This window comes from Leiobunum rupestre, chromosome 3 (assembly GCF_980474605.1).
Source record: "Leiobunum rupestre chromosome 3, qqLeiRupe1.1.hap1, whole genome shotgun sequence".
Taxonomy (NCBI): Eukaryota; Metazoa; Arthropoda; class Arachnida; order Opiliones; family Sclerosomatidae; genus Leiobunum; species Leiobunum rupestre.
The window spans coordinates 33,191,348-33,263,436 of record NC_143386.1 but is presented as its reverse complement, the minus strand read 5'-3'; the positions used below and the strand labels follow the sequence as shown (position 1 = coordinate 33,263,436).

Here is a 72,089-nt window from a genome sequence, read left to right as displayed (position 1 = left end):
ATGGCAACTCCAGCTGACACCCTACCTACGTAGGTAGAGAGCCATACCCTTCAGAAAGAGTGTTTAAAAGGGAATGACGGGCACCCAGGGGTCCGCATAACCCGGAACAGCTGGCACCGGAAAATGGGACCACTGCGCCTCCAACGGAGACCTGCCGCCCCACAGCAGGCAACCCAATCCTCTGAGGCGGCCAGTTTGCCTGGACCCTCTCCGTTAGCCTGAGGCGAAGCCCGGTTTCCAGGTCATACCTGACCGAAGTCGGGGGTTGAGATAGGACCATTTGATCAGAGCTAACATCTCACAGTGCCACACCACCCTTATTGGTTACAAGAGCTGGACCCCAACTCCTTGAGGGGGAGTAGCTGTTTTACCAAGTCTACCCGAATATTTTCCAAGTCACAAACTAGACCTCAGTTTACCGACAGTGTGTCAGAATTTATAGCCCGGTGTACCGAGTAACAGAGACCATACCACCGGAGGTCTATCGTCATAGTGCCCTACGCCAGTGTCCACAAGCCCGGACAGGTGACAAATCCAGCATGGGTAGCAGCACCCCACTACTGATTGTCTTACCGTTGACGCAACCCACTCAACCCAGCAGAAGGTGCAGCAATGGGTGGACCATTTCCCACTTCGCACACAGCAGTGGGAGTAAGAGTGGATGCTATAGCAACTCCAGCCGACACCCTACCTACGGAGGTAAAGAGTCAAACCCTTTGGAGAGAGCTCCTAAAGGGGAACGATGAGCACAGAGCAGTCCAAGTAACCCGGAACAGCTGGCACCGGATATCCCGGTGGGACTCCAAAAGGCCGGGAAACAGGACCGCCGTGCCATCTTACCGAGGCTCGCTGTCCCACAGCAGGCTACCCAATCCGCCGAGGCCAGTTTACCGACAATCAAAAACTTAGGGGGGAGCCTCCCACATCCCCTAAGGGACGCCTCTGGAAATGACGATTATTATACACTTGGACGGTCGTCCAAGTGTTTATATAGCTAACAAGATTTTTAACATTAGATCGAGTCCTTCACGCTATGGGAGAAAATTAAAATTTTTGGGGCGAGATTTTTGATGAGTAAATAGCTCTGTGACGTCACTTAACGTTAAATTATTTAGCCCGGGCTAGAGGAAAAACGGTTGGTCCGTTAAGGTAAAAATTTTAAACCAACGTTCTTTATTGAATTGTCTAAGGACATTTTTAATTTTATTAATTTTAAATGAATTTAAGATATTTTAAATAAATATTAAAGAAAATTATTGTGTATTATTAGAACCAGGTGGCGATAGCACTACTATGTCCAAAAAAGTTATCATTATTGAACAGACCTCTTATTGTACGGTGTCTTTGCGCAATCGCGAAAAATAAAATGGCCGTTTTTGATGCTCAAGTTCGTATTCAGTTAAGCCTTGGACAAATGTATAGTTATCGTAAAGGAAATAATCACCACCAGCGATTGGCTAGCGCGGACGAGGGGTTACGATCGTTATTCGTAAAGATGACAACCAATGTATGTTCGAGCCTCGTCATGTTAAGAAAAATATATATTATAAATAACAAATAATACAGTGTATTTTATAATATTGAATAATTATTATTGTTGAATAAAATAACTATAATATTTTAATAATAATATATTTTCAGTTTTTCTTCTAAAATTTTTAAATTTAAATAAAAATTATTTTCTTATTAATTTTAAGTTACAATATGATTATAGCAAGTGACGTAGTGAAGCGCGTCGTCGTTTGGTATACACTTCAAACGACGTAGTGCAAAATGGTAAATAGGGAACTCATTTTTACAATCACCGTGTCTGTCTGTCTGGGATGCAAACGCGTTCGCATTGTCGGAGTAAAGTGTAATCGTTGCGTACGCAGTTTCTTAGAATTAGGGAAAAGGTGTTTCCAAAAGCGCCCTCTTTTTGTCATGGGATGTTTCATAATTTTTTCTTAATTTGCGTTTGTACAGGGCGGGAATTGAGCCTGAGCCCTCCAGCACGACAGGTGAGCGTTCGACCACAGAACCACGGGTGCATAGTTACTGATAGTATATAATATTTATTATTTTTTGGCGCGTAAATAAATTAGGTCTGGCTAAACTCGAATCGAACTGAAAAATAGGGGTTTAGTAGTGCTTAGAATATACAAATAGGTTTTATTGTTCCTACTGCATCGTATGACAGCGAAATCAAAGGTCTGTCCAGCAACATTGACCATATGTTACGTATGAGTGGGAACAAGAATCTTTCCGTTGATATGTTGGTTAATCAAATGGAAAGTAATGACAAGGAATTAGAAGCTAATTTGTCAGCGAACATGCAAACCCAAGAATATTGGAATGAGCGTTGTGGTAAAGTTAAATCAATGGGTTTTTATTGTGGTCCCTCCTACGTGGTTTATTTTTCTTAACCCGGCAGAATATGATTGGGAAGAATTGCTCGATCATTTTAAATCATTTTATCCTGAATTAGCTTAAAAAATAGGGTTGGTGAACTGTGCAATAATGAACTGGTAGCCGTTACAAGACATTTTCATAACCGATTTAAAGCTGTCTGGCAAAATCTTATTATGGATAGAAAAAATTATAATTTGGGATAAGTGCCTCATTTTTTTGGAGAGTGGAATATCAGAGCCGTGGTGCACCTCATATCCATTTTATTTTGTGGATAAAAGATGCACCGGAAAATGGCAAGTCGTCAGATGACGATGTTTTAATCTTTATACAAAAACATATCACGTGTGCATTGCCTGACCAGAATAAAAATCTAACTTTGTACGATTTAGTATCGAAGTACCAATGGCACAAGTGTAATCCAACTTGTTTGAGGAAAAATAAATTTGAAGATACCTTTATTTTGCCTATTTTTTTAAAGATTCTGCAGTTATTTCCCTTTTAGATTAGAAATATAATTTTATATTTTTAATTTTTGTAACGGAAACTAATATTTTCATTTATTCTATGTTACACTGATATCAACATGATTTATACAATTCTTTTAGATGATAAATAATTTATGAGAGATAGTTCTAGAATTCCTGTTATAGGACAATTTCAAAGGAAGTTAAAGTTTCTTGGTCGGAACAGCGGCGTCAACTATCGTGCTACAATCTGGAGCTCAAGGAAAAGAGTGAACTTGACGCAAATGTCTTCGTCAAGAATTCAACGATAGAAACGATACACTCATGCGGCTGTGGGGGACCAAAGAATAGTGGCGTATTCCTTAACTATCGTACAACAATCTGGAGCCCAAGGACAAGAACTAACTTGACATATTATTCTTCGTCAAGAGTTCAACGATAGAAACCAAACACTCATGCGGCTGTGGGGGACCAAAGAATTCGGCAGATACCACGAAAGAATTCTTAACAGAAGAATACCCAAAATTGATTAAATTCATCAGTTTTCTTTATTATAGTATTTTAGAAAACGTAGCTTAAAAGTAAGCAAATGACCAACCTTCAGTTACATTGATCACGATTTAAGATGCAACTCTTATATTTGGTAAATATTCTATTGCAAATTTCAGGCAAATTAATATCGAAAATTTAGGATATTGCCGAAAAGAGGCATCTGCAATTTCTATAAATATTGTAAAAGCTACAAAAAATCAAAGGGTTTATTGAAAATGTGGTTTATTGTTTTACATAATTGATATAGAGGGCCAGGCAAATTTTTCAAAAACTATACATTCTAGAAATGTGCAATTTTCAGTATGTACTCTCTTGGTGGAGATCTTTGTTATTTGTTAATTTAAGAATAATCGTGAAATATTTAACGGTTTTAGAATTTGTAGTTTTTGAACGCTAGGTGGTAGACGAAATGTTTTATTGAGTAAGTTGTAGAGCATACTCGAAAACCTTTAATTGAGTTGGTATTATCCAAATCGTACATTTGGTCACTGAAATAATAGGTCATGAAAAATAACAAGTTGGTACTACCCAAATGGTTTTACGCCTCACGTTATTGTAATGATTGTCTGTGAAAAATGAATGAGCCAAATCATTGTTTTACTTTTACAAATTAAGTGTTAGCACAAGTGCAATTGTTATAATAAGGAATTTCAGAAAGTTTTTTTTTTCAAATACGGTTCAATAATGCCACCGTCCGCTGCTATACAAATCCGTACACGATGAAGCATATTCTGGAACGAACCACGGACCATATCTGTAGTAACGAGTTGGAACGCTGCAATGATTCTCTGGCGCGAGTCGTCTAGGGTACTTCCTCCTTGACGAATCCCCACAGGTAAAAGTCCAGCGGGGCCAAATCTGGGGACCTAGGAGGCCATCGCACTGGACCATTCTTCCCAATCCAACGCTCAGGGAACCCGGTTTTGAGGTATTGCACCACATGTCGTTCCTGGTGAGGAGGTGCACCGTCATGCAAGAACCAAAGGCGTGGCAGGTCGACTAAAGGGACATCTTCCAGCTCTTCTGCTACCTTATTTCGTAGAAACGCCAAGTAGATCACCCCATTAAGCCGATTCGGAAGAAAAAATGGCCCAATAACGCGATCTCCTAGTAGACCTGGCCAGACGCTTAAGCGGAATTGTACTTGATTATGATGTGGAAATCCCTAGTGCGGATTTACATCGCTCCACATATATGGTTATTCGGGCGGTTAAGTGGGCCGTCCCTTCCAAAGGAACACTCGTCAGGCGCCAGGATCAAACGAAGGAAATCTTCGTTGGCATCCGCCATGGTACTGAACCAGTTACCGAAATCCAACCTAAGGTGCTAATCACCATCGTGAAGTGCTTGGTGGAGCGTGGCACGAAATGGGTGAATTTTATGGTGGTCAAGGATATTCCAGACATAATATTTTGACAAGTCCAAATTGGAGCATGCCATTGTTATACTTGCTCGAGGGTAAGCGACAAAGTGGGCGATGACTGTGTTTTCCATATTAGAAATTATTACGTCCAGGTCCGCGGAATCTGGGATTCACATTGCCGTCTCCTTCGAAGTCAGCAACAGCTCGGAGATTAGCGTGGTGATTTGGTTGACTGTCAGGATATAACATTTGAAACAACCGACTTGTTAAACGTGCGTTTCGATGACCATCACCGCACTATAACTCAACCATCCTGGACTGCAGTTCACGAGTATAACGATTCATTCTTCTTTACCGGATTACGAAGAGATAATGTTTTTCAAACAAAGCGGTGGCACTTTAAATACTAAAACGGACCACATTTTAAACGAATCAGAACATGTTCATTTTTCACAGACATGAGGCGTAAAAACAATTGGGTATTACCAACTTGTTATTTTTCATGACCTATTATTTCCGTGACAAAATGTACGATTTTCACCATATTAACTCCATTAAAGGTTTTCGAGTATGTTCAACAACTTACTCTTTGAAACTCTTCGTCTACCACCTAGCGTTCAAAAACTAAAAATTTTAAACCGTGAAATATTTGACGATTTTTCTGAAATTCACAAATAACAAGGATCTCCACCGAGAGAGTACATACTGAAAATTTCACATTTCTGGAAGGTATAGTGTTTAAGAAAAATGCCTGGGCCGATCAAATGAGAACACCCTGTAATTCACTTATAGTTTTGAAGAAGGGGCATATATTATATGAAAAAGCTCAGCTGCGCTGAGAAAAAGGGGATATATATAGCTAACCTTTTATCGAAATCACTAGGGCCAAGAAGGGACAGGTATTAGATTAGATTAGATGGTTAGTAAGGTTTTAGGAGAGAACCATTGGCGTAGTGTGTATTTCTGCTACCCCGGGGCCCATCCATGTTAAACCGTAAATTTACCGCCCTCCCCCACTATTTTCCTTCGCGCCCCTTACTTATAAGCCGCCCGGGACGCTGCCAGGGGCCATAACCCCCTTTCCCTCCTCTCCACGCCACGCTACTGGAGAAATAAAATTCACTCATGTTACGTTAAATTAGCTACACATTAATTTGTTTCCAAAGATTATTAAAACTCAATGAACGTCCCAACACCAACGTACAAAAATGTCCTATTAGCATTACAGTTTTCGTTTTCGGGCTATATATGGCGGCCTTTACTAAATTATTTACTGTAATTGGTTGTGTTTTTATGTCTACTTAAAGCTCAATTTCAGTGAAAATGGTACTAGAATGTAATTATTAATGAGCTGAGAAAAATTGGGTACGTTTAAAGATATACTTTAATACGCCTGCACAACCTTCTAGCTTTTCATTTCATTTTTATAATAACAAGTCGATTTCTTTTGGGATTTATAATTGTTGCATTAATTTCAAATCTGAATTATTATAATATAAGTATATGCTTAAAATGTTTATTGTAAAACGCGTTTAGATTTGAAAAAGGCCGCCATATATAGCCCGAAAACGAAAACTGTAATGCTAATAGGACATTTTTTGTACGTTGGTGTTAGGACGTTCATTGAGTTTTAATAATCTTTGGAAACAAATTAATGTGTAGCTAATTTAACGTAACATGAGCAAATTTTATTTCTCCAGTAGCGTGGCGTGGAGGGAAGGGGAGGGAAAGGGGGTTATGGCCCCTGGCAGCGTCCCGGGCGGCTGATAAGTAAGGGGCGGCCTGGAAAATAGTGGGGGAGGATGGAAAATTTACGGTTTAACATGGATGGGCCCCGGGTAGCAGAAATGCACACTACGCCAATGGTTATCTCCTAAAATCTTACTAACCATCTAATCTAATCTAATACCTGTCCCTTCTTGGCCCTAGTGATTTCGATAAAAGGTTAGCTATATATTCCCTTTTTCTCAGCGCAGCTGAGCTTTTTCATATAATAATATAATAACTTATTTTAACTTAAGGCGTTTACAATTATTTAAAACCTTCAATATGTTTTCCCAATTCCAATACGTTAAGTCTAGCAGGTTGCCCACACAGTTAAAATATCTGTTTTCAGCGTTTTTTATATTAGCCTCTATGGAGAGATTACCCTAAAAAAGAGTGATCAATTAAAATGGCGTCAACGGTCACCGTCGAGCTGAGGATGTGGCGGACGACCACCCGCTGGTTAGTTGGAGTACCAACACCTCTTATATCCTTGGGGAAAAGGGGGATATAAAACCTTACGAAGGTACTTTTGGCACTCTATACAAAGTGACGTGTAGGCAGTGTCCACTTAAGTGTCGCGTTCGTACGCGGGCTTGCAAACCAAACGTTCTAATAGTTCTTTTTATAAAATAACATTGGCCATCTTGTTGAAATGTTGCCTCCCCGCTTCAGCTGTGGATCCGTTTTCTCTCCCACTAAAGCGCTTATGAACTCATTCTTAGGCATTGGATGAACTATTCCAGGGCAGCATTTCAACAAATTGGGCAAGCGTAAAGACATTTTATAAAATCAACTAAATTCTGCGCCAAAGAAATGCGGGACAAATGGTTTTCACTGGAACTTAATGGTTTTTTACATACAATCCCTAAGGTATTTGTTTCTTTTGAATATAAAATAGCTGTTTTTGGGATAATAATATATGATGTAAAAAATCTGGCATATTCTCATATTTAAAATACATATTTGCGGTTTTTAAAAGTATTAAGATTAAGTTTTTCTTACAAATGACCTAATTGCTTTTAGGGCATTATTTACTTTTTCAAGTAACAGTCTTCGGATTTTGCATTATTATGCCCACTCTTTATAAAGTGTTAATTGATGTTTTGTGTATGGTAAGTTGATTTTTTTTATTAGTGCTTTAACTGTTAATGTAGAGTTGTTTTCTAAAACAGAACCTTTTGCTTTTCATCTTTTTACTAACATAAAAAATTTAGCTAATTATTTCACGTTTAAATACTTTTTATTTATATTTATGAACACACAATTTATTAAACACGATCAATAACTATTTCTAATGGCCTATAAAAAGCTCATTTTTATTGGAAACATTTAGCCTTAACCTTTTTTGTCATTTAATCTAAACCTTTTTTAATTAAAATATCAAATAATAATGGCCTAAGATATGAAACAAAAATCACGATATTAGCCTCTTAAACTGGAATGAGAACAGAAAATAAAATGTTCAAATATCCAAAAGCTCGTATCCCGTAACAGTTAATCGCGCTGTTGTGTGTTTAGAAATTTGATTATATTTATTTTTGTTTTAAGTTGATAATATTCCATCGCTAAATTCACCAGCTCAGTCGATATCAAAACCTTTTTTATCTACAATTTTTAATGGGTAAAGTTTATTTGCCGCTAGAAAAAAAGGTAAAAATAATACAGGAAAGTAGACCAAAGGACTAACGTATAAGTGTATTGCACCTTGCACCTACCCAATGCACTCCGATTCAGTGGTCCACTGTTCTCGAGCTTTTTGAATATCTCGACACGGGTGATCTGCAGACGTTGAGGCGGCTCTTCGACCATTTCGACATTAGAACTGAGGAGGGCCTAATCTTTCACGTGCTTAATTGGTACTTGCCACAATAGGGTAGAAATATTGAGCAAACTAAATTATTCCTAATAAATTTCTTATTCTGAAATGTGTTTTAGACTTTTATTTCAAGACGAGTGAAACTACATTGTTGAGTTCTAATTGGAAACGAGAGTTAATCGGTTGAAACCTAAAAAATAAATTTCATTATACATCCTATTTTAGCAAAGTTTATACTACGTTAGTATTGTTATTTAGTAGTATTATTTATAGCGTTTACATTTTGTATGTTTACATGTTTCATAATTCGTATATTAATATTCACATTTTTAATTATACGTACATATTCAACAATATTTTAGACTTATGTTTACACTAAATAGCAGTATGAAGGTGAAAAGGGAGAACTCGTTCGAAATAATAGCCGAACGAGGCTAAGTTTTCAATTTCAACAATACCGTTTACTACTAAATGTCTTCGAAAGAATGACCAGTTTCCATCGTCCATATCCCGAACGGGCGCTAAGACTTATAGGCTCTGCTATGGTATTGAAAACTTGAGAATATTAATGCAGTGCAATTTGCACTGCAAAATGTGTTCTTGCTCCATTATAATAGATTTTACACTGTAATATCATACCGTAAATGTAATGGTTTCAATGATAGCAAGCTTAAGGTTAGACGAAAGAACATACGACGTTTTCGATTGTGGTCAAAACCCGCGTTTGCTAGTACCCAACTTTCACCATAAAAATAAGATAATAAAACAGCAGCCTACACTATAAGCACTGCTAAAAATCTGCTACTAAAAATACGTCAACTAACCGTATATAAAACATCAATTAACACTTTAAAAAGATTGGGCATAATAATACAAAATCCAACAGTAGACTGTTACTTTAAAAAGTAAATAATGCCCCAAAGGCAATTAGGACATTTTTAAGAAAAACTTGATCCAAATACTATTAAAACCCCAAATATCTATTTAAGACATGAGATTATGCCAAAAATTTTACATCACATTATTATCCCGAAAACAGCTATATTGTATTCAATAGAAACCAATAGGGATTGTGTGTAAAAATCAATTAAGTTTCATTTAAAACCAATTACCCCCGCCAAATTAGATTTGGCATTTCTATGGCGCAGAATTAAGTTGATATCGTATGAACTTGATTTGACACGGTCTACACGTCACTACGTATAGTTTTACATCCCCTTTTTCCCCAAGGAAAAAAGGGGTGTTTGTTCTCCGACTAACCAGCGGGTCGTCCTCCGCCACATCCTCACGGTGACCGCTCACGCCATCTTCATTGTTCACTCGTTTTTAGGGTCATCTGTCCATATAGGATAATATAAACAAGACGTACGACGGTAAGAATACACAAAATCCTTCTAATGTGTTAAGTTTGTTTGATCTATTCACAGCAACCTGCAACGCCGGTATCACAACAAATATCCACGGCCACACATTTGTTACTTCTAATCATACTTTGAAAGCATCGAAGGTACATTCGATCAGTGTCACTCTTATTTTTTACTTCTGATCACACTTATTTGTTACTCCAGGTCATACGTTGTAAGCATCGCGTATTACTCCGATTAGTGTCACACTTATTTGTTACTCCAGGTCATACGTTGTAAGCATCGCGTATTACTCCGATAAGTGTCACACTTATTTGTTACTTCAGGTCATACGTTGTAAGCATCGCGTATTACTCCGATTAGTGTCACACTTATTTGTTACTCCAGGTCATACGTTGTAAGCATCGCGTATTACTCCGATTAGTGTCACACTTATTTGTTACTACAGGTCATACGTTGTAAGCATCGCGTATTACTCCGATAAGTGTCACACTTATTTGTTACTTCAGGTCATACGTTGTAAGCATCGCGTATTACTCCGATTAGTGTCACACTTATTTGTTACTCCAGGTCATACGTTGTAAGCATCGCGTATTACTCCGATTAGTGTCACACTTATTTGTTACTCCAGGTCATACGTTGTAAGCATCGCGTATTACTCCGATAAGTGTCACACTTATTTGTTACTTCAGGTCATACGTTGTAAGCATCGCGTATTACACCGATTAGTGTCACACTTATTTGTTACTCCAGGTCATACGTTGTAAGCATCGCGTATTACTCCGATAAGTGTCACACTTATTTGTTACTTCAGGTCATACGTTGTAAGCATCGCGTATTACTCCGATTAGTGTCACACTTAATTGTTACTCCAGGTCATACGTTGTAAGCATCGCGTATTACTCCGATTAGTGTCACACTTATTTGTTACTCCAGGTCATACGTTGTAAGCATCGCGTATTACTCCGATAAGTGTCACACTTATTTGTTACTCCAGGTCATACGTTGTAAGCATCGCGTATTACTCCGATAAGTGCCACACTTATTTGTTACTTCAGTTCATACGTTGTAAGCATCGCGTATTACTCCGATAAGTGTCACACTTATTTTTTACTTCAGGTCATACGTTGTAAGCATCACGTATTACTCCGCTAAGTGTCACACTTATTTGTTACTTTGGGTCATATAAGAAAGTTCTTGGAAAATGCCAGAGATAAATTCGCGTACAATCTCTATAACCACGCGTATTTACAATGTTGGAAGTTGAGGGGGGTACGTATACGCTGTCCAAAAAACCTTACTTAGAATTAAAATTAAGCAACGTAATTGCAATTCTAGGTTATATGGAAACCACAGCTATTCAAAGTAGTGTTATAAATGAGATAACGCTCTATGAGGCACTAATGAGGTACCTGGGCGCCGGGCACCGTACCTCACAGAAATAACATGGGGCACTATTTGACGGTGTCTAGAAAAAAAAGTACCGGTTCAACATCGACGCGTTTGAGACACCTAATGAGGCACCGGGACACCGGCACCGTGCCTCATAGAAATAACATGGGGCACCATTTGACGGTGACCGGCACCGTGCCTCATAGAAATAACATGGGACACTTTTTGACGGTGTCTAGAAATAACATGGGGCACTATTTGACGGTGTCTAGAAATAACATGGGGCACTATTTGACGGTGTCTAGAAAAAAGGACCGGCTCAACATCGACGCGTTCGCCGACCGTAAATCCTCATAGAATTAACATGAAGTATTATTTAACGGTATCTCACGACCACCATGCCGCATAGAATTAACATGGGGAATTATATTGACGGTATTTGATGCGTACACCGGTCGTAATTGTACTGCGAGAGAGCTGTGAGTACCGTATCTCATAGAAAATACATGGAGACGAGGATTTGAATATTGACCGTGAATTATTGACCCTTAATTTACAAAGCCTGCTTAATCTGCTGTTTCGAACGTGGTGGTATAATCCTAATTGTTTAAGGCGTGGTACAAAGTGCAACAAAGTTTACTATAAAAGCCAGAATTTCCCTTTAAAATATCATTCGGAATTAGGATCCCTGAGTCTCTTACACCTTAGCATTCGAATACTCAGAAGATGTAAGTATAAACCTTTCCACATTAAATTACTTTAAGTGATTTCTAACGATTTAGATACCCCTTTTAGGAACGTCGGTAAGGTTTTCCCTATTTCTACTACGAAGGGGGTATCGGTAACCCCAGACTGTCATATTCACGTCGGTACTTTGGATGGTAGTGTTGGAATTGAGTTGACGGAAAGTCAGTTCAAGCAACTACGGAGAGCGAGCGGTCAAATTACTACGTTCTTGGAAGACGATTCGATCCCAAATTCTACGTGGTTCTTTGAATGATCAGAAACGAGACGAGTCGAGCTATGCATTTTCCAAACGCGGAAGGTAGTGGACGTGAGAGAAATAATCCTTGGAACTGGGACCAACTACGGAAAGCACATCTTAACCAAACAGGGCTTTACTGTCACGCAATACCCCTGGAAGACGTTGATGGATAAATACGACGAAGTGATGACGTATCACAACGAAGTAAAACGCGTCTTCAATGATATTAAAGGAGTCGTTCTGACCGCGATTACAGACTACGTGAATAAGCAATGCGAAGGTTGCAAAATTGATCATCCCTCACAAAGGCAGCACGATTGTCTGATGATTGATTGGAACTCTCGTTTAGATATACATTTGTTTGACGCGATGGATAGAATAAGTTATTCCGAAATCACTTTAAAACTTGACACGTTTTTAAGCGAGGACTTTCGCGATACTATATTGACTTTGATAATGTGCAACGCTAAAAAAATGTATAAAACTGAAGACTTTTGAATTTGTCAATAAAAAACTTGAGTATTAAAAACTGGGCTCTTTATTTTGTAGCTCATTTAGAGACATGGAACCAGTAATGAAACATCCGTTCACCGGGCTCGTCGCTGGGCCCACGCAATGTGGAAAGTCCCACTTCCTTGCTAAATTAATTAAACATAATGAGTCGTGCATTGCTCCTCCACCTCAAAGAATAGTTTGGTGTTATACTGAGTACCAAGAGAAATTATTTAATTCGGTATTGAAGCATAATCCTACCGTAGAGTTTCACGAGGGTTTATTAGACCCAAACAATTTAAATCCGACGATTAGAAATTTTGTAATTCTCGATGATCTCTTATGTGAAATAGCGAATAACAAAGACGTCACAAATTTATTTATACGAGGTTCGCATCATCGTAACACGTCCGTACTGATTTTAATGCCAAATTTGTTTTATCACGGGAAAGAAGTTAGAACTCTCAATTTGAATTCACAGTACCTCGTCATTTTCCGTTCGGCTAGAGACGTTTCCAGCGTGCTAAATATCGCTAAACAAATTTCACTAGCTAATACCAAATTCGTTGTTGACGCGTTTCGTCAAGCCGTGGTGAAACCATATGGTTATTTATTCATCGACTTGAAACCAAATACCGCAGATGAATATCGGCTGCGAACGGGGATCATACCGGGAGAAGAAGTCGCGATTTTCATCCCGAAATAAAATCAAATTGACTATAGCAACGTCAAAACGTGTGTGTAAAAACTTGGATTTTTTAAAATATTTGAGCACGTGTAATGTGAAACAGAGGAAAGCTATCATTAAACTAGCGAATCGCGACGCCATCTTAGCGCTGGTCGAATGTTGTATAAATGTACTTCCGCGGGAACATTCAGTTAACAGATGGACAAAAGAGTCGATTGAAGAAACATCGTAAAGCCTTACATCATCTTTGCGCAAAAATTCCTCTCGCTAAAAGAAAACAGATTCTAGTTCAGAAGGGTGGATTTCTCCCGTTTTTGTTAGCTCCACTTCATTCAATCGTTAGCTCAGTCGCCGGCGCTGCGATAAGCCGCGCCATTAATAAATAAATGGCCCGAAAAATGATTTTAGTGTCTGAAGACGCTTTACGTCGAATGAAGAATGCTATTCCCAGTGAAATACCATCCTTGGATAAAGAAATGAAAACGATCCTCGACGATCCCAATATGACCGAATCCGAAAAATTAACGTTATATAATCAAACTTTGCAGCGACACATAATATCTAATCGCCAACCAGTTGAAAAACAACAGACTGTTAAAAACAAAACGTGGTACGAAGAAATTGCGACGTCTATTCCGTCAAGTATGCTTACCGACGCGATATCGTTGTACAATTGGACATTACGTTTTATTTCGTGGAACGAACTCGGTGAAATGACATTTGGAGGACGAGTCGTTTCTGGATCAAACGTAATCGATTTAATTTACGACGCGGTTAGAAAAACCAAGTCAAATTCCGACCCTACGGGACTCAAGAACTTCTACGAAGTATTGCAAAACAATAATGTACCAAAAAAATATATCAAGAATCCTACTAGAATAAGTTCTTTAAAATCGTTATCTTTTAACACGTCACCACCTAGACAAAATCAGTGGGTGACGATTTGAATAAATTTACCAATAAAACATTTAACCACCAGTTACTGTTATTTAGTTCAATCCCATATCTCATAATGGATGGTTGCACGGAAGTTGTAGCTGAAAGTATCGTATCCACATTAACTATATCTTTTTCGAAAAATCCAAAACTATTAACCGTCGTTTTAATTATATTAATTTTTGTAATAGTCGAATTATTCGATTTCTTAATATTGTACTACACGACACCCACACATGGAAATTACACTAATTACGGATAAGCTAGAGAAGATCTATTACGACGTAGCGGACTCTGGCGCCTACGTTGGCGTTCGAGAAAAGGGTATCAAAGTTACGTTGAAAAATGTGAGGGAATTTTTACAAAACCAAGATACCTATACTCTACATAAAAATGCAAAGTGGCGATACAAACGAAATAAAACGATAGTGTACGGCATTGACGATCAATGGCAAGCCGACCTCATTGACCTCCAGAAACTTTCCAAGCTAAACAATGGGTATCGCTATATTCTCACGTGTATTGATATTTTTAGTAAGTACGCTTACGTCGAACCGGTGAAAAATAAGAAAGGAGAGACTATAATGAACGCTCTTAAAAAGATATTAGATGGTGAAAGGAAACCAAAGCGAATGCAGAGTGACCACGGGAATGAGTTTGTTTGTAAAGCCGTTCAAACCGAATTAAATTCCCGCGAAATAGAATTTTTCGCGACGAACTCTGAAGTGAAAGCCAGCATCGTTGAGCGGTTTATTCGATCGTTTAAATCGAGAATGTATCGATATTTTACAAGGAAAAATACTTATAAGTACGTTGACGTGCTTCAAGAATTAGTTAGCGCCTATAATAACAGTTATCACCGAGCAATTAAATGTAAACCCGTCAATGTAAATCCCGAAAATTCGAAAATAACTTGGAAAAATTTGTACGGAGATATAAACTTTAGTCCTCCGATAAAGTACGACTTCGAAATTGGAGACATTGTCAGAATACGCAAAAACAAGGGACTATTCGAAAAAGGATATCTCCCGAATTATTCGGAAGAATTATTTCGAGTGATTAAGCAGATACCGAGACAACCGCCGGTATATAAACTGGAGGCGCTAGATTCGGAGCCCATTTTAGGAATTTTTTACAAAGAAGAAGTACAAAAGGTGGGGAAAGATCTTGACACTTGCGCGTTCAAAATTGAAAAAGTGCTCAGGAGACGACGGAAATCTGATCATTCAGTCGAGTTACTCGTACGCTGGAAGGGGTACGGACCGCAATTTGATAGTTGGGTTCAAGAAGTAGACTTAGAATGAGTTTCTATATCACTCTACCATCCGATTCTTCGCTGAATTACTTTCCGGGTAATACTCTGAGCAAATTCAGAGCTTACATTCCGGAGAATGTTCAGCTGAATGGACCTTACGAAGTAGGTTTAGCGGAAATAAGTTATCCTAGAACGTGGAATAATATCAAAGAAGAACGGGTAGTGCGAGTTGGTTCGGATGATATCAAACTGGAAGATTTTAGGTATATACCTAGAGCAAATTTCTCTTCTATCGAAGATTTACTTGAAATGTTAAAATTTGAGAATAAAAGGGTCGAGTTCAAATACCATAAACATCGAAACGAGTTGAGGTTCATATAACTAAGAGTTTTTACTGTATCATCCCTCCCGATATAGCGATGATGTTGGGATTTTCTCTTAAGCAAGAAGGTGAATTTGAAATTAGAAAATCTTCGTTAGCCCCTTATACCGTAGATATGGACGTAGGATTACATTCATTGTTTGTCTATTCTGACATCGTTGAAAATACGATCGTGGGGGACAGGAACGTCCCTCTTTTAAGAATTATTAACGTGAAAGGAAAAGACGGGGAAACTGTGAATACTGAATTTTCTCGTCCACATTACCTACCCGCCGCTTCTTCCAACATACAAACTATCGAGATTAATCTTATGGACGACTTGGGGAACCCCGTGCAATTTGAACGTGGAAAGGTGCACGTTACTCTACATTTTAGACCGCGGATTGCCTGGCTCGCTCTATAATAGCGAGTGTCGGGAACAAGTAGTCCTCAGTTTAATGAAAAGTAACGAATGACGAACATCATGAGACGGCCGCAATACATTTCCTCCGTAAGCGATTACGAGAGGTACTATTTAAATCAGGCTGGATACGGATCAATCCCCGTGTATCGCGGCGTGGGTGTCCAGAGAGGCTATGGATTGGGTAACATACTCGCTTCGGCATTTCATCGTGCCATGCCGCTTTTGAAGCGCGGAGCCCAGTTTCTAGGAAGAAAATTTCTCGATACTGGAGCGAAAGTCGTGTCTGACGTCGCTAGCGGTATCCCAATTAAATCATCGCTAGCGAAGAGATCTAAGAGCGCTGGTAAAGAGACATTGTTATCAGCCGCGGAAGCCGTTACGCAAATGACGGGATCTGGAATTAAAAAGAGGCGTAGAGCATCGCGCAAAGTCACTCGAGCTAAAACCAAGAAGAAGAAAGCATCGTGCCGATCTTACTCCGATATATTTTCATAAAGTCTTAGAATGGCGTTGATACATCCGAACTCTAGTGGTTGCGTGAATTCCGAATTGGACCTTTTCGAAGTCCCGTTAACGCAAACGGGGATTATCGGTGGCGAATGGGTCGAACCCCATTTCCAGCATTAGCAACAATTCAGCGTTAACGTTTTGCATTAGTGGGAATTCCGAAGCGTACATCGACCTATCACAAACTCTCCTTCACGTTCAGGTGGATGTGAAATTGGAAAACGGATCTTACCCTAAAGCCGCCGTTGTTACTCCGGCGGGTGTGGTTACGACCCCGGCGGATAATGTAGCCCCCATCAATTTGTTTTTGCACAGTCTATTTCCCGAAGTCCACTTATTTTTAAACGAAAAATCAGTTACTCCTTCCGCTCAGAATTACCCGTACAAAAGTATGATTCAAACTATGTTAACATTTGGAGACTCTGCTAAAACGAGTCATCTTACCAGCGGCCTATTCTATCGCGACACGGCGTACGAGTTCAACGATTTCGTGAACAATAAAGGTTTCTTACAAAGAGCCAACTTCGCTCAAAAGGGAACTATAGATATGATCGGCGCTCTTCATTTAGATATTTGTCAACAGCCGCGCTTCCTTTTGAACTTGGTGGATTTAAAATTTGTTTTTGGGAAATCAAATACCGAATTTTGTTTACACTCTGACGTAAAATGTAAATTGGACATTAAATCAGCTTCGTTGTATTTGAGGAAAGTCAAGTTAATTCCCGAAATCCCACTATCACACGCCAAAGTGTTACAAATGTCGAGAGCGAAGTACCCAATTTCCCGCACGGAAGTGATGTCGTTTTCGATTCCGAGAGGCAACATGAGCGTCGTGCAAGATCATTTATTTACAGGACAAATTCCGAATAAAGTCGTAATCGGGATGGTTGAGCAAAACGCGTTTCTGGGTGAACTTAAATCGTCACCATATAATTTCCAGCATTTCAATTTAAACCACATTGGTTTGTTCGTCGACGGCAGTAGCGTACCACATAAAGCCCTAACACCTAACTTCGCGGAGCGTAGCTACATCCAAGCGTACACCAATTTATTTCTTCAAACGGGTCAGTGAAACATTGACGAGGGAAACCAAATAAGTCGCGAAAATTACGCCGGTGGAAATTGCCTTTTCGTCTACGATTTGACTGCCGATTTAATGAACAATGCCTCTCATTTTCATCTTGTTAAAAACGGAAATTTGAGGCTGGAAATGAAATTCGCTTCCGCGTTACCCGAAACGATTGCCGTAATTGTTTACGCGGAATTCCAGAGTTTGATTGAAATTGATAAGAACCGAACCGTAATCTTCGACTAGAATGGACACAATGTAGCTAACGAGAATTTTGGAGAAAGATAATTTCACCAGAGACTTATTTCGAGGCGTATTCGCCGCGGACCAACTACCAAAGTTCGTGACGACGTTTCCATCTCTGTATATCGTGAACACGGATACGTCGAATGACGATGGTCAGCACTGGATAGTTTTGTATTTCTCGAAGAATAATACAAATACCGAGATGTTCGACTCCTACGGTAACCCCCAGATATGTTTCGCTTTAATGACTTTGTCGAAAGAAATAGTAAAACTGTGACGTTTAGCTCTTTACAACTTCAAGGAAATCGAAGCGTGACGTGTGGAGGTTTTTGCGTGTATTTTGCTCTTAATAGATGTAGGGGTGTAAAAATGTTCGATATTGTGACTAGATTTTCTGAAAATAAAAATGTAAATGATAAAATGATAAAAGAATTTATGTATTCAAGGTATTCAATAAATTTTCAATAACTTAGTAAAACTTCTTTAATTTAAATTTTACATTCAAAATAACACCAGTGGGTTTGTTTGGTGATCTCCACAGTCTACATTACATCAAAGTAAAAATTTAAAAAGTTAGTTACATTTTTACGTTAAATTAAAAATATCATTTTAATAAGATAGTTTCATTTTATTTACATTACGCTTTAAGTTCAAAATATATTTTTAATAGAAATACAATAGAAGACTGAACTATTGGCGATTTAAAATATCGATCCAGTAATGACCATGCGATAGGGTTCGAATGCCGTCCCCCAAAATAAACCTTTTATTATCGCATGGATTAAGAGACATTTTGTTTTGGGAGACGGTAAATAGCTGATGCCTCTGATTGACGATCCGCTTCATAGAATTGCTCGTAATTCGAGTAGCCATGAGGCAGTCGCGGTAACTCGAGTGACGGATATCCTTTTCCACTACTCGCTTACAAACACCTCCCCCTTTCCGAAAGGATGGAGTACATTTTGGGGCGGAGCCCAACGAACTCCCGTATAGGGATCCCATCCATTTCATCTTTCATCTTTCCAATGACTTTTTTGTTTACGTCATTGAAAAGAGGATGATTCGTGTGATACCCCGAGAAATCGAAGAGATGGGAGGAATTTCCGAAGTCCGTGTAAACGTCCTCCGTTTGTATATTGTACGCCAGGCTGTCCGTGTCCGTGAAAAGTAATCGGACCTTTTCACCGTAGGTCTTGCGCATGTACTCGTAATGAAACTCGTACATGGTTAGTTTCGAAAGATCCAAAACGGTGAAACCAGTGTAAATTGGTCTATTCAAAGTAAGTGACTTCTTCTTCATATGAATACCCACGAGTTCGTTGTGGAAAATCGTGAATTTTTCAAATGCCGGAGAAGACGCTTTCTTAATAGCCCGCTCAGGTGTTTGTACGAGATGGAAATCTATCCGATTTCTCAAGTTCTCCATTGTTTTACCTATTATTGAAACGAAATGAGATTAGTACTTATTATTCCGATAATTTGTATACGTGGCTACTTGCGTATAAACTAAATTACATTTATTAAACCAAAAGAATTTATTTCGCGCAATAAATACTGTTGGTAAAAAAAATAATCTACTTATTTTTCATTTACTTTGATTAATAACGTACCAAAACAGGAGTTGTTTAAAAGTTTGAAAAAATCTTTTTCAAAACTGTTTTTGGCAAGTTTCCTCTTTTCGGTATTGAAATTTATGAATGGGCGAAGCCAGGGAGACTGATCGAAAGAGAGTATTCTGTGAACTTTCGTGAGTTTAAGTCCCTTCGATACGTAGTATTTTAAATTACGATAGTGAACTACGTATCGCTCTTTGTTGTTGAGATTAGGGACGAGCTTAGGCAGAGTGTCTTTTGCGGGGAGGTTTAATCTTTGAAGCATCAGTTTGTAATAGGAAGAAAATTGATCCGTAGTTATTCTTTGAGATTCGGGTGCGAGGGGGTAGCAGTTGTGTTCATGATGCAACTCAACGGGGTATTCCAAGTCGACTTCCAAAATGAAGCCGTAGGGAGACTCGTGCGATAAAGTAAGCACATGTTTATGGGTGTAGTCGAGTAGTAGGGAACCCAAGCGAACCTACTCGTGGGTAAGTAATCGACCATGGCGAACCCGTAGAGATTATTTTTGTCGAGGTACATGATGTAATTACACTCTTTATTGGGGTCGTAGCTTTCGGGGATGTACGGGTTATTGGCTTCGGCGTAGCGGTGACTAATCATCGAAACTCCTCCCCGAATGCCACGTTCAATAAACAAGTGCATGTCAATATCGAGTAGTAGCTCCAACTTCACTTTTGTCATGTGGAGGGCTGACTCCCAGGCAAACCCAGGTCCCGTGTACGCGTGCGCGCAATCTAGGCCGTAGTATTCTACACACATAGCGCGGAAACTCTCGAATACGTCAGCGAGTTGGAGGGTATCCGCCTGCACGTACAAATCGTGTAATTCACCTGTTGAAGAATTCTATCACTACCACTATTACATTTAGTAATAGAATAGGGCTATAAATAATACCTAGATTTTGTATGTTAAAAATGTTCCACACTTGGCGGACATTTTCGTAACTCTCATCCGTTAAATGTTCGCCAGTGAGGGTGTTGAAAAATGTCTCTTTGGGTGGTAGTGCTGTCTCTTCAAACTTGTCTACGTCACTCATGTAGTCGTAGGGATACGTTAACTTTTTGAGCAAATACGGGATTTGATGAGTTGGATAGAAAGAGCTCAAGATGGGGAATTTTTCTTGACCTCCAGTGGCTAAATTTGAAATTAAAGTTTCGAGACTAGCGGGCATAAAGCGAATAGAATCGATGAAACGGAGGCGACCGAAAGTGAAGCTGATATACGTTTCGGCGTTAGATGGAATACAGGAAATGTTTACACTTTTTATCAACCCAATCCTTTGCATGATAAGATGGGCATCGTATCTGAAATTTTATATAAACACGTTATAGTTTGTAAATATTGGAATTAAAGAAAAAATACAATACCGTGATAAATTACGCATGATGACCGGCGTGAAGTTTCCCACTCGCAGCTTTAGATTACAAGAATTATGCGCGACTCCCCGGAAACGTCCTAATAATTATAATTACGTGTTAACTTATTTATATCTAAAATAATCAAATACGTAAGTCGTACCGGTATAACGACAATGATCTCTGACTGCCGGATCATCTTGCGTAAGAATTTTCTGACACACGTAACATTGTGTCGCGGTACGGCACAATTCTTCTTCGACTGGTGTGAGATTCATTGGAATATTTTCCTTCAATAATTTGGTGATGGTGCTCCGTTCCATCAACAAACTTTCAAGAAAAATGTCGATAGCGTCGGTTCCCCTATACGTAACAGGGGCATTTGGCTTTCCTGTAATAATGATAAACGTCGTAGCGAAAATAAACTTTTTAATTAAACCAAATATAAATACCGTCGGGTCCTATTACGACGTAACTAAAACCACAAGCTACGTGCTCCGAAAGTTTCGTTGTTGATGATAGTGAGGAATCGGGTAAACAAGACTGGATTCTGTCAATTATAGATTCAAAATCCGCGTAAATGACGTAGGGAACCTAAAAATAAATGTGTTAAGCTCTTAAATTCATGAATTTCCGAAATTATTTTTTACCTTTTGAAGCCCATCAATTTTTTCGAATTTTAAAACGGGATTTTTGTGTGGCATTTTGACAAGTTGGGGGTCGTGAACGTTGCAGTTTTTCACGTGTTCACTATGGTTTCTAGCACTATTTTGTCCTGAAAAGCGATGTAAGCAATAACGACACACGTAAATTTTCCCGTTATGGTTTGTGAAATGACTCAATAGTCGACTAATATCCGTAATTAGGCAAAAATGTTGGTTTCCTTTTGACTTGAGATAAAGCAGAATTATTTGCCGATCTTCGGGGGCTCTGTTTTCGCTTACATGAAGAGGAAAAACTACTTTTTCGTAGCCGTAAACGTTGATAGATAGATTATTTATATTTTCAAATTTTTTGAGTTTAAAATGATTTAATTCGAAAGGAAACGAAATGTCACTGCAGTCTAATTCTTTTTCAAACATCACGTATTTATTCTGATTATCGCGATGGGAATTTGGAGGTTGTGGATTAAGTTTAGCGAGGACGCACCACAAGAAACACTTTTGGTCTTTGGTTTTAATATTTAATACTCCTTTGCCGGTATTATTGAGCTCAGGGGGGAGATTTATATACGTACCCCCGGCCAGCGGTATGTACGCTATATTATCGATTTGAAGAAACAAGATACGATCTATGGTCCAGGCACTGCCCATATCTTGGAATTCCTCAATCGCGTGTGTTATTTGCTTCACACACGAGTCTATTTGTGTTGGTATTACATCTGGTAAAAGTGTTGCTTGAGTTTTGCACCGGAAATACGGTAATGCCTTGACTTCCGCACCATCGTTCAATTCGCGTACGTATCTCACGCGAATAAAAATGTTCCACTTTAAGCCCCGCTTCTTATTTAAGTGATTTTTTAAATACTTCATTAATGCTGGTTTTAATGTTAAAATTAATATTTCGGAGTCTGTTTGGGTCGTTTTCGGAGTATACCGCGAACTGACGATAGCGTCCTCAAGAACGGAGACTTCTTCGATGTTTTGAAGAAAATCGTCCGCCGATTGCTCGGATACGCCGACGGTTAGGAGATTTTGAAGCGGTTGGGGGCTGTCTTGATATCGGTGGTCTGGTGTGGCTGAAAGTGGGCTAAGCTGATGAACTCGCGAATGTTGAATTAATTTGTATCTTCGCGCAAAACTAATGTTACAGGTTGAACAAACATATTTTACATTTTCGTGTTGTTCTCGTACGTGGCGATTTAAAATTGACTTTTTAGAAAACTGTTTCGCGCATACGGTACACGGAAACATTTGTATGGTCTAGCTGTTTATCGCAACTGGTAAAGAGTGGAGGACTGACCCGATCTTTTATACCCTCCGCTTTCATGCCTATAGATCTGGTATGTGTTAGACTCTGAACTCCAAATATGTGAGATATTTTTATTTATAAAAACTCTATGTATCCCACTGTAGATTTTGTAATATGATAACGTTAACCAATATTTCCAGTATTATTTTGAATTTTTTTTTAATTGGTGTTCACTGACATATCCATTACTATTCAGTGGTACATCTATTCAGAACTAAAATATAATATGTCTTTTATATGTAAGAAAAAAAAACATTGTTTTTTTTGCATTTATTTATTTATTTTTAAAATTATAAATTTTGAAACTCTTCTCCGAGAGTTTGCTTTATGACGTCTTCTAAAGCCAGCAAAGCTTCCAAATCACCGTTATGATCATTTTTTTTATTTTTTTCGTCATTAAGTGAATTTTTTTCTGTTTTTTTTTAATTGACTTTTCCACCGGTGTGCTCCTCTTTTTTAAGTTTCGAGAGGTGGGAGAAGTGGGGGATAAGGATGTCGATGCTTGAGGTGTTGAAGTAGGTGATACTGATGTGACCGATGACGAGGAGGTGGCTGCGGAAGAAGTTGAAGGATAATGTGTGGGAGATGTGGAGAGCAATGGGATGGAGTTCATTGCCAAAAAAAGCGTAGAGGCTTGGACATCCTCCTCCACAGTAATAGTCAAATCCATCTTATCCAACTTTAAAAAAACATAATAAAATGAAAACACAGTCTTTTGTAAAAAAATGGTTTTCAAAAAATAACCATACTCATGATACTTGAATTAATGCCATCATCCCTCCGAAGGCCAGTCTTATTTAAGCAATATTAGGGTGGTAGCAAAGGTGGACTTTGATGGTGTTGCTTTCTGGATCGGGTTCAAAGTGGCACCAAAATTCTTTATGATATTTTCGAATAACAACTTCGAAGGTTCTAAAATTAAAATGGGGTAAATCGGGGCGACCTGGAATTGGGCCCAAGGTAGCTGTATATTTTAAGACCGCCACTACTACTGTTTTGTCTAAAGATGACATGTTTCCAGTTATTATTCAGAAGTCTGTATGACTTTGACTAAATCAGCACGAGCTTATATACTAGTCGAAAGGTGGAATTTACAATAACAAAAGTTCGATGTACATTCCTTACATTTCGAAATTGGTTATTTCTGCGTTTGTATGTGAACGGATTTAATTTTAAAGCAAAAATATATTTTAAAAGTTCGATGTACATTTCTTACATTTCGAAATTGGTTATCTTAGTGTTTCTATCGGATCTAACCAGATTGAAAATGGAATTTGTATATCAACGTGATAGTTTAATCGATAAATATTACAAATATGATATAGACTCGGAACAACGAAGTGCTTCACATTCGGTTATTATAGTTAGAGGTCGGGGATGGTTGACTTTTATTCAATAGATAAAGCTTTCAGAATTATTCGTAAAACGTTATTGTTATTGAGTTAAGAAACGGTAAAATGGTTTGAATCAAAATATTTTATTTTCATGACAATATTACATATTCCATAATTTTATTTTCTGCGCTTTGAACAACGCGCAATTTGAATTATTAGAATGATATTTACACACTATTGGACAGGGATCGGAAAGTTCTTGGTACTTAGGGCACCCTAAATCTTCGACGTTCACCAGTCTTTTTCCAAAAAGTTCGGAAAGGTACAATTCTTTTTCCATCCCCTTTGTGTAAAAGGTTGCCGCTTTGGATTTTATGTTGGTAACTATCCCATCCAACTGGTCCAGCTCATGTTCACCCTCGTTCCAAAGCATCCCACAAATATGTCTAGAGATCCAACCGCACAGTCTCCTGTCTTTCGCGCTTAGCTCGTGGTAAGGAAAAGGTGGTTTAAATGAGTAAACCCCATTATCCCCAGTTTCCACAACCAAAAACGCTAGTTCTTTAACGACGTACTCATCGTTGGATCTCATAAAGTTGACTTCAATAATACACGAATTTCCTTCCGACCTTTAATTAATTAATAATAAAATATAAGAAACGATTCCCTCAAACGTTTCATAATTTTTAGAAACCGTTTATATAACTAGCTACATCCATACTTACATCGTATTAGAATTCGAATTCCAAGTTGCAAGGGACTCTGGGATCCTACTTCAGAATGATATTTTAAAGGGAAATTCTGGCTTTTATAGTAAACTTCGTTGCACTTTGTACCACGCCTTAAACAATTAGGATTTTACCACCACGTTCGAAACAGCAGATTAAGCAGGCTTTGTTAATTAAGGGTATATCCACGCAATACGCGATTAAACAATTCACGGTCAATATTCAAATCCTCGTCTCCATGTATTTTCAATGAGATACGGTACTCACAGCTCTCTCGCAGTACAATTACGACCGGTGTACGCATCAAATACCGTCAATATAATTCCCCATGTTAATTCTATGCGGCATGGTGGTCGTGAGATACCGTTAAATAATACTTCATGTTAATTCTATGAGGATTTAAGGTCGGCGAACGCGTCGATGTTGAGCCGGTCCTTTTTTCTAGACACCGTCAAATAGTGCCCCATGTTATTTCTAGACACCGTCAAATAGTGCCCCATGTTATTTCTAGACACCGTCAAAAAGTGTCCCATGTTATTTCTATGAGGCACGGTGCCAGTCACCGTCAAATGGTGCCCCATGTTATTTCTATGAGGCACGGTGCCGGTGTCCCGGTGCCTCATTAGGTGTCTCAAACGCGTCGATGTTGAACCGGTACTTTTTTTTCTAGACACCGTCAAATAGTGCCCCATGTTATTTCTGTGAGGTACGGTGCCCGGCGCCCAGGTACCTCATTAGTGCCTCATAGAGCGTTCTCTCATTTATAACACTACTATTCAAAAATATAACTTTCATGAAAATCGGACTTAAGTTAAAGAATATTATGTCGACTTTCAGGCGGAAATATAAAACCACGAAAATTGGGGTCCCTTTAATTACCCCGAAAACCATATAACTTAACATTAATATTTACTGAAATAACCGAAAGGATAGTTCCACTGAATCCTAAACTATCCAATAATATTTTTTTAAAGTTACCGGACTTAATTTTTAACAAAATATCTACCACACAAAGCCAAACTACCGAAAACGGTAAATTAGGCAAATGGCGAGATATGTACACTCGAACGAGATATGCGCGACACGGCGGCATCGGCTACACTGTACGTGAAACTAATACACACAAATCCTTAGGATTGTGTGTAAAAACGCTGAAACCAGACATCTCAACTTTGTGGGCAACTTGCTAGACTTAACGTATTAGAATTGGGAAAACATATTGAATTCTTTAAATAATTGTAATCGCCTTAAAATAAGTTATAATATTGACCCATGATGATTGACCCAGGATGTTCCGTCCAGAGGTCTCACTTAAGCCTCGTCTGCGGCCCTTCTTTTGTTATGGGTCTATTATAATCGTTATTTTTAGAGGCATCCCTTAGGGGATGTGGGAGCCCCCCCCCCCCCCTAAGTTTTGGATAGTCGGTAAACTGAGGTCTAGTTTGTGACTTGGAAAATATCGGGGAAGACTTTGTAAAGTCGATACTCTCCTCCCAATCCGACCAGTGATTACGTTCGTAGACAATAAAACACTAGTCTAACCAAAATTTGGTTTCTTAAAGGGTCATATGATGTATCAGGCGGAATGACTAAAAACCAAAATGTTTTTCCAGCATAAAACGATAAAACCAGCATTTATGAATAGCGAGAGAAAAATGTTTGCAGCAATCGAGTCCCCGAGATTTCGATGAACCTTTTACCTACGGGGGTAACATTCAATCTGGAAGGGGTTTCGTCGTTCGATATCTCGACGGACGATATATTTTCAAATTAAAATTAAGCAATATAGATACAAAAGTATAATTTTACAGATCATATCCCTGGTTTGAGGTTTCTTTTATCCAATTGTTTTTCGTATTCCTTTATATTACTCTAAATATGTTTTTAATTTTTGCAGTTAGTATTGCGAACGCTCTGTTCCGCTTTTTATTTAATTTAAGAACGCACAAATCGACGAGAAATTAAAGAGAAATATTCATCCCGTCACTGATTATTACAATTAAAAATAAGTTATGATAATTAAAAAATAAATAATTTGGACTCGTAGACCTCCCGCCGAGTGAGCGGTTGTGGTCGAACAGACCATCCGGTCGCTCACCGTGAACGGGATCCGTCAGCCTTAAAAAATGAATTCAATCGCTCGGGTAGATCTCTCTCGACTTTACGGCATTGCTTTTTATTGAACGAACTATTTGGCCGCTAGACGACGAGGCGCTCAGAAGTGAGCGTGCTAGCGCGTCGATCGGCTGATCTCGCTCAACGCGCCGCGAACGATCAGTGACTGAGGTAACGTTTGGAGCTCGGCCTGAGCTGGCTCAGTTGAAGAAAGAGAAAATAGCGTCACCTGTATTGAGCACTCGCCCACTTGATCACTCAAATAAAAAACGTCTGAGCGTTCATTCCGGAATTCGCTCACAGTTTTTGCCCACCTCTGATCGCGTATGTGTGAACGTGGCTATAGTTTTCGTAATAACGAGCGTATTAGCCCAGGTATTAGCTCAGCGTATTCTCGGCCGTATTACAATCGATTACAATTTGGACGGCTCTAATATACAGACTTGGAATTAGCGGGAGTCTTGGGGCCAATGGCTCTTAATAAAAATCAGTGGGCTCTTAAAATAAATCATTCGAACGGGGGTTGCGGGCCACCGGGGCTCTCAATTTAATTAAAAAATATGTATTAAAAATTTTACGGAAATTTCTGGAACATGATTTGTACGCCGTTTTTGAAACTCTGTTTTCCCATTGAGTTGGGAATAAATAGAGGTACAAATAAATCTGGCTAGCGCGGGACCAATTTCGTTCAATATGGAGACTTTTTAAACTGTATCTTTCAACCGTGGCGGCATCTGTCTCTAGTGGTGGCAACTATATTGCAATTGAATTTTTGCGCGAATTATATAACTTTACAAAATATAGATGGCGCTACCGCCCAATTATAAAGATGAATATCGTACAGTCTTCTCAGAACAGGTCCCGGGTAACCATGGCAACCGAAATGGTAATTGTAATTCTAGCCGTATTATTCCCAATTCAATGTGTTTTCCTACCCTATACGAGAGCGGGATCTAAAGTTACAAATGATTATGTATGATATTATAATATACTTGCTTGTTTTAAAGTTAATAAATGTTATGTAAGTAACGTAACCAATTTTTATTTTCCTATTTTCCCTACCTAATTTTAAATTTCCCCCCCAATCCCCCCCCGCTTGGGCCAGTGGCTCTCAATAAAAATAAACTTAAGGGGGGTCGGGGGCCCGCAGTGCCCCCTTAAAAAATATCACTATTTCCAAGTCTGAATATGGAACTTGGAAGGCGAGGTTTGAATCTCAAGCCGACGGAAAATATAGTGAGGCCCTTTACAAGGTGGGAAATAAGCAATTTTTTAGAGTGAACCAGTGAGTGGCATGAAATACATGAACTGATACATAATAAGTATCCGTAGACCAAATTGAATTAAAGGACCCACCGGCCTTTTAATTATTACAATTTCCCGCGTTAAATTATGACGTATGGAATGAAAAGTCACCTGCTACTCAGTTTTCACTTCAAAGTAATAATTAATTTCTTACAAGTTAGATTTAAATTCAATTGAGAGGTTTCAAAAATGCGTTTTTCGGGTGACATTGCTACCTGTATATTATGGAGTTTTTCTTTTTTACGTGCTTTTACACTATATTATTTAATATCCTTAAATTAATGATCACGGAATCGAATGCGAATCACGGAATCAAATAAGAAGCAGCGAATCGAACAAGAATCACGGAATCAAATAAGAACCAGGAAATCGAAAAAGAATCACGGAATCAAATAAGAACCAGGAAATCGAAAAAGATTCACGGAATCAAATAATAAGCAGGGAATCGAACAAGAATCGGAATCAAATAAGAATCAAAGAATCAAGACTGGAATCACGGAATCAAAATAGAATAACGGAATATTAAGGAATCATGACCAAATCACGGAATCTTGTTAGAATCTAGAATCTTAGCAGAATCAAGAATCTTGATTCAGATTTCGTACACGATTCCCCGAAGTGACGAACCCCTCGCCACACGGCTGCTAAATGATGAACACTTCAAAGATGTTTCGCAAATATGTCAACATACCAATAACTTACGTATCTACAATTTTTTTTACGAATTGTTTTTTTCCTTATCGTCTATCATACACTCAAAAACATTTAAAATAATTATATGTCTCTTATATTTTTAGTTTCTTTATGATTTATAAAATAACAATTATATAATCCCAGACTATTCATGCGTCGAATCCAAAACTAAAACCTTACATCTTTGATATAGAAGGTTTCACTATTTAGCACCCAAAATTTAAACTTTGTAAGATGACAAAGTGCACGTGATCATTTTCAACGAATAGGTTTACAGGACCGTTATTGATTCCACCGAAAGGGCAGTGATTGACCTCGCCCCTAGTCCCTTATTGTTGCTCTTACTCAACTTGCTTCCTGGCGACATCTGTCGGGAAATAAACTAGCTTCAACAGAGTTGCTTCAAACGAATCCTAGATATAATATTAAGTTACTTTTCCCAATAAACAAAACTCTAGTTACAATAACCTTCAAATAACTCCATCGTTGTAATATTTATTAAATTTTGTTGTCTGATATTTGAATCTGGGTTATACACAGAAATAGAAATTAGACTAGAAGCACTGCCCTTTCCGCCAATCCCAAGGGAAACAGGCGAGCTAGAAGAGTAGAAGGAAAGTGAGGGCGAGACGCCACTCCCGGGGTCGGGGTCAGGTTCGGGATCGGGGTCCGGGATTTAAGGGGTGAAATGAGGGTAAAATCATCGAAAAGTCAATGTATTTATGATATTTCTCGCGACGATTTGTTTTCTCATATATCAACATATTGTCTTCAGGCCAACTTGTTCATTTATCTCCGCTTATCTCGAAAGATACTTGAACGTATATCTTATCAAGTTTTATCGTACGGAATAAGTTGAAATGATGTAAAAATTGATAACCTAGGCGACGCGTGCGCAGATTACCCCGGGGGACGCGGTTAATTTGAATTGAAGTGCTTTGACGTCATGGAATATTCGTTGTTAAAGTAGAATGGAAATATTTTTAAACTTCATTTTAATATCATTGTAGTATGCTTGACACTTGAACCAATCTCACGAGTATTTCTTAAAACGAATATCTCGATCGCGTTTTATCGTACGAAATAAGTAGAAATTATGTAAGTTGTATGATACTTGATAACCTAGGCAGGAAGATAGCGCGCGCGTGCGTGGATTACCTGGGAGGCGTGGATTACCTGGGAGGCGCGGATAGAATAATTATATTGTTAAACTTCTTTCATTTTTAAAAATGTAGTAGAAAATGAAAGATATTTTAATTAAAACATTTCTTAATTTCTTTATTACCTAAAAATATTTACAATATTTACAAATTTTTATATTGTTTAACTTCTTTCATTTTTAAAAATGTAATTGCTTGACTTAAATAAAGCGTGAAAATTATTAGTTTCAAATGATATTTACAAATCTTATCAACTCTAAAGTCTGTTTGTTTTATTTAAAAAATAGGCTTGTTCACTTTCGATTATTTAAACATTTAACAATTTTTATTTAACTATTGGTTATTTAAATAAATACCACTTTTATTCAAATAAATGCTTGGTTGGGTAAAAAACACAATTAAATAAGTTAAAATGATATTCTTTTTACCAACGTTTTTTAAATTGTAGTAATTACTACCTATATTTGCATTTCAGAAATCTATTTTAACATATTGAACGCCAAGAAAAGAGGCTTTTGTAGTATTTACTACCTATATTTGCATTTCAGAAATCTATTTTAACATATTGAACGCCAAGAAAAGAGGCTTTTGTAGTATTTACTACCTATATTTACATATTGGAATGTAATTTAACGTATTGAAGGTAGAGTATAGAGATTTTGCAGTATTTACTACCTACATTTGCATTTCAGAAATCTATTTTAACATATTGAACGCCAAGAAAAGAGGCTTTTGTAGTATTTTCCTCCTATATTTACATATTGGAATGTAATTTAACGTATTGAAGGTAAAGTATAGAGATTTTGTAGTATTTTACTACCTATATTGGCATTTCGGAAGTATATTTTAACGTGTTGAATGTAGAGTATATAGTGTTGTAGTATTTTTCTTCCTACGTGACTACACCGGAAACGTCTCTGTGTTATTCGCTTTAGTAATCAAGCCGACTCTGAACATATGTTTTACTCTTTATTCTACGAGGTTTAAACATACACCATTTCAGTACATTCTTAACTTATTCCATACGCTATTTAAAACACATGCGATAAAGATAACGAGGAAACAAGTTAACTCTGAACATATATGTTATGCTCTATACGTGAAGGATGTTGTAAGCTTAAATTCATAATGGTTAATGTGTAGTATTTTTCTTCCTTTTTACATTTTATAGTATTTCTTTATCTATATTTGTGTATCGGAAATGTATTTTAACGTATCGAACGTAGAGTAAATTTTTTTTTATATTTTCTTTATATATTTGCGTATCAGAGTTGTGTGTTGTCGTATTAAAAGAAGAAAAAGGAACTTTTCATAGTGTTATTCTACCTATTTACATATCGGAAATGTATTTATATTTTACCGTATTTAAAATATAGGTAATTGTTTTTATTGGCTTGACTTAAATAAAGCGTGAAAGTTATTAGTTTCAAAATGATATTTACAAATCTTATCCACACAAATTTAATTTAATTTTAATTTTAGTGTTTTATAGTATCTTTCTGACTATATTTGTGTATAAGAATTATATTTTACCGTATTTAAATAGTAATAAAAGCGAATTGAAAGTTTGAAGAAAATATGAATTAAGTTCGTAAATAAAATCCTTTTATAGTACTTTGAAGGACTCTTAATACGTTTTCAACTTGAATAAAATTAAAAACAATAATCTAAGATACCCTTTAAAGTTAAATTCCTTTAGAGTTTATCAGTAAAACCACTTTAAGTATTTTTTCAATCCTTATACCTATATTTACATATTGGAATTGTTACAAAAGGTTCTTTTAAACGTAACTTAGTACACTAATTAAGTATTTTTAATTTACCGTAATTAAAATATAGGTAAGTGGTTTTTATCTTATTTTATACCTACGGAAGCGATAAATAAATTAAAGCAATAAATATTTGGAGTTTGGAGATGGGTGGGAAAAAAAATTAAGCTCTTCGTTTTTCCAACTGCTTTTCTGATGTACCCAAAAATGGACCAAAATAGAAAAAAAAGTACCCTTAAAACGACCAAAGTCACCATTTTCGGCCCTATGTATCCCATTTCGGACCAAAAGTACCCCAAACTGGACCTATTAGCTTTATTGTAATGTTAAACTCCCATAGAGATTCCCCTAAAAGAAAAAAACTTGCGGTCCAATTTTGGGTACATGAATTATTTCGGAGAGGGAATCCATGTTTTAAATTCAAATTAACCGCGCGCCCGGGCAATCCGCGCCTCCCAGGTAATCCACGCCTCCCAGGTAATCCACGCACGCGCGCGCTATCTTCCTGCCTAGGTTATCAAGTATCATACAACTTACATAATTTCTACTTATTTCGTACGATAAAACGCGATCGAGATATTCGTTTTAAGAAATACTCGTGAGATTGGTTCAAGTGTCAAGCATACTACAATGATATTAAAATGAAGTTTAAAAATATTTCCATTCTACTTTAACAACGAATATTCCATGACGTCAAAACACTTCAATTCAAATTAACCGCGTCCCCCGGGGTAATCTGCGCACGCGTCGCCTAGGTTATCAATTTTTACATCATTTCAACTTATTCCGTACGATAAAACTTGATAAGATATACGTTCAAGTATCTTTCGAGATAAGCGGAGATAAATGAACAAGTTGGCCTGAAGACAATATGTTGATATATGAGAAAACAAATCGTCGCGAGAAATATCATAAATACATTGACTTTTCGATGATTTTACCCTCATTTCACCCCTTAAATCCCGGACCCCGATCCCGAACCTGACCCCGACCCCGGGACTGGCGCCAGACCCTCACTTTCCTTCTACTTAGAAGGCTGACATTAGGGTGGAATCGCGATGTACGCGCCATCTGACAAACGCATTAAACATTGTCACCATGGCTACGACGCGAATTTCGAAGAGGGAAAAAAGGCGATCCACTGCGCATCACGTCGTGCGCAGCGGTGGTCTTTTCGTGTTTAAATTTTTGCGTCTAAAAGCATATCCGCAAAAATGGTTAAAAGGTGCGCTGTTTCACATTGTAAAGAGAGATCTGGGAAAGAAATAAAATTCTCATTTCATAAGTATGTAATATTATAGTAAATATTTTATAATAATCTCGGAATAAGAGATTTTTTTACACTAAGATTTCCTCTGAGAAATGCTGAAATACTAGGAAAATGGGTTTTAACGGTAAATCGCGAAAATTGGACTCCATCTTCAATTACTTCATATGACTGTGTGTAGTTAACATTTTCTGCCGGAAGAAATTTACTTTCAAAATGAAAGGCACCATTTGAAAGCAAATACTGTACCTACACAAGTAAAAATTACCCTATACATTCTGAAACAAAAAACTAACTGAATTATTAATAATTTCTTTATTAAAACAAGAATTTGAAAGAGCCCCCAAAAATAACTATTCCAGAACAAAGCATATTTACATCTTCTAGAGTATGCCAATTTATTGATTTTAGTAATTGTTATTTAGTTTCCCTATTTATCAGAGGTTATTTCAGAAAACTTACGGAAAAAGTGAACTACCGGAAACCACTCAATTTGACTTGACTAATACTGATGGTAGTTTAAAAGACACTGAAACCAAGATTTTGGAATCTCATGCACTGTTAAAAATAAAGGTCTTATTTTAGACCTCTAAAGTGCTTAAAACATTTTCCAATATTTAAGACCATTCAGGGTTTTATTATAAAACATATTTAAACCTTTTGCTCCCCAAATTCAGTCCTTGTGTGGAGTGTTTAAGTACTTATTTTACACTCTTTTATCCATTTTACTTCATAAACAGTAAGAAGTTAATCCTTTTTAACTTTATTTTCAGTCCTTTATAGGCCCTTATTTATTTAATTTTTGTGATTATTCAATACGACTCAATATATTAACTATTACCATAGCCAGATTAGGCTGGTTTTCGCTAGGGGGAAATAGACGTTGAACGAAGGAAGTTGATCACGTAAAGTATCATTTAGTACTTTCAGTTATTGATATACACGTAGCAAGAATTCTGTGGTGCCGATATTTGGGTTATAGTAGTTTGAAGCCATAATCAATATCCCCTATATATAAATCTGTTATCAAATTTTTAAAGACTTAACCTTAGTTAAATATTCCTGGTGATTGGAATTTCTTCGCATTATGTTATTTTAAAGAAAATATTAAAAAAGAAATAACGTAGTATTCAAATACAGTCTCGAAATTGGTCCATATCATTTTTTTCTTCGTTTAAGGGAATTAAATGGGTATTCAAAAGGACTAAATGTTAGAACATAACATTTTTATACCTTTACCACCAGGAATGGAAAAGGTTTATTCTTAGGGCTCGTTCCCTTTCAATACCCCAAAAGGTATTGTATTAAACACGAAAGAGTAAAATGGGTCTAAAATAATTGATTAGACCGTTTTCAGTAACCAAATGGTTTGATATAAATTATAAGTCCAATTTTGGTCGTTTTATAAACCTTTATTTTTAACAGTGTGTAGGCATATTTTAAACCACACTGAAATAATTAAAATTTAGTTAAACTGTGATGATTTGTGGTATTTCAGACTTACAATGATTGCGCAAAGTTAACGTGTGACTTTAGGGTGACACGGTATATATAAAAGATTCTTGAGATTTTTATGATTTTAGTAAAGCTGTTTAAATAACTTAATATAATGTCAGATAAATAAAAAATGTTTTTAATACGTTGCCTACGATCTGTTTTATGTTATTCCACGTGACCATATTAACTTATTTAGTTTAAATTCTTTCTATGAGATGGCGCGACTATCGCGATTCCACTCTGATGGCAGCCTTCTAGCTGGTACGTCCCCGCCCAATCCAATCGTGCTTCTAGTCTAATTTCTATTTCTATGGGGTTATATTGCATTTTTGAACGTGAATTTCGCGGAAATAACCATAGACATTTATAGACTCCGGAGGGATAGTATGGAGGTGACAGCTAGCAGACTACCGTATTTTGCTCTGGGCTAGCGATCATGGCGCCATCGCCGGGAAGGCGTTGAAACCTTCCCGGCGATGGCGCCATGATCATAATATCTTATTTTCAAAGCTTTTTTGAAAACGTCAGGTGATTAATTTCAATTTATTAATTCTATTTAATTACTTTAAATTCCATTTTGAATAGGAAACTTACCGTCAGTGTTAAAATCATCTTCTCGCGAAACTTCCAAGTTTGCTACTAGAGGTCTCTATTAAGCAAGATTTTTAATTTTTGGTCACGTATCGACGGTGCTTTGATCGCCACACCAGGGCAAAATACTGCATTCGGCTAGCTGTCTCCTCCGTGTTTTAATAGCTCGCCCAAGCCAGCGTGATGGGTCTATAATATATTATATGTCTATGGTAATAACAACGCGTAATAATAATTAAAACTATAGTACCGTAATAATTACTCTTGCACTAATCGGGCTTCTGGGAAAAAATACTCTAAGCTGGTAACACGGCTTCGATCCATTCGCCAGTTACACCAAAGATAATATAACTACGTACCCTAGATTGGAAATCAAGCTCCTTGCACATAATACAGGCTCTTACCAGAGATTGTAAAGTCGCTTCGCTACGGAGAGGCGCCTCTCTTTAAAAAATCCGTGGTACGATTTTATTCGCCGAGAATGTCCACAATTCCCGGGCGTTTGATGGCACTAGTAGTATCTCCGGTGCGCGCTAGATTAGAGTTTGAGAAGACGCAAAAAGGAAGAGTGTTTTAGGTATTTTTGCGGGTTTAATTCATTTTGAAATGTCTTGTTCGGCTAAAAATTGTAAATCGAATAAAAAGGTAACCACGCGTCTGTCTTTTTTTTTTCAAGTTTCCAAGGGATAAAGACCGGTGAATACCCGTTTTAATTTAATAAGCCTATTCTAATACATTAACATTTCTTAAAACTTAATAGTTCTGCAGTGGCTGCAAAATGTAAACAGTGAAAAGCTCCAAAATAAAACTACAGATTACTTACACTTTAACCACGTATTTTGCGGTCTTCATTTCACTGACGATTGTTTTATGAATATCAAAACCAAAAACAGGCTTACACCATTAGCTACACCTACAATTTTTTTTGGAAAATTCCAATGAAACCACGGTTTTCCCTAGGTAAACTGAAGGCAAAAACATATCCCGCCATGGTCTCTTACTGCCTTATGTTCATTTATAATTAATTCAAATAGCAGCAAATGAAAATGCACCTGAAGATCATGTTACAACTACAATCTGGTGTAAGGTAAACGCAGCACTACAAATGCCAAATTATGCCCTCCAAAATCAATTCAACGAAGAAAATGATAATTTATATAAAATATTCACAATGGTGAACACTAGCTTTAAATGAAATTTTTTTTACAGTGGATAAAGTCAATTCCTATGAATTTAAACCCAGAACTATCTATTGAATTCTATTCCATTTAAATATATTTGTACTGAACATAATTATAGCCATTCAACTAAACATTTTGACAATAATGAAAACGATAACATTGAAGGTTTCGTAGACTTCGGTCCATATGGAAGGTCAACATAGTACGCAAATCAGGCCCTAGTGTTCATGGTGAATGACATAAAACTGAAATTCAAACCACCAATTGGTTACTTCCTCACAAAAGATGCTTGTCACGAACAGACTTTGAAGATATTGCTTCATGATTGCGTAACTCACCTAAAACGTATTGTCAAAGCTGTAGTCTGTGACCAAGGAACAGGCAATCAAAATTTGTTCAAAAGTATGGGGATATCAGTGGAAAAGCCATTCATTGAAATTGATCCTCCACATCTCTTGAAAAGTGTGAGGAACAATTTCAAACGGTATCCCATAATAGTGGAAGACAATCTAGTTTCTTGGGCAGTCCTAGAACATTTTTTCAAAATAGACCAAGAAATTGGTAAGTTTCAAAGCACACATAAGCTGAAACATAAAAATATCAAGTTACCAGCATTTTCTAACATGAAAGTCAGTTTAGCTGCCCAAATTTGCAGTCAAAGTGTTTCTAATTCAAATGGCCTGTTCACTGGGATTAGGAGATTTAACAATTGAAAGCACATACACAGCAGAGTTCCTCTTACACATGAACGGCCTTTTTGCTTAGTGCAATATCAGGACATTAAACAATGAAACACACTGTAAGAGAGCAATGACTGATCAATCCATCCTCATACCAATGCTGAAAGAAAAATTGGAAAGGTTTAATACATGGTAGCTTCAGAACTGTAGCTATAAAACCTTACCTTGTATTGAAGGGTGCAAAACTATCAATTCAGTCTTTGCTACTCCTATGGAATGATATAAAGGATAATTTTGGTTTTAAGTTCTTAGTAACTGGAAGAATTAGTCAAGATTTTTAGAAAACTACTTTGGTTCCATTCGCCAACAAGGAGACAATTGAGATCATCCAAATCCTCAACAATACCAGGCAGCGTACAGAGCTGCATCAGTCAATAGCCTCTTAAAACCATCAGATTCATATTGAATTGACAATTTGGATGACTTTATTTTAAACAGACTCGTTTAAAGTACCAGCTCCTGGACCATGATGAAGAATTGTCCAAATATGATAACCATTGGGTTTTGCAGGGTAAAGGACAATTCACTGACGAAGATTTAGAAATTTGCAAAGCCATTGAAAGTCCAAACCATCTAAAAGAAAATGTTCTTAAATATATTTCAGTATATTTAATTCACCGCTGCTATTCAAAACACCAATGTTCTACCATGGTTTTGGTATATTTAATTAAGACTTGGCCAACCCATAAAATATTCCACTTTAGATTCCACGAATATCTTTTGATATATTAAAAAAGTACAGTTGATAATAATGAAATGAAATAGGGAGGGATTTTTCTTGTACTTACTTTTATATTTCTTACGAAATCAACTGTTTTACTTAAATAGTTAAAATAATTCAACATCACAACTGACCATAGACATAGGAACTATACTTATACCTAGACAAAGTGCTGGATCTACGAAATTGAGGCCGGTTTTGAGCAATGGCGCTTTCTTATGCGTGATATGGACAAAATTACGTGGCGCCGCCTACGGCGTCTACGCGCGGCTAACTATACCTAGGCTATAGCCTTGACTATACTAAAAAAAGGAAGTCAGCTGTAAGATGTAAACAAAGGAAGTATGGAGGAATGTACCAATAAATTTCCAAATTATATAATGAAATGTGAGTAAATATTAATGATATTTATCTGTTAATGTAATACTTATGAATATATTAGTTTCAATATTAATATAAATAATAGCAGAAATACATGATAATAGGAATAAAAATAAACAGTGTCTGAGTATTTGGCTATTGACATTGCAATCAAAGGATGTAAAAGGTAAAAGGGAGGTATAATTGTGGAAGGGATTCTACACACACTGATAAAGGATTAAAGAACTCTTATTGCCCTTGAAAAAGTATTAGCTTGGTGAGTCATTTTTGAATAGCTTCTTTCTTCATTTGATTGTTTATGTCTCTGCTTATTTTCCTCAGCCTTATGTTAACGTATATTTTGAAAATCTTTTTCATCGAAACATTGTGATCCAAGTTCGTCATCAAACATGTGTTCAGTAAGAGTTGGAAAAATATTGTCCGTTACTAACTGGCGCAGCACCAAACATTCTATTTTTAAGTCAATGTTTTTAGCCACAGTTTGAATTGATCCAAAGTATCTCACTGCCTTCTCGGTCAAGCTACAAATCTTGAGAACACTAGCTGTCGGATGACATAATCCACCATTGTCCTTTAAAAGGAGAAGAAGTTTGGTTGGATCCCCCTTTACATAGCTATGACTTGATAGTGAGGAATGCCTTTCGTCTAAAGCGTGTAAACATGTTTCGGATTTTAATTCTTTTTGGAATTTCTTTACAACAAAACCAGCCATATAACGGATTATGTTTTCTCGTAAGATGTTGGATGTTGATGTTTCATCAGTAAGAAACATAATAAATTCATCCATTTCTTCCTCTAGAGATTCTTCTTTAATAACTCTAAGTTCGTTGGTTGGAACTGGCACCATGCACAAATTTGAAACGTGAGTGTTGTCCAAAGCAATTAAGTGGCCACTTTTTTTATTTTCAATTTTAGTAACCAACGTGTTTTTGTATGCAGCAGTGAAGTTTCTACAAGTAGGATTGTTGTTCCAACCTCCTCGCTGACGAATTGTGTTAAAAACTTAGAATATAACTCTAAATGGTCCTGCGAAAGTTTTTAAGTTAAAAGGTACCTTAAAAAATAAACAATTGTTTGCAAAATCTGGTATTTTAAAAAATATACTTCAGTGGTCCATCAGGGGGAACAATGTACTTCTCTCCAATGTCCAAAACACTGTGAATTGTGACACCAAAACCAATAATGGCTGTCTTTCTTTGGCTTTAAAAAATCAAGTTGCCTTCCAGGTCTGTTAAATTGAATAGAAGTTCTTTAGTCTTCATTATGTAACATTTGGTTATTTCAAGGTTGGAAAGCCGAATTGGTGCCTTGTAACCTTTAGCCCATGGATTTCGAGAGTTCAATACCTCAAACAAACTGCAAGGGACAGTGAGGTAAGATACGGTGTCAAAATTGTGGAGAAAAGTTGCTTAAAAATTGTTTTTTTGTAGATACCGATCAATTTTTGATATAAATTTAGATGTTGGCCCGCTTCCTTGAAACACTGGATCACCAGCCTCTTTCAAAAATTCTATGCTAACTGTTTGTGCGGCCAAGTTGACTTTCATTTTTTGAGTTTTAAACTGTATATGAAATTTTGATAATTTGTTAGCCAACGTTAATCCTTCATATTCTTGATACCTCTGAAGGATGGCAATATATGCCCATTCGAATTTCTAAATATTTACATTAAATGTTGTTCAATTTCCTTGATAACTTTTAAAGTGAATGTTAGATCACTTTTTCCCCTCGCAAAAACCGAAGGAATTGAGTCTTCCTTAAGAATTTTCCGCGTGAGATCTTTCGCGTTTTTGCCAATATGATAATCTGATTCTTTAAATTGTTTTCCACAAACAAAGTGATACTTTCCGGGTATTAAGTTCAATCGATTTATTGCCTTAAGATATTTTGAGCACAAGTTTAAGTTAGATTGAGGTAATCTTTATTGTGAAAAATGGGCAATACAAGGTTTTTTAACAAAGACCTGAAATTGTTATGATAAAAACAAGAAATACTTGTGAAATGGTATTTTTTCCTTTGGTGACCGACTTTGACGATTGGAAGCCACACAAGTTTGTACCATTTTCAATTGTTTGAAGTTTAAATTTACGTAAAATATTTTATTTCGCGTTGTATTTTACCAAAAACTAACTTTATTTTCGAAAATTAAACAATTTTTACAAGTCTCGTTAAGCAAATACTTTTTTGCGTCCAGCATTAGAATTTTCCGTTTTTTATAGTTTCTCCATTCTCCACCAAACGATTTGGTGGCGCCACGGAATTTTGTCCATATCACACATGAGACGCGCGTGGGACTGAAAACCGGGCACAAAAAGCTAATGCCTTCAGAATCTGCAATACTCCGTCTAGGTATAAGTATAGTTCCTATGTCTATGCAACTGACTGAGCTGAATTCAACTTTAACCTACTGAGAGCAAAATTTATTTTTCTTTGATAAGCAATTTTACAGTGGAGACTGCTCCACCGAGTGGAGACTGCTCCACCCGGTGGAGGCCGCTCCACCGAGTAGTAAACGTACAAAGACAGGGTGACGCTGGTGGTGAATTGTAGAAGGCAGCCTCCTTTCTGTGTATTAATGGTTGACGGTCATCTCTTTACCCCCTGGTCGAAAAGAAGGGCTATGATCCTGATTGACAGTCCCCACTTTCCGTTGGGTGGAGAACTAGTAAAGCTAAACATCACTGGTGGTGAACGTGTAACGCTATAGAGAGTGGTGCATAAGAAAACGTAAAGACTGTACCCCGATAGAAGGCAGCAGTCTTTCTCGCTATTAATGGTAGAAGGTCCCCACCTGCAGAAAGAAGAGTTTTAATCCTGATTGACACTCCCCGCTTTTTCACCGCCTGTATGAAGCGCGTACGTTACATACACGGCCTTGGTTGGGACTATGGGTTCACCCCGTACAACAAATTGGAAGAATGCATGCTAATGGCTACTCACGGCTATGACCGCGTATTTTGTAAAGGCGAGGAGAAATGTTTATTTTTATTAGAACTAATACACCGCGAAGTGATAGACTTAAATGGTGTAGGTTGCCCGAAGGTTACTGAATTGGATGAATACAGACCCATGTTTACGCGTCTTATTAAACACAATACTAATTTTGAAAGTAAGAAATACTCTTGCGCTCTTGAAAAGAGTACATTATATGCCCAGTGGCTCTATATAAATATCTTTATTGTAAATTGGAGATTATGTGATTAAAAAGCAATTTTATTTAGCTCAAGAGTTTGATTTTTTATTTTAAAAACATTTTAAAAAATAAAAATAAAAGTACATTTTAAAGAATTAAAAAATATTTTAAAGAATTTAAAAAAAAAACATTTTCAAATTCTAATTGCATTTGGAAAGTTTTCCAAGGTGGCCCTTGTAGTACACGCACCTAAATGTTGCAATACGGATGCATCTAGAGCGTCCAGCATGTTCCTCCCCGAAGGTTACTGAATTAGATGTAGACGGACCCATGTTTGCGAGTCTTACTCCTCACAAAACGAACTTTAAGTAGGAAATATTCATGGGCTCTTGGATGTATAAAAATATGGAATATAAAAATATGCAATTGGTAAACGAATAAAAATATTTTGAATTACTACTGAAATTTTTATTTTATACATATTTAAATGCGAATTGAATTCGGGAAAATGACTACAATTTGATTTGTAATCCACTGGTCTAGTTTCTAACGGTACCATGTATTTTCCGTGATTTACGAGTGATAGATACTAAATATAGGGAGAAAGCTAAATACCCTAGAGTAAAACTACTGTTGCGGAAAAACCATCAGGTGTTCGCTAGTTTTCGATGAACAACGGGAGATGGAGAGTGAAACGTTTTCTTAATGTATTTGAGATAATCCATAGTAGAAACCACTCTCCTCGAACACCCCCCCCCCCCCCCCCCACTTTCTCCCCTTTATGTCAATCATTGACGCGCGTGAGTTTTGGAGAAGATTACAAAGTGTCCCGAGGAAACCCATTATCCTAACTGGATCCCTTAACTTTGAATACGTCACTTTCAACCAATACGGAAAAAGAGAGAGATGCATCGCAAAAAATTGCACAATATTGTGTTCTGGGTAAACATAGATTTCACCACTCTCTCGGACACCGCTATAGGCATACGTCATTTTTAACCAATGGGAATCTTGGTGGTGAATCGGTAAAAGTGCCGAATCATGTTAGGTCTGTCAATCGGTATAAAAGGGACGTGTAAGGGTGAAAAAGGTCACATTCGGCTTCAAGATGTATTCGTGTAGTACTTGTAGCCTCGTTTTTACTCAAAAAAGAAACCTCGACCGTCATATGGCAACTGTTCATGGTAATACTACGTTTAATTGTTCTGTATGTGATAAATCTTTTTCGAGACGCGATGCCCTTAAACGTCATCAACGTGCAAATAATCACGGTCCTGTCTCTGCAACCGCCGCCGATGCCGTTTCTCCAACCCGGACCGTCTTCGAGGTCTGAGCCGCCGCCGAGGCCCGAGCCGCGTATCCTAGATCGGGTGGTGCCATCTACGGCTGCTTCTCCGTCAACCATCATCCCCGCAGCCGGGTCCGTCGAACTCTCCTGTAAAAAGGGCTTCATCCCCAGACTCAAATCCTCCTAAAAGAGTCAGAGTTGAAAATGGTAAGTTTCTTTAACTCATTTTAACATTTCTTACATGAAAATAAAATATCTTTTTCTATTAGAAGATCACGCACCGTCTGATCCTTTAAGGGTACATTCCCTTAATGAGTTATTAGACGCTGCGGTTGCGGATGAAAATAACCATGAGTTGATTGCGGACTATTCGTTACACTTATTCTCCGAAAGCTTCGACGACGACCCGTTAAATGGGTTATTGTGTACCCAAGACGGTGATGATAAACTCAATGATTATGTTGTGCGCGTAGAAACCGCCCAAACGTTAACACCACAAATTACACACAGCGAGTGTGATCGCGCAATGGACGCTCTAGGAGTGATTTTTAATGATAATGACGCGTTATTGGACTCACAAGATGATGAGGGTTTAAAAGACTTTGTAGAGAACTGGGACGCCCAACACGGTGACGGTGCAATCGATCAACCCGAATCTCAACAACCGGATCCCTTAAACAATCGATTAGGCTCTCAAGCCGAAGACGAATGGCTTGGTGAGCATTGGGATAATATTCAAGCCCAACATCAACAACCAAGCGCAGTTGGTTCAGCCGTTGTTGACCAGCAAGCCGTCGACGCTCCTAACCCACCCACTAACCTACCTACTAACCAACCCACTAACATACCCACTAACTCACCCGCTAACCCACCCATTAGCCTACCCGTTGCCTTTCCAGTTGACCAACAACCACCAGTGCTACCAGCTAATCCACTAGCAGTGCTACCAGCTAATCAACTAGCACTGCTACCAGCTGACCCACCAGCAGTCCTACCTCTTCAAATAGAAGAGGTTAACGCGCTTGGTGACGCAATTTTTTCAGCTAGGATAACGGCACCAGATGGCGTAACCGACCCTGTGTTATTTATAAATGAACACCGTGCTAAGGTAGAAACGTATCTTCAAAACAAAACTGAGTACCAATAAAGGTATCAAGTGGTATATGGTGGTGCGGGCACGATATACCCGTAAACTTGGTAATACTGGTACGGACGTTGAGGCAATGCCGTATTTCAGGGGATTTACACACGCGACGCTGTCACCCGAGGTAATACCCGAACAAATAAACTCTAGTCGAGACAAAATTGCCGACAGCATGAACAATTACGAAGGACTAGGAAGTGGTTGAGTTTTGGATAGAATTTTGTATTTACAAATAAACATTATACAATAATTAACACTCGTAGGTGGTACATATTTACAATTACCGCCCGTGATTGAAAATAAACGAGCTACGGTAAATGTGCTTAGTCCTTTTTTTATATCTTTTTGTTGTTGTTTGTGAAGGTTGTTTGGGTTTGGGTATTTTGATTAGCCTTGTAAAAGGGTTTGGGGGGGAGATATTTAGTATAATAAATTTGTTACAGTGTTAAGTATTTTTTTAAGTAGCCTGTTTTTGACCCTCTTCTTAGGTTTGTTAGAGTTTCCTTCTATTGTAGCTTATCTTTTATTTTTAATAGTATGTATAGTTTCTGTGTATCCTTCGGGGGAATGGAGGTCTTTTAGAAGATTTTTTGGTTTAGATAGTTTAGGGTATGTTCTTTTGTTTTTAACGGTTTCGGTTATAGTAGTAAGTTTATTGAGCTCTTATTCTTTATTGTTGAGGGGTGGAAGTGGTGTGTTTCTTTCTCTAAGTCTTGTTCTTATAAATTTCTTATTTTTAAGATTTAGTGTGAATAATTTAATGCTCTTTTATATTTTTTTTGAAGTGTCTTTGGTCCCTCTTTTAGTTATTGTTGTTGGGTACGGTGCACAACCTGAGAGGGTTGGGGCTGGTCTTTATATGTTATTTTATACTATTTTTGGCTCTTTACCGTTGTTAGTCGGGATTTTATTAATTGGGTTAGATGTGGGGAGTTTTTGTACTATATTAATTGTGACTTTGATTTAATTATGTTCCCTTTAATTTTCTTTGCTTTTTTGGTTAAGTTACCTGCATATATGGTGCATTTGTGACTGTAATGTTCACCAACCACAACGCGTGGAGATGCCAACCAAAGAACCAATTTTAAAATTCAAAAATTTTGGTTGGAGTCAAATGGTAAATAATTTAGTACTTCTTTTAAATTCGAAATATTTATTTATTGGTTTCATACAGGTTCCATACACCATTTTCGCCGATTTCGAGTCAATACTGTCAAAAATAGCGACATGTTTGCCAGACGCAACATTGTCATCGACCACGACCCTAGCCGTACATGTCACGTGTGGATTTTCATATGCAATTGTCAGTCCCACTGGTACGTTTGATCACTTGAAATTCTTTTAATTCTTTATCTAATATTTATTTACTATGTAGGAAATCTCGTAAAGCACGAGACATACAGGGGACAAGACGGTGCGTTGAAGTTTTTAAATATGCTTTTGGACGAGTCTACGGCTATATCGGAAGCGTTGAAGGAAAACATCCCTATGCAACTTTCTGAAGCTGAAGAAACATCCTACCAAACCACCACTCATTGTTACGTCTGCGAAGAAGCTTTCACGAAAACCTCAATTAAAACACGTGACCATGATCACTACACAGGGGCGTATAGGGGTTGTGCGTGTCAGAACTGCAATTTGAAAATGAAGGCGCCAAAATTCATCCCAGTTTTCCTTCATAATCTGAGCAGGTAAATTAGTTGTCTATATTTTTTAAAGGTATTTTTACTTATGATATAAAACATTTGTAGATATGACGCCCACCTCATTATGCAACAAATTGCAAAGATCAAAAACAAGAATATAGACTGTATCGCTACCAACAGCGAAACATACATTTCTTTCACCTTGGGTAAACTACGGTTCGTTGACAGCATCCGATTCTTGCCAGCTTCCCTCGAGACCCTCGTTGGAAATTTATCGAAAGGTGGGGCTGACAAGTTTCCGCTCTTAAACTCGGTTTTCACGTCGGAAGAGGTTAATTTACTTATGCGAAAAGGAGTTTATCCGTATTCCTACATTTATTCGGAAGATCGTTTTAAAGAAACACAACTTCCACCTATCGAGTGTTTTTTCAACGATTTAACCGATGAAACTCTGAGTGAAGCCGACTACGTGCATGCGCAAAACGTATGGAGAACTTTCAACATCGGAAATTTGGGTATGAACACTATTAAAATAATAAATATGTATAATCTTTAATTGAAAATTTTATTTTTAAAGGACGGTATCACGACATTTATGTTTTGTCTGACACATTACTTCTGGCAGACGTCTTTCAAAGTTGCCGTCGTATGTGCATGACGTATTACCGACTAGACCCCGCCCATTCCTACACAGGTCCGGGTTTCGCGTGGCAGGCGGCTTTATGTATGACTAAGGTGCGTCTTGACCTTTTTCTGGATGAGGACATGCATCTTTTCATAGAAAAGGGGATACGAGGTGGGGTTTCAATGATCAGCCATCGTCTCGCACAGGGTAATAACAAGTACCTGGAAACACACGAGCGTTCCAAACCAGATAGTTTCATCTGTTATCTCGGTAAGAATAATCAAAATTTTAATAATAAATTTAATTATACAAAAAAAATAATAATAATAAATTAAAATATATATATATATATATATATTTTAAAAATTTTATTAAAAAAAATATATTTTAAAAATTTTATTTAAAAAAAATTATTAAAAAATTAATTTTAACGATGTTATTTTAAACAGATTGTAACAATTTGTACGGTACTGTCATGTGCGACGCGTTACCAATGAAAGGTTTTGAGTGGATTGAACCCACCCCTGACTGTCAACGCGAAATTCTAAGTTGCCCCGACGATGCCTCTGAGGGATATATTTTGGAAGTGGATTTGGAATATCCGGACGCATTACACGACGAGCATAACTGCTACCCGTTAGCTCCGGAATCCATGTCCATTAAACCGGAAATGCTTTCCGAGTATTCCAAAACCCAGATGACTGAACTGAAAATCCCTGTTAAAGAGAGTCTACCGAAACTGGTGCCCAACCTAAACAACAAAGAGCGATACGTTGTGCACTATCGCAATCTCAAGTATTACGTGGAAAAAGGGCTAAAAATCACGAAAATCCACCGAATTATGAAATTCGAACAAGGTGCCTGGTTAAAGTCATATATTGACTTTAATACGGATAAAAGGAAGATGGCCGCCAACGATTTTGAAAAGGACTTTTTCAAATTAATGAACAACGCTGTCTTCGGTAAGTAATTAAAAATTAAAATTAAAATTAAAATTAAAATTAAAATTAAAATTAAAATTAAAATTAAAATTAAAATTAAAATTAAAATTAAAATTAAAATTAAAATTAAAATTAAAATTAAAAATTAAAATTAAAATTATTATTATTTTTTTTGCAGGTAAAACCATGGAAAACTTACGTTTACGTAAGGATTTTAAATTGGTTACGACACCAGAAAAGGCTGTTAAAAAAGCTAGATCGCCCGCGTTCGAAAAGTTCACCATCTTCCAAAACGACCTTGTTGGAATTCATTCCGCTAAGAAAAAGCTTATTCTAAACCGGCCCATCTATACAGGTTTCGCCATTTTGGATCTATCGAAACTTTTAATGTATAGATTTCACTATGAAGTCATAAAGCCGCAGTACGGAGAAATGGTCAAACTTCTTTTTACCGATACTGGTACGTATACCCTCTTGTATATAGCATAGCTCATTTCTAATGATTATTTGTAATTTACAGACAGCCTCACGTATGAAATCCAAACACCGGATTTATACGAAGATTTCGCCCAACAGAAGGAAATGTATGATTTTTCTGGATACCCCAAAAATCATCCTCTGTTCGACGAAACCAACAAAAAGAAGCTAGGCAAATTTAAGGATGAGATGGACGGCACACCGATTGAAGAATGTACTCTATATTGTCATCTAAAGGCGAGAAAAAGACTTGCAAGGGTGTGTGTAAACGTGTTGTGCAGAAGCGCGTCCGTCACGCGGAATATCGCGAGTGTCTTCTGAATCGTAAGTTAACTATCGCGGAGATGAAGCGCATAGTGAGCAATAAACATATTGTGACGACTGTGCGACAAAACAAATTGTGTTTAAACCCGTGCGATGATAAACGTTATATTTTAGACGATGGTATCACAACTTTAGCCCATGGACATTATAAAACCAAATAAAATATTTTTATGACAAATTTATTGAGTATTTCTTATACATAAATTCTACAATCATACGATCATTAACATTTTTGTTTTTTGAAAATCTTTCCAATATACTAAACATTTTTATTCCCTGACACAAATTAATTGCAAAATATATACAGTAACCACCGCAAGCTTTACTAGAATTTCCTTGCAATTGAACAGAATTATACGTGACAGTTAAGCTGTTTTTCTCTATAAAATAGTTAAATTTAAACAAATCAGGACTGTTCCCGAAACTCTCGAAGAATGTACAATTTAGTGACCTTGAGAGATATATCAAACACCAATGTTCTCCTACTCCTTTGGACGTATCAGTGTTCACGATGTAAAGTGAAGGATACGTTTTCACATTCTCGGGAAGTTTGTCGGCAGGGAAGACTCCTCTGAACAAATATTTGGTAAACGGGTCATTCTTGAGTATGATTTCAAGTTGTTGCGAGTCCATTATGAACTTTGGTCATACAAAACTGCTCTGTTCTTGTCGATCTCGACCAAAGATTGATATTCGGAATAGTAAATCACGCTAACTGTTGACGGCAATGATTCTCCGAATGTTAATTCGAGACGAACGCTCCCGTTCTTTACCAGGTTAAAACAGTCAGTTGAACTTCCATTGAGGTCGGGAGTTAAATCGAATACGAATAGTGCGTTTCCATTGGCGAATTCATCACGGTTGATGAAATTTCCTTCATCAATATTCCATTGACCAGTTTGAAGAAAGAGGTTGGCGTATGATCGTATAAACAACTTATCTTTGAAATTTGGGTTTAATGGTTTTGCCGGGACACTACTACCATCAAGGTATAGGGCGATTTGAGTTAACGAAAAATTTTTAAAGTTAAAAGGTGACATTTTGTAGTCTCCCAAATACGCATTCTGGTCCACAAATCCGATCACCACCTTACTCGGTATTTGACCATTATATAAGTTGTCTTTGACGCATATTTTGTTGCCTTGAGAAATTGAAAATGAATTACATTCCATACGGGTGATAGGATATTTCATTGTTGCCAGTTCCAAAGTTTTAGCGTGGGATAACATAATCTCTGGCGTCAATCTAACTTTTCTGACAAACATTGATGCGTGTGTGAAAATGACTTTGCATTTTTCAAGGTCTGTGTGTAAACAAAACTCGTTTGAGCTTTTGATAAACTTGAAATTTAGATCTATCAGGTTAGGAATAAGTCGATTTTGTTGACAAATATCGGCTCGTACAACTCCTATCATGTCAATAACACCTTCTTGAGCAAATTTTGCACGTTTCTTAAATCCGTCGTTATTGGAAAATTCATCAAATTTCCCGGCTTTTTCTTTATAGAATAGAGACGCGGTTAAGAAACTTTCCTTGGCTGGCCCACCATATGTCAAGAGCGTTTGAATCATACTCTTGTAAGGATACTGTTGAGGGCATGATGTAACTGATCTGTCACCTAATGATACGTGAACTTCGCCAAAGAGACTATGTAAAAACAAATTTTCCGGACCAACTTTGTCCGCGGGAGTTGTGGTTTTAGATACAGCGTCGTAAATATCGGGTTTTGGTAGAGTTCCATCTGCTTTCACAATTTTCACTTGAACTTGAAGTAAAGTATTTTTCAAATCAATGTAAGTCTCCGAGTTTCCAGCGATATTAAAGATAATTGCTTGGTTTTCATTTATGTTCGATGTTGGATTATATTCAACCCATTGACTTCCTATTATACCAGTTTGAGTATAAGGTACGTGAAATAAATCAAGTTCCGAGCTAATGCTGTTCTGCGAACTGGGGTGAGCTAGAGACATTGTTCAATGATGATGATTACGAGAATATATCAGACTGAAGCAGAGAACGTCTTTTCTTCTTCCTGGTTCGAACTGAACTGATGATGGGAGACGTTTTACGTTTCCTTTTACGTCCATTTCCACTAAGTTTACTCACTGCTTCGGCGGCTCTTCTTAAGGTTTCTTTCCCCGCCTCTTTCCCCCGAGATTTTAACGCGTCTTTAATAGACACACCACTCGAGACGTCGGAAGCAATTTTTGCTCCGGTATTTAAAAATTTTCGACCAAGGAATGTGGCACCCTTTTTGAGTAAAGGCATGGCCGACCGAAATGCCGAGGCTAATATATTTCCAAGACCATATCCTCTTTGCACGGCTACTCCACGGTATACCGGAATTGATCCGTGTCCAATTTGATTTAAGTGATAGTTATTATAATCGTTTACAGAAACGTGATCCAGATTACGTGGAGACATGTTTCTCCTTTGACCCACTATCCACAAATGAACGGAAGAAAGATTTTACACTTGATTTTATAGATAAGTCCATGTTCTTCGGGGTCTAAAATGAAGAGTGACGTGAACTTTTCCTCGTTCGAAATGTACAGGCTGACCCATTTCACTCATAATATTAATTTCAATGGTTTGAAAATTTTTATGCGCAATAGGCATATAATGTGGTCGTGAAAACTCTTTCTCAACAGTATCTCCGTCTTTTCCTTGAATACTTATAATACGTAATAAGGGAACATCTGAATCTCCAACCGATCGACTTTGTATGATATCGGAGTATATGAACAGAGAATGTAACCCAGCGTCCATATCACAGCTAAAAGGCGCCGTCATGGAAGACACTATAGTTACGTCTCGGCCTGGAGTTCTCGTGAATCCTAATATGATGGCGATTTCATGTGGTATGTAAACTTGGTTCATTTCATAAAGTTCAACAATTACACGACGGTTTGGTTTGTTGTAATATAACTTGACTCTAGAGCTAATATTTTGCCCGTCATCATCAGTAGTCATTATTTCCAGTAAATCTTCAACTCCGTAATATCCTGGTGGTATTCCTATATTAACGAAATCCATTACGTCGTTGAAATTTTCTATGTCAGTGTGTTTTCTCGGTGTCTTAGGTGTTTTAGTCTTTGATTCTTCTAAGGAATCCGGTAGAGAGATAGTTTTCCAAATTCGAACTACACACTCTTCTTGAACGTTATTCCAAGTTCTTGGGTAACTGATTTCAGCAAGTCCAACTTCATACGCTCCCTCAAGTTTCATTGGTTTCGGTAAATACGTTCTAAACTTGCTTATAGTGTTGTTCTCGAAATAGCGTATAGACGAGTCCGAGGGTAGCGTGATATAGAAACTCATAGTACTACGATTTCTTGCACCCAAGAGTCAAAATCTGGACCGTAACCACGCCAACGTACTAGTAGTTCTTTCCTTATGATTATGAATTCTCTTCATTTTGGCATAAAAACGGCAGCCTCTTCTCCTGGTATAAGTCCGGTTCGTAGTCTGTGATCGTCTGACGTAGTTGGTTTCAAATCCACCCATAAATACCCAAAGTCTCTAGCGATTGCTTGATGAAAGGCGTCGATGACGTATTTACTGTTAGTTGGGGAAATCTGTCTAGCCAAATGAAATATCGCCGATTTGTCACGTGGTGTCTTGAAAATTATCAGATAGTGCGCGTTTAAATTTAACGTTCTTATTTCCTTCCCAGGATAATACAAATTTTGCATAAGTACAAAAACCGACGTGTTTTTATGATGAGAACCTCTTATAAACAAATTCGTGACATCCTTGTTATTTGATATTTCACAAAGTAAATCATCAAGAATAACAAAATTCTTGACATTTGGGTCTAAAATTTTAACGTCTAATAACCCTGTTTCGGGTTTGGCTATATTTAAGTATCACGTGAAATAGGTTCGCCGCTCAAATAGTGTATATCGGCATCTAGATGGCGCTAAAATATTTCCTCTCAAATACAAACAAAATTGAAGAGAAACCAGAAAAATATCTATCATGTAATTTCTAATAAAACAAATGGAAGCGCTAGCTCTATTCCGCTCTTTTTTTCGCTAGGCTAGGTAAGTGAAGTATCTTTTAAAATATATTTCGCTCCCGATTTATTTTCTTCAAAATTCTATCGCAATCATTATGCAATGTAGAAGATCATATCAAAATCAAATCATTTTATTACCTCTCCGAGGGGACAAAGTCCCCTAGGAGCGGTTATACAACGACCGTGTCTGTCTGTGGGTGGGTCTGTGGGTGGGTCTGTGGGTGTGTCTGTCTGTCAGGACTGCGAACGCGTTCGCATTTTCGGTGCAAAGTGTAATCACTGCGTACGCAGTTTCTCAAAGGGTTGGCAAAACCACCGTGTGACGGTGAGCGTTAACGGATGCATTTGCGGTTTGGTTTGGATGGTGTTTTTTCGCTCACCGTCGTGACGGTTTGGTGTATTACGGTTTTTGTAATGTTTATGCGTAGGTTGTGAGTGTTGAATTTGTTGTGTTTGTGTTCTGATGGATGTGCATGTTGAGTCTGTTGTGTTTATATGGGCGTTTTCTCTCCAACTTCTTCTTAATGACTTTGGAACGGACCGAGTGCTGAGTGTAATGCTACCTCTCAACGTCCAATGGCAGGGTTTCCACCAGTTGTACACGGTATTCGTCTTAGTATCAATTTGCGATCGCATCGGGCGGGATTTGAACCCGAGACCTCCTGATTGACAGGCGGACGTTCTACCACAGAACCACCGACACTTGTTACGCCTTATTGAAAATTAGACCTTCAGCTTTATCGGAAGCGTATTTAATAGAGTACGAAATTTTGGTTTAATTGAAATAGAATTGAAATTGAAATTATTGCATCGAAGAAATTCTAATTTAGCGTTTCTCTATTGATTAAAAACAAATGCGCCACCCAAGTTTCGAACCCAGACCATTCGGCTTGGCAGTCGAGCGCTCTACCACAGAACCAGCGATAGCTGCTTAGATTCACTGAAATTAAGACAGGCATCGTAAGCATAATAGGTAATAAAGTCTTTTTTTATTAATGAATTTATGAAGGCCTAATCTGGTATTTTTTAAAGGTTAAATCTTGTTTTAGCGCAGTCAGCCGAGATTAGAGGGTTAAAGGGTAGACCCTGTGGGTGGTCCACTTTCTTAACGACCTATATATAGTTCTGTTAATTCAAAGGAGATAATTTAACGTTAATTGCTTTAAGAGGTGGCGGTTAGTCAAGTGGCTCTCTGTGCTTTGTTGATGGTAAGGTTTTTGCTTCTTGTAAATACATTTGGTGTGGATATTTGGATATCTACGATTTCTAACGCAGTCAATGATTTCTTGGGTGTGCGAGTCATTATATGATATTGGAAATTGGACGGCATTGGTCTTTTTCATGTGGTATGCGTCACAACGTCAACAGGAAGTGAACGAGTCGTCCACTACCAGATATCTACGGTATCTTCATCAAGGGCGAGTGTTGAAATAAAATGAGCGTTAAAGATGCGGCAAGTATTTCGTAAGCGAGTAATTCCAAAAAGCCTCTGTAGATATTTCTTTCATTAAAATTTGCTTCGTATTATATTTAACTGATAAACTTGTTCTGTAAAAGGGTTTAATTCAATTGTGCATTGTTATAGTACGTCTAACTTACTGTTGTAACTACTTAACTTATGATATTCTGAATAAATTAAAATTGGTCGTTTCGTCTCAATTATTTTAATTATAATTAAAATTTTATACCGGGCGGGATAGAAATGGGTTAATATTTTTAACAAATAACTCTAAATTGCGGAGATATATCTTTAAGGGTTATCTCGAGAAATTAATACCACTAGGGACAATTCTACCGAGGAGAGGTATATTTTGGCTTGCCAACTTGTTTTTATTTTTCGGATAAAGTATCATCTCGTATCCTAAAAGCACGGCCGTCTCGAGATCTGCTTCGCGCTCATAGCGGCCCAGGCGATCGTACGAAAATCGCGTATGGGAAATTAGTTCAAAAACTTCTCACATCGTTTTCTGGCGCTAGTCTAGCCCCCCTTGAGAAAATTCGCAGCCATGTTATCGAATGGGAGGAACTGCGCGGAACTTTGGAATTTCAATTATTATCGCGTAATGTGTAATTTTTTGTAAAATATTTTTTTAGTAATATTTAAGTGAATTAATAATAAAAAAGTTAAACACCTCTTGAGATTTTTTAACGCAAAGTAAAGTTTTGAAAAACGTTATTAAAATTTGGTCATTCTGGAGCCAGAAGTCGCCGTCGACGTTTTCTGTATATAAATGTAAACATAAACACGTGGTTCTCCTTACAGTTGTATTTTTGCTATGTAGTAACTTCCAGAGGCTTTTGTTTTGTATTAATGTTTAAAAATTTAAACATTTAATTAAAGTAGTAAAATAAATGAATTTTAAAAGAAAACAAATGTGACTTCTCTTGAAGATTATGTAAAAGTTTATTATTAAGGTATTAACTTGTTTTTTTAAGAGCCAAAATAAGTTTAATAATACATAATATTGGAATATGGGATGATGTATTAAAATGATAATTTATACAGGACTAGTTGGAATATTGTTTAACATAGTATGATTATTTATTCAAATATTGACTAGTTGAAATATGGGTTAACGTGTAATAATTTATACAGGTACATGTGTTGACTATGTGGAATATGGGTTAACATAGTATGATAATTTATTTAGATATTGACTAGGTGGAATATGAGTTAGCGGTTAACGCATAAAAATACAGGTATTTACAAGTTGGAATATCGGTTAACATATATATATTTATACAGGTATTGACTAGGGTGAATAGAGTCAACATATAATGATAATTTATACTGGCATGGATTAATTAACTAACTGTCACTTGGAAGATCACTATGAACGAAAATAGTGATTGAAACTTGGAAGGTATTTAAATCTGATAAATATAAATAGTTAGGAAAAATTTTGAAAACTACAATTTACAACTTGAGTACTTTTCGAGAAAGAGGCTTATGCACAAGTTCTTTCACTTTCTCAAATTTTGCGGACAGAGTTTTGGTAATATTTGTGATAATTGGAGGTACGACCTTTCTACAAATTAAATCAGCAATTTCATTCGGGTGATTATTATTCAAATCACATTGGATGTAAGGGCATAGAGCAATTTTTGGCCACAAGTGGATTTCAATGTTTTTTAAAATTGCAGGTGAATCCCGGAGATAGGGTACAGCTCTCTCTATGAATGTTGTTACTATAGCCATTAACATGATAAAGCTTTGCTGGGGATACCTAAGGTTTCCTCTGTCGGATAATTTTATCAATCCAAGTAATGGTGAGTCAGAATTAGCCTGTGATACATTTTCAAGGCACAATTTGCAAAAATGTTTTTCTTCTAGAATTTGTACTACATAACCAGCCAAGTATGCGATACTTGCTAGCCGTAAGGTGTATCTCTGTGTATCTGGGTACTCATCCAAAGCATTTAGTATGTCAGTAACTTCAGAAGGTAACGTAACTTCATTGCTGTTAAAAATAGTTGAAAATTCATCGAGTCTGGTATCAATCATGGCTGATAGATTTGTGAAGCGGTCTTGGAGAACGTTAGATGTTTTAGGTTTTGTTAATGATATAGTGTCTCTCTTAAGGATGGACTCCAAACTGAATATAGTGGCTCTTGCATCAAGCATGTCATTCCCTCCAGCCATTTGCCTGAGGATGCTGAAAAACATTTCAATAGCATCGCTCGTTAAATTTCTTGTCAAGACAAATTGGAAACCAGATTTAAGGAGGTATGACACGCAAGATATTGTAGACAATGAAGTTATTCTAATAGATTCATATTTTTCCTTTGTCAATATTTTCTTCTCGCAGTCGGTTTGAACTTTTTCTAGATATTGAGGAAAATCATTTTCTAGCCCAGCCAGTCTCTCATCATTAACAGAGAAGAATGGACACTTGTTCTGATTTCTGGACCTGTATCCAAGACTCATAGTGGCTACATTGTGAATGTCATACCACTTTTGAATAACTTTCATATAAGTGATAGTGGCACCTGCTGTTTTAAACTTGTGCGCTTGTGGATGACTTCCTTGGTAGTTCATTAGGTATTCCAAAGCCGCTATGACAGGAGTTGAAAATATATCTATTGCTCGCCTTACACTCATCTTTTCAATATTTCTTGGGTAAACAGCTTTTCTTGTGAGGCAACGAACAGGTTTGATGTTTTCGTCTTTTTGAAGCTCGTAAGTCCATTTAACGTACTTACCCGAAACATCTTCAGAGCCTTCTTCACTACCAGTTTCTAGGAATCGAGTTTTGACATTCTTCATTACGTGGCTAGCATCAAAACTAAGATTCAAGACTCGGCTTTTGTCCACAGGGTGTGGTACTGTTGGTATAAGGGTGGAGCGAGGACCATTACCAAGCAATCGCATCATGGCGCAATTTGTTTTGTGGTTGCCTGTCACTAATCTAATGACAAAGAAACCACAAGCTTCTATTTCTTGGATAACTAAAATGGTTAACTTGTGGAGCTCTAGACCTGTAAGTTGCTTTGAAAAATAATAAGCAGCTGGTATTCTAAATGACATTGACATCCCACTCATCAGGAAACATAACAACTGATTTGCAATTACTGGGACTGTTGGTTTTTTAGGCTGTGGTTCATCACTTGCGCTAGCAACAACAACAGTGATGTTCCGTGCAGTGTCTTTCAAGCCAAAGATCCGGTCTAACTTTTTATCATAAATCGCTTGGGGCTTGATGGACATTTCATCAATAATTACTGACACGAATCTATCTTTAGGATCAAGTCTGCTAGCTTCAAGTCTGAGTCGTTCTTTGATGACTGTTGTCACACTTGTTTCTCCATTGATACCACCTACAAATCTCTTCAGTGTTCTCTTGGAAGGTAAGGAAAGGATTCCATTTTTCCTGGGGTAGTTATACCCTTTAGGAGAAGAAAAGTTCCACAGAGCACACTGTCTCACTGCAGCTTCATTCCATGTAGGACGCTTTTTTTATAGTTGCAAACTATGTTCAGCAAGAAAATAGCCTCGTCTTTTTCGTCATCAGCATCAGCCATCAGTTGTTGAATGCATCAAGTTGGGTCCGAAGTGAGTCAATTATTTCTTGCAGATCTTGTAATTTTTGGTTTCGGCGCCAGACTTTGCTCCTAAAGGTGTTAATGGTTCTTTTCATCTGTAGATAACTTTCAGCAGTTGGCTGATTTCGTAAAATGGCATATGTTGGAACTGTTTTTTCAGTTTCAACTTCATTATTTCCGAAGGGCTCAGATAGTGAAAGTTCATTTGAGCTAGAAATATTTGGAATAAGTCTTGCATCTTGTAAAGTTGAAGTTGATGCTCCCTTTAAGATCTTTGATGGTGGAGCCTTTAGATTTCTTTCTCTAACATTCCTGGTAACTTCCTCGTCTTGTTGCATGTATTTTGGATAATCAGGAAATACAGTTGGAAAGGCACCTTTCTTTAATTTGCGGATCTTTAGACCTTCATAGTAATCACTTTCCTTAAAATGTACACTACAAACAAATCTTTTGCGTGATGCGTAAGCTTCATTGACCCCAAAATCTTTTCTAGATATGTTCTTAGTCCATAATTTGCATAAATTTTCATTAACTGGAAACTGATGAAATGATACATTGATATTCTTCTTAGATTCACAGAATGGAACACAACAAATTTTTGTGGTGGGCATTTTTGCATATTAAAAAAGGCAATATTTTAAAACAAAAGTTTGAGAAATGTGAACTTAATTTAAAGAATAATAAAGCTATTTATAATAATAATAATATGAATAATATTGTGGTTATTTATTTAAAATTCTGATAAAATAAATGCTAATACTGGTTTGAAAACTTAAAAACTTGAAACCTGTGAAAAGCAAAATAAACTTTGGTTAGGCTTAGCAATTAACTAATAAAACTCAATATAAGCATATTACTTTAATTAAATAAATGTTTTAAATGAAAACTTATTGGATAAAGATCAAATCGTAAGTTTTATATCCCAAACTTTCCAGAAGTTTCTGAAAAACAACGCTAAAAGGATTACCTAGTTGAATTTACCGCCATAGAAAACTATTAAATATCCCGCTGATTTTTTACATTTAAGGGGGGGCTAGGACAGCGCTCCTAGTGTTAAAGAAAGGTATTCGCGGAAATACATAGGAGAGGAAATCTTTGCCTGGGCCGCTATGAGCGCGAAGCAGATCTCGAGACGGCCGTGCTAAAAGTATCCAAAGATACGAGCGCGCCCATCGCTGACAGACAGTAAACTACCTTGAAGGTCAGGTAACACTGCTTCGATATCGATAATTCGGCGTATAACGGCCATGTCGAAAATTAATGCGAAACATTTATTTTGAATTTTCACAAAATTGTGCCGTTTCTAAATGATTGACGATTTAATAGGTAAATATAACATTTATTTAACTATCTAGACGGACTGTCTTGTACATGTTATAATAGATAAAAACAAAATCACCACTGTTTGTACAATAAAAACGTTCATTTTATTGAACTATGCTACGGCCGTTTCGGCGCCAAAACTAGCGCCTTCGTCAGGCTAAATTACAATGATGACAAAAAACGTAGCTGCTAGCGTTAAAATTACTAAAAAACGATAAGTCCATTATAATTTGCAAAGCAGACAAAGGGGGATGTACCGTAATACTAGACAAGTGCGAATACGATAAAGCTGTTACTAAAACGTTGAGCGAAAACACATATAGTGAACTTAAAGGGAATTCCACCAATAGTTTCCACAATAAAGTAAAAAATACAGTGAAAACCTGTGTACATTTAACCAAAGAGGAACAGACAGCGCTAATACCATCTAAGTTCATCGTCCCTAGATTCTACTTATCCCCCAAAATCCACAAGGAGTCATTAAAATTTAGACCGATCGTTCCAAATTTAAATTCGTCATCCGAACGCATTGGAAAATATATTGTTAAGCGGTTTGGCTATCTAGCGACACAGCACAAACATACAATAAAAAATTCCAAGGAACTGCTGGACAATCTCAAGAAATCGGGACTAGATTCTTATGACATTCTCGTATCATTTGATGTCGTATCGCTATTTACGTCTGTTCCAGTAGATGAAGCGCTAGCAGTGTTCAAAACAAGACTTAGGGAGGAAAGAATAAATGAACTGGAAATAGACGAAATACTTTCGTTGACTAATCTCGTTGTATCTAAAACGTTTTTTCAAGTGAACAACAAGTTCTACACTCAAAACCAAGGACTGGCGATGGGCTCTAGCCTGTCACCGTTTCTTTGTGATTTATTCATGAACGATCTCGAAACCAAGGCATTAGCCAATTCCCCGTTCGAGGTTGACTTCTGGAAGAGGTATGTGGACGACATTCTGTCTAAATGGAAACATAGCCTAAGCGATCTAAATAATTTCCTCAATTATCTAAACAATATCAATACTAATATAAAATTTACCGTGGAAATTGAATCGGAGGGCAGAATTCCGTTTCTAGACATTTTAATACATAAAAAAGATAATATCGTGTCCACTACAGTCTACAGAAAACCCTTCTCTATTGTGGCGCCGCCCCACAATAAATCGGTACACCCGTTTTCCCAAAAAAAAGTCTGCTTTCCTGTCCTATACAGAAAGAGCCCTATACATTTGTAGTGACAATATTGAATATAACAGGTCCAATTAATTGTTAGAGAAAACAATTAAATATTAGGGAGTCGGTAGAAATTATTAAATGGAAAACCAAAAATAAATTAATCAACAACATAGATGGCCCCGCTCATGAAGTCGCGCTGCATTATACCAACCTGTTGAAGTAGCAGCGATGATTTCTATCTCGCCAAACTTATTTTTCTTTTTTATTAAGGGATCTAGTATTACCAAACGTTATTGTGGCTACACGCCAATTATGTTTACACTGTATTTCGCCTCTGACGAACTCTCGTTTTTTATCATCATTGTAATTTAGCCTGACGACGGCACTAGTTTTGGCGCCGAAACAGCCGTAGCATAGTTCAATAAAATAAACGTTTTTATTGTACAAACAGTGGTGATTTTGTTTTTATCTAACATTTATTTAATTTGAAATACGGATAACATGAAATAAATTATTGGACGCACGAAAAAACTTTTGTTTTTAATTAAGTTGAGCCTTGGACATCATTGAATGAATGAATCAATCTAGTGGGCGTCTGACTCTGAGGTTACGTGAGGTAGGAAAAACAAAATCGTATCTGCAACTTTAGTCTACTTCACGGCCCTATTTCGTCGTATTAATTTTCTTAAGCCAAGTATTTATTTCTTAGTAATCTGTGATTTGAAATTAAACTCTAGCTTCGCATCTGTTATTTTATTTATATAAAAAAAGAATGCGGCTGCTACATAGTACATACTATCTGAGACAACGGAAAACAACTTAAGTAGAACTCATGAAGATGATTTTTATTCAGTAGACAATACTACCAGAATTAAATGAACGAAAGTTACCAGTCTCCTATGTTCCCCATATTTCGGGCGTTTTCCTTTTGCAATCAATCTAAAAATGCATTTTTGTGTTTCGCGTATCCCACTATACTTCAATATGACTAAAATCTACAAAGTTGTATTTGGATAGACCGTCTTCAATTTCCTTTGAATTCTATAATTGAAACTAACTGAGACAGGTAATGTATACTTTTTGGTAATGGCAACTACGTGTTTCTGCCTCTGAAAAATGGGTTATTTGAAAATACCTCCATAGTAAACCCAAAAATTTGGCTGCAAGTCTGGAATTTTGCCAGATTGATGGTCGATTTCTCTTAGATAGATAAGGTAGCCTACCCGAATAGAGTATTTTTTTAATTTAGCAATAATATAAATGGAATATTTACACAATCAATGAGATCATTAGACTATTTGAATGGGGCACTCGACAAGCGCGGGATAAATCAAAATTAGGATCTACGCTACCTGGCGGAGAAAATGAGCAAATCATTCCAATCCCCCTAACCCCAAGGTTGATAGAAAAAAAATTTACTATAAGGTTGCATTATAGAGGGGTTTTCTACTTCGAAATTTCGAGCTCAGAGAATGGCTTAGAAAATCACCGTAGAGTGACGTCACCCAGAGGAACTTTAGCAGACGAGAAATTCTTAACACTAGGAGATTATTATTGATTTGGAGGCAGGGCAGGAAATAAGAAATTAAAAGTTATCGGACATTTGTCCAGTGACCCCCCCTCATTTCAAAATTTTTATCGGACATTGTCCAATGACCCCCCCCCCCCTTAAAAAAAGAGTAAAAACACTTGAAAAAAAGTTCAATTTTTATTTAAAATGAGATCTATGCAAGGTAAAGCCCTGTTCACACTATACAATTAATTGGGCCACTTAATTGAAACCAACTAATTGTAAGCAAGAAAATTGTACAGTGTGAATAAAAAAGTTGGAACAATGGTTACAATTTTTCTGTTCACACTATTCAATTTTCTTGCTTACAATTAGTTGGTTTCAATTAAGTGGCCCAATTAATTGTATAGTGTGAACTGGGCTTTAGTTTTGATAAATATAGGAACTATTTTTTATAGGCAAGTCTTCTTCCTTTTTCTTTGTACCACTGTGTAATAGATTTTTCGGACTGAAAATCTGTTATGGAAGGACCATGCAAAATAATAGTCATACATTGACTTAAATGTTCATTTGTTATACTAGCGCGTTTATTGGTTTATATATTATTCATAATACTGAAGCCTCTTTCTGCTTCTGCACTTGAGGCAGAAATAAGGAATAAAATTTCAAAAATATCACACATTATAGGAAAGCGATCTCTGAATCCTGTTAATGTTCTTTCTATCACAGCCTTGGGTTTTCTTTTTGATTCACGTGGAAAATTTTATAAAACCATTCTTTTGGAAGAAATCCATTCAGAAAGTAATGTTTGAAAATCACTCTTAATTAAATGACAAATATGAGAATGCAGTGTTTCAAGCTCTTCATTTCCAAAGGTGTTTATGTCATCCAAATGATCTGGCCAGAGCCTTGTATCAAAAATCTTGGAGAGGTTTAAAAATTATGTTAACTTTTCAAGGGAATTATGTATGTTTTCATATATGTTATTGCAAATTAGTCAGTTTCTTTTAAGAAAGTTTGGGTTTCGGTCAAAGTCATCATTTTGACATTTTCGTTCAAATATGACCCTTCTTTTTCTTGAAGTTTCTCAGTGACCTTTTTTGTGAGTTCTCCTCCAATGGAAAAAATTAATTTAATTTTTTCAGCTGTTGAAATAATTTCTTCTGCTGCTTCGTAGAAAAAAAGGCTTCTTTTTTGTAGGGTTTCTGAAAATTTTCCTAGTTCACTGTAGACATCAGTAAAAAAAGCTAACTTGACTAGAAAACTAGCATTTGTTACAGAGTCTAAAAGCTTTTTGGCTTTTACCCCTTCTTTGCTATTACCCTTTTCTGCAATGACTTGTTTTAAATGATTTACAACCAGGTTCCAATCTTTTTCAACAGCAGTGAAAGCTCTAAGGTGAAACATCATCCACCTTGTATTTGACAATGATCCAAATTTAATTAAATTAATCTCTAGTTCTTTGGCCATTTGTTTCAGTGTGTCAGTCTTAAGAGGAGAATTTGAATAAAAGTTGTAAATCTTTTTAACCACACTGTTTAAGTCGTTTGCGATTGAAATATTATCCACTGATGACTTGATCTGAAGCTCCAACTTGTGAGCTAGACAATGAACTCCAACTAAAAAGTGGCGAGGTGAACTATCTTTTAAAAGCTTTATGAGTCCATTATTTTTTCCATGATATACAGAAGCCCCATCTGTAGTTACTGACACTAATTTGGACTTCCAGTCACCAATGCCAAGAGATGTAAAAAAAGCTTCATGTTCGTTGAATATATTAATTGCACTCGCAGTGAGAGGATGAATAAATCCAAGGAAAATTGGTAGAGAACAGGCACTTTCTAAAACATTGACATATATTATTTCCTGTGCGATGTTGCTTTTGTCAGTAGATCCATCCATGACTAGAGAGATGTATTTGGCACTTTTGACTTTTTCTATTTGTTCATCAATGATAGATTTGCAAATAAAATTACCAAACGCAGGTACAACTTTTGAATGACTAGTGTAGGAGTCACCTAAATCAACTCCATTCTTTTTTTTGCAATAAACATTAAGCTGGATATTTGGAGAATGACAAGTTTTCCTTTACAATCGTATAAACGGTGTTGAACTTTTTCTGTAAACGTTCTAGGTCCATTTTGTCAATTCTTGAAAAACCTTTTTCAATTGTATTTTCCTTCAATTCTGAACCTTTCAGAAGTTCCAAATACTTTTGGTGACATTTTGATTTTTCGTGGGCTTCAAAGAGCTAACCCTTAAGTTTGTGCTCCCTGAAACCAGTTGGATGGCCAAATCGGGACCTTGTGCCAAAGGACGGCATACTTTACAAAAAAACGTGGTTTTTATCAGCGTCATACTCCAAAAAAGTGAACTTCAATTTCCAGTCTTCACGAAACTTTCTTCCGGTCTTAGATGTCGGCGATTTATTATTACTATCATCCACTAACCCTTGGTTCTGGATATCTGTATTTCGACTAGTTTCGCTTTCGGTACCCGTTGAAGAGTCGTACCTCTGCGGCTTCACACTTTTATTTTTCAAATAACCTATAAGATTATTTGACTGCACTTTTATTTTCTTTCGAATCTTTGGCATATTTATTTTGGAGTTTTGACCACTGTGAGTAAAGTAACTGTTAGTCTGTTACTCGAGTTCAACTAAAATTTGAGCAAAAAAAACTTACTCTGTTAGAAGTCACCCGGGCTTTGTCGAAACTTTGGCGGGGAAAACGAGCAGCGGAGTCTCGTGAGTCAGTCGAGTCTAGTTTTCTTTATTCCCACCCACCAGAGAGTGTACACTACAGTATTGGTTTATTCCCACCCTCCAAGGCTCCAACACAGCTTCCCCGGATCCCCGGGCGGCCGGACCACCAGGCGGCCATTCCTCTCTCTTTAGCCACTGCCAACTTTGATCACGCGCTGTTCGCGCTGTAGCGCGAGATATGCGCGAGACATCAAAGTTGGCCGTGCTTTAGCACAGACACAGCAAAGACTTAGTTACAGAATAGACTATCAAGTATCAACTTCAGTAACTCGGTACTTTATAATAATTTTTTGTAAAATAATTGTTAATATTTTTATTTTGTAGAAAAAAACATTCCCAGTTTATTTGAAAATGTTATCGGACAAATGTCCAATGACCCCCCTAAGATTTTGAAAAGTTATCAGACATATGCAAAATTTATCGGACAATGTCCAGTGTCCTGTGCTTATTTCATGCCCTGTTTGGAGGGAGCAGGAGCAAAACGTTTTTAAAATTTTAGTCAAGGTAAGAAATTTAAAATTATATTTAGAAAAAATTATTTTTTGTGGTAGTGTATTGTGTTTTGAAGTTATTAGGCAACCTCATTTAGAATAACTTACTGAAAATGTTTTATAACCTCAAAATGCATGACCACTGTAAGCCTTTGCAATAACAAACCACTTTGCCGGCCACAAAAATTCAAATTATTGTTTTTAGAATGCCTGGATCGTGCTGTATTTGGCTGCAAGAATTATCATCATTCTTCCAATAAATTCAAAGATGATATTTCTTATTTTACGTTTCCTAATGACAAAAACATGTAATGTTAATGCAGACAAAGCGAGAACCTGTTCTGAACACTTTACAGAAGAGGATTTTGAAAGGAATCTCAAAGATAAATTATTGGGATCGAACACAAGAAAGGTTTTATTAAAAAGTGCTGCTCCTAGTAAACATTTGCCCCATTAAAAATTTCAATTTTCAAGAAAACTTCCACGAATTAAGTAATGCTGCGGATATTTCAGAATTGCATAGTCTAACTGACCATGAAGATAGTGGAATTCAGTATTTATCTCTCTGGGTTGCCAAAAAGTGCCAAAATAAATCCCTGAATTAAACTTAACTAATAATGCGAAAGAAAAATTGGATCACAACTATCATATCCCTTCTTGGGTATCTCAGTTATCTTACTGAGGATTATCAGTATCATTGAAAGACTTGTATTCCGTAAAACGTTTTGAAACAATTTTCAGGAACTACCGCTATGACCACAGTATTAAAAGCACCATTTCTAATGAGATTGGAATAGTAAAAAATATGACAAATGTTATTCAGAAAGAATTTATTTACTATCCAAGGGAAGTAATAACCGTATTTGTCAAAATTAGAACGTTAATCAAAATTAGATTCTTAAATAATTTGTTAAAAAAGTTGATAAAAACCAAAATAAAGCGATAATTCCCGAAAAAGAACCAAGAAAATGAAAATCTCACCACATAAAGGGTCATTCCAGGACAGATTTTCCCACTTGTTCACCCGACCATCGCCAAATTTCGTGGAACTTGTATTTAGGGTTATTTGGGCCGTAGAAGTCGAATCTGAAATTTTCATGAAAATTTTTGAAAATGACCTTGAACCCCACCATTAACCATTTCTTATTTCAGCTTCTACTTAACCCAAAAATTCGAAAGAGGGCTCATTTTAAAGTAATTGAAGAGCACAATGGGAATAAGCACTAAGGTTCATGCTATATATAAGATAAAATACAATAAATCAAGTTTTAAATATTTGACCTTTGACCCTGAAAATAGCTCATTTTTAATTTTCAAAATTTAATTTTTTCCGCATTCCCTATACGCGCTTTAGTTGCAGTAAAAAACTGCGAGGGTAATATTTTTTGTTTTCGAGAAAAAAAAATATTTTGTATACCCCTCCTTAAAAAATATATAGAAATTTAAGATTAGAATACCACACACGACCTTAAGGTTTTAGGTCAAACATTTCTCAGCTTCCCATTGGTTAAATTAGATTAGGTCAAAGTTGCTTAGAATTAAAACTAAACGTAGAACACATTTCTAATTGGGACCATTTTTCTAATCCTAATGGTTCTCGAGATAAAATTTGAATGACCTTGAAGACCTGGTTCAAGGTCATTGAAATGTTCTTTGGCATTTGTCCCCCTGCACCCTTTATGTAACCTGCAAATTTAAAATTCTTACTTAAAAGACAAGTTGAGTAATTGGCTCTGTATCGTTTTATAGTTAACACCCTGTATATATTTTTATAAATTTCTATATAGTTTTTTAAGGAGGGGTATACAGAATAATTTTTTTTATCGAAAACAAAAATATTACCCTCGCAGTTTTTTGACTGCAACTAAAGCGCGTATAGGGAATGCGGAAAAAAATTAAATTTTGAAAATTAAAAATGAGCTATTTTCAGGGTCAAAGGTCAACTATTTAAAACTTGATTTATTGTATTTTATCTTATATATAGCATGAACCTAATTGCTTATTTACATTGCGCTTTTCAATTCCTTAAAAATGAGCCCTCTTTCGAATTTTTGGGTTAAGTAGAAGCTGAGATAAGAAATGGTTAATGGTAGGGTTCAAGGTCATTCTCAAAAATGTGACTACACCGTATCTCAGCAACCGCTTAACCGATCTTCCTGAAAAGTTTAGAATCGACTTCTACGGCCAAAATAACCCCAAAATACAAGTTTTCACGAAATTTGGCGATGGTCGGGTGAACAAGTGGGAAAATCTGTCCTGGAATGACCGTAAAGTACCTTGATTTTTTAAGTTCCTATATTAAGTGATATGTTTAAGAAGTTCCTGTTTTAAATCTGACTAACATAAACATTGTACTTATAGTTTAAAATATGTTCATAATAAAGAACAGGACTGTACGTCAATTTATACCTAATAAAATACTTTAGTTTTCTGTTTACGTTCTTGTTTAACGCTATGATAATATATGAAAAATCAAATATCCCGCCGAAATATTACTCTGGGTGACGTCACGTACAGGAGGCGTCTGCCCTCTTTACGGATTTCGTTCGTTCCCAACCCCGAATGCGACCCCCTTGCCTCACCCCTACCACCTATACTATCTCTTGCAATCCACGAAGCAGTTTCAGGTAGCGTGCATTGGAGAATTTGTGCATAAGTTTAAATTTTTTACCACCAGGTGGATTCATGTAGCCAATTTGGCCTGTCGTTAGCCTAAGGTTAAAATTCAATTCGTTTCAAGCTTAAGGGGGTCTTGATAGTCTTACGATGAGCTACAGTTAAACAGGGCCGTGCTTAGAGGTCTCGCGGCCCCGGGCGAAAAGCATGGGCGAAACTGACAATTTTTAGTGTATACATCCCTATGGGAAAATTTTAGCGGCCCTGGGCGACCGCCCGGCTCACCGCCCCCCCCTCTAAGCACGACCCTGCAGTTAATAATTAACCAATATTTTTTGAAAATCATCACCTACAATCAATGAAAATGGTGGTGTCCACGTTTTGACCCGAAATTGAACCTATATAGAGCAAGCAACACGGCTAATGAATATCAGTCTAGGCCCGGGAGAAGGAACTGACAGGCTTGCAAACAGGATGGATCATGGGAGTCTTGCACCTTGTGGTCTTGATTGCCGTTTATATCGAGTTGAAAATGGTAGGCGAATAGGCAACCCTTGTGAAGTCACATATTAAACTTCCCTCAACCTTCTCGCAATAGGTCATGAGCTATACCAGTATCTATATAATAAAAAGCTGTTGGTTGGGTGGTAAGTAGGTAGGTATGTAGGTAGGTTCGTCAACCGATTTTCGAGATTTATTTCTCGATTTAATGACGCATTTCGCGCGCGCGTTACGGGCGCGAGCGTCGCGTTGAATTTTTTTACGTACGCTACGATTTGCGTTTTCTCATCCAGTCGGCTTCGACTTCCGATTTGGTTTTTAGTTGTTTTATTACAAATTTTCTAAAGTGACCCAGATGGGACCGACTGAATAACGTGGAAACTGAATAGCGTGGAAACTGAATAACGTGCAAACTGAATAACGTGGAAACTGAATAACGTGGAAACTGAATAACGTGGAAACTGAATAACGTGGAAACTGAATAGCGTGGAAACTGAATAGCGTGGAAACTGAATAACGTGGAAACTGAATAACGTGGAAACTGAATAGCGTGGAAACTGAATAGCGTGGAAACTGAATAGCGTGGAAACGGAATAACGTGGAAACTGAATAACGTGGAAACTGAATATCGTGGAAACTGAATAGCGTGGAAAAGATTCCTTTTGGCGTTGCTAGAAGTCGCCACTAACTGAATTTTGAAGGCGTCGTTCTCCATATAAACAAGTTGGTCGAATCGTACCCATAATTTCAATCGCTGATTTCTTCAGTGTAATATTAAATATTTATTCCTCTCTTTTCTCGGCTTTTTTAGAGGCGGTTATTTTCTAAGATGATGTTTGCGGTGGTGGTGATCACTTCACGCCGCACTGACGGTTTTAAAACGTGCCTCGAAAGGGAAATATCTCATCAACGGTGTATAAAGAAATTTCAATTGATACTTCGTTTGATAGGTATTGATCAACTCTATATTATGGGTAATTCCACGAGAGATTGACTCGTGCACCCTACCATCGTGAAATTTAGTGAAAACTTGTATTTCACTTGTCCTAACGTAGCCAAATTTGGAATTTTTGGAGCGTATCTCATGTCTGCAACTCTGTTTCTCAGAAACTACCCCCCCCCCCCTACGCGGTTGACTTTCAAATAGTCGTAAGCCACTTCCGGTCACTAGCAGACAAAAACTTTAGTCATGGCTGGACGGGAACGGCTGCCGACAGAGAATTGCTGCCCTACGTATAACTTGTGTTTAATGGACTGTCTCGAGCGATGCGCTAAGGGTCCTTGCTGGTATACAAACGTTAGACCTGCTGGTGAGTCAGGAAGCTGCTGTATTCAGGTCCTTCTGTTTCAGAGAAGACAGCAAGATGGAGTTACAAGGTGGTAACTACCTCTACCCAGGTGACCCACGGGAGGACCACCCAGCGGTCAAGGGAATTATAAACATCAAAGAGCAACTACCAATAGGGTAGAGGTGTTTAATGGCGGTTCATTGTCCAGAAGGGGTGCCAGCGTGGCTTTTGTTGTGTAAAAGAACGGTGTAGAGGTCTCTAACGTGGTCAGTTGCATTAATGAAAAGGTAGATGCGTTTTATCTGGAGTTCTTAGCAATACCTGAAAGTATTTGCTGGTTAAGGACGCAAGGTCAACGTCCAGGTGATGTTGCAACGGTTTTTACGGATTGTATTTTTGCTATTAACGCAATAAGCAATCATAAAAACAATCATGGCTTATGCCATAAAATGCGTAAGATGTTGCAACGGATGGTGACGCCGGTCACGTTTACTTGGATAAAGTCACACACTGGGTATGTAGGGAATGAGAGGGCTAACGGAGAGGGTCCGTGCAAACTGTCCGCCTCGGCGGATTGGGTAGCCTGCTGTGGGGCGGCCCGCCATATGCGGGCACGGTGGTCCTGTTTCCCGGAACAACACCGGGATCTCCGGTGCCGGCTGTGCCGGGTTACTTGAACTGCTGTGTGCTCGTCGTTCCCCTTTAGGAGCTCTCTCCAAAGGGTTTGACTCCTTACCTGTGTAGGTAGGGTGTCGGCTGCAGTTGCTACAGCATCCATTCTTAATCCCACTGCTCTCTGAGAAGTGGGGATTGGTCCACCCATTGCTGCACCTTCTGCTGGGTTGAGTGGCTTGCGTCAAAGGTGCGACCATCAGTAGTATCGTTCTGCTTCCCATACGGGATTTATCACCTGTCCGGGCTATAAATTCTGACACACTGTATTGGCTGTTCTATCACCTGTCCAACCTAAAAAAAGCATAGGCGCCGTGCCCAAAACAAAGATGGTTTGACCAACCATAAAACATCCTACTTTTCGACGAAATAGTGATAGAGTCGTTTTGGCCAACATTAAAACGTCACTAAATTAGTTAAATAAGTTAAAAACGTCAACCCCTAAAATTCCAGGTTGGCTCTTAGTCGGATAAAATGGCCATACTATTTTTCCGGTGTCTGACCATTGGCCAATTGTAAATTGGAAGATTTATGCTACATGGGTTATTAGACTCGAAGTCAGACTCGTTCTCCCTCCCAAATAATATTTTATTTTATTAATGTTATCAGGAATTTGAGAGAATTCGAGGTCGGAAGTTAGAGCGTCGTGGCTGAACGGGAACGGTTTACGGCGGTGGCGGCAGGACGGAAATGGCTGGCGGTGGCTGCGACTGGATAGAACGGCGGGCTGCGGTTGCGGATGGACGGGAATGGCTGGCGGCGTCAGAACTCGTTGTAGAAGCGGCTTATTAGACTCGAAGTCGGACTCATTATCCCTCCCAAATAATATTTATTTTATAAATCAGATCAGGAATTTGAGAAAAGTTCGAGGTCGGAAGTTATAGCGTCGTGACTGGACGGGAAGCGGAGAAGGCGGCAGGACGGAAATGGCTGGCGGTGTCTGGACGGGAACGGAACCGCTGGCGGCGGTTGCGGCTAGACGGGGGCGGCTGGCGGCATCAGAACTCGTTGTAGAAGCGGCTTATTAGACTCGGAGTCGGACTCGTTCTCCCTCCCAAATAATATTTTATTATATAAATCTGATCAGGAATTTGAGAAAAGTTCGGGGTCGGAAGTTATAGCGTCGTGGCTGGACGGGAACGGTTGGCGGAGGAGGCTGCAGGACGGAAGTAGCTGGCGGTGGCTGGATGGAACGGCAGCTGCGGCTGCGGCTGGACGGGAACGGCTGACGGCGGTGGCGGGAGGACGGAAATAGCTGGCGGTGGCTGGACGGGAGCGGCTGGCGGCGTCAGAACTCGTTGTAGAAGAGGCTTATTAGACTCGGAGTCGGACTCGTTCTCCCTCCCAAATAATATTTTATTTTATAAATCTGATCAGGAATTTGAGAAAAGTTCGGGGTCGGAAGTTATAGCGTCGTGGCTGGACGGGAACGGTTGGCGGAGGAGGCTGCAGGACGGAAGTAGCTGGCGGTGGCTGGATGGAACGGCAGCTGCGGCTGCGGCTGGACGGGAACGGCTGACGGCGGTGGCGGGAGGACGGAAATAGCTGGCGGTGGCTGGACGGGAGCGGCTGGCGGCGTCAGAACTCGTTGTAGAAGAGGCTTATTAGACTCGGAGTCGGACTCGTTCTCCCTCCCAAATAATATTTTATTTTATAAATCTGATCAGGAATTTGAGAAAAGTTCGGGGTCGGAAGTTATAGCGTCGTGGCTGGACGGGAACGGTTGGCGGAGGAGGCTGCAGGACGGAAATGGCTGGCGGTGGCTGGATGGAACGGCAGCTGCGGCTGCGGCTGGACGGGAACGGCTGACGGCGGTGGCGGGAGGACGGAAATAGCTGGCGGTGGCTGGACGGGAGCGGCTGGCGGCGTCAGAACTCGTTGTAGAAGCGGCTTATTAGACTCGGAGTCGGACTCGTTCTCCCTCCCAAATAATATTTTATTTTATAAATCTGATCAGGAATTAGAGAAAAGTTCGAGGTCGGAAGTTAGAGCGTCGTGGCTGAACGGGAACGGTTTACGGCGGTGGCGGCTGGACGGGAACGGCTGTTTACGGCTGCGGCAGGACAGGAACGGTTGGCGGCTGTTGCGACTGGACGGAACGGCTGGCGCTGTCAAGACAGGAACGTACTAATTTCTTTTCTTGTATACTTTTGCCATTAGTGTTAATATTATATACTCTTGACCTACACCAACGATTATAATGTATAAATTCCCCTGACTTATAGAAAAAACTGCTCTTGACCATCTTGTTGTCGCGTATAAGGAGTAATGTTTAGCACATTAGTAATAATTAATTACATGTAATTCGAATGTTCTATACGTCAGACTTGAAATTTCAACCCCTAATAGATAAAAACTAGCCCTTGTGGTTTAAGAGTAATAAAAATGTAAATTAATCTTTAACCATAAATTTCGAGTGATACATAATAAATTTTTTATACAGATCATAGAAACAATTAACAAGTTGGCAAGCCAAAATATACCTCTCCTCGGAAGAATTGTCCCTAGTGGTATTAATTTCTCGAGATAACCCTTAAAGATATATCTCCGCAATTTAGAGTTATTTGTTAAACATATTAACCCATTTCTATCCCGCCCGGTA

At 37.6% G+C, this 72,089-nt stretch overlaps 2 protein-coding genes and 1 long non-coding RNA gene across 3 annotated transcripts; 1 reads left to right on the top strand and 2 right to left on the bottom strand.

Moving 5' to 3' along the window:
- Positions 1 to 17,985: 17,985 nt before the first annotated feature.
- On the bottom strand, positions 17,986 to 21,321 carry LOC149951534 (uncharacterized). The gene is made up of 6 exons (XM_090169577.1): positions 21,207 to 21,321; positions 21,056 to 21,143; positions 20,583 to 20,992; positions 20,150 to 20,518; positions 19,056 to 19,506; positions 17,986 to 18,088 (listed from the first exon to the last, which is right to left on the bottom strand). Exons 1-6 carry the CDS (start codon positions 21,319 to 21,321, stop codon positions 17,986 to 17,988), a joined length of 1,536 nt encoding a protein of 511 aa, XP_090025703.1.
- An 18,171-nt stretch (positions 21,322 to 39,492) lies between these two features.
- LOC149951533 (uncharacterized) lies at positions 39,493 to 40,013 on the top strand. Its single transcript, XR_016480019.1, has 4 exons — positions 39,493 to 39,546; positions 39,606 to 39,722; positions 39,783 to 39,869; positions 39,927 to 40,013. It is a non-coding gene; the product is annotated as an uncharacterized LOC149951533 (long non-coding RNA).
- An 8,693-nt stretch (positions 40,014 to 48,706) lies between these two features.
- LOC149951532 (uncharacterized protein F54H12.2-like) lies at positions 48,707 to 50,044 on the bottom strand. The gene has a single exon (XM_090169576.1). It carries the CDS (start codon positions 50,042 to 50,044, stop codon positions 48,707 to 48,709), a length of 1,338 nt encoding a protein of 445 aa, XP_090025702.1.
- Between the last annotated feature and the right edge of the window lie 22,045 nt (positions 50,045 to 72,089).

Bases quoted from the DNA above. Each gene is read 5' to 3' on its own strand.
- LOC149951534 (XM_090169577.1), bottom strand. From the start codon at position 21,321: ATGAATCTCACACCAGTCGAAGAAGAATTGTGCCGTACCGCGACACAA. The intron at 20,993-21,055 runs GTATTGTATTTT...ATAAAATTTCAG, and splicing joins ATCATGCGTAATTTATCACG to ATACGATGCCCATCTTATCA. The intron at 18,089-19,055 runs GTTCGTTGGGCT...AATTCTCGTTAG, and splicing joins GATGGGATCCCTATACGGGA to CTACATTGTGTCCATTCTAG.
- LOC149951532 (XM_090169576.1), bottom strand. From the start codon at position 50,044: ATGTCTCTAGCTCACCCCAGTTCGCAGAACAGCATTAGCTCGGAACTT.